At 47.3% G+C, this 70,110-nt stretch overlaps 3 protein-coding genes across 4 annotated transcripts; all 3 read left to right on the top strand.

Annotated features, from left to right (window-relative positions):
* The first annotated feature begins 3,411 nt into the window (after positions 1-3,411).
* LOC119822568 (keratin, type II cytoskeletal 2 oral-like) lies at positions 3,412-11,185 on the top strand. 2 transcript variants are annotated; one of them, XM_038341999.1, is made up of 10 exons: positions 3,412-3,957; positions 4,864-5,084; positions 6,152-6,212; positions 6,571-6,666; positions 7,132-7,296; positions 7,397-7,522; positions 8,118-8,338; positions 10,132-10,166; positions 10,589-10,609; positions 10,781-11,185. In XM_038341999.1, exons 1-10 carry the CDS (start codon positions 3,412-3,414, stop codon positions 11,038-11,040), a joined length of 1,752 nt encoding a protein of 583 aa, XP_038197927.1. In that variant the 3' UTR covers positions 11,041-11,185. The 2 variants fall into 2 exon arrangements, with proteins under 2 accessions (XP_038197927.1, XP_038197926.1); XM_038341998.1 differs by having other exon boundaries at positions 10,589-10,684.
* Positions 11,186-29,361: 18,176 nt separating this feature from the next.
* Positions 29,362-37,781, top strand: Krt77 (keratin 77). Its single transcript, XM_038341372.1, has 9 exons — positions 29,362-29,895; positions 32,799-33,013; positions 33,560-33,620; positions 33,972-34,067; positions 34,902-35,066; positions 36,296-36,421; positions 36,532-36,752; positions 37,098-37,132; positions 37,498-37,781. The coding sequence occupies exons 1-9, from the start codon at positions 29,362-29,364 to the stop codon at positions 37,779-37,781; spliced, it is 1,737 nt and encodes a 578-aa protein (XP_038197300.1).
* A 9,088-nt stretch (positions 37,782-46,869) lies between these two features.
* Krt1 (keratin 1) lies at positions 46,870-51,902 on the top strand. The gene is made up of 9 exons (XM_038341370.1): positions 46,870-47,457; positions 48,350-48,564; positions 48,885-48,945; positions 49,332-49,427; positions 49,575-49,739; positions 49,869-49,994; positions 50,412-50,632; positions 51,081-51,115; positions 51,200-51,902. The coding sequence occupies exons 1-9, from the start codon at positions 46,870-46,872 to the stop codon at positions 51,580-51,582; spliced, it is 1,890 nt and encodes a 629-aa protein (XP_038197298.1). The 3' UTR covers positions 51,583-51,902.
* Positions 51,903-70,110: the final 18,208 nt, after the last annotated feature.

The raw sequence follows: 70,110 nt of genomic DNA, 5'->3' as shown, positions 1-70,110 counted from the left end.
CTTCCAGACTGATTAGGTGGCATTTTATCCTTTCTAAGGTATTTTTAGTTCTGTTACATGCTGTGGGACTCACCACAAATCAGCGAGGCAGGCAAGTGTTTGACAGATTAGAATAGACTTCCAGTGTTGAGTCATGGTCCAGGGTTACCCAGGCCGCCAACTGCTTCCGGTGCCCGTCTCTTCCGTCCCAGTAAGACTTCATTTTACAGTTGACAGAACTAGACACATGAAGGTAAATTTCCTTAGATCAAGGAGCCAACAAGAGATGAAGTGGGACCCAGCCAGGCAGATGGTCTCAGGTGAACTGGGGATATCAGGAGTGAGGGTTGTGGTCAGGTCCCTTGACTTCGGTCCTTCTGCCTCCGACCCATCCTTTGCTCATTCTCTCATCATCCCCTTGCTACCAGCCGGGATGGAATCCTGCAGATAATCCAGACAGCCCCTGGATGGTGAGCCTAGAGTCTGACCCCCTGCTGCTGTCATGCCATGTAAGTCATGTGGGAGGCGTGGCTGCACCATGTGTGTGATGTGGGTGTGAAGGAGCGCCTGGAAGTTAGAACAGCCTTTCGTCTGGGTAGCTGTCCTGCCATCAAGCGTCCTCTGTCCCTGACCCCTGACCCAGATGGACTAGATCTGAGTCTAGACTTTTAAGTTGAAGTTTGCCACCTGATATGGGCTTCAGTGACTGAATATAGGGGTCATGAAAAATTTGGCAGTAAAAGTTTTCTGAAAGCATAATGATGAAAAAAATTTAAAACCAAATACTAAGTCTGAGCTGTTCCTGGCAGTGTTCCCCTGTGTTGTGTGGACTTCACTACAGTCTAACTTCTCACCATTCACCACCAGCGTGTTACACCATGCATGTGATCGTGTCACACAGCACCAAGGCATACACCATGCATGTGATAGTGTCACACAGCACCAAGGCATACACCATGCATGTGATAGTGTCACACAGCACCAAGGCATACACCATGCATGTGATAGTGTCACACAGCACCAAGGCATACACCATGCATGTGATAGTGTCACACAGCACCAAGGCATACACCATGCATGTGATAGTGTCACACAGCACCAAGGCATACACCATGCATGTGATCGTGTCACACAGCACCAAGGCATACACCATGCATTTGATCACGTCACACAGCACCAGGGCATACACTGTGCATGTACCGCGTCACACAGCACCAGGGCATACACCATGCATGCGACCACATCACACAGCACCAGGGCATACACCATGCATGCGACCACATCACACAGCACCAGGGCATACACCGTGCATGCCATTACATCACACAGCACCAAGGCATATACCATGCATGTGATTGCGTCACACAACACCAAGGCATACACCATGCATGCGATAGCGTCACACAGCACCAAGGCATACACCATGCATGCGATAGCATCACACAGCACCAAGGCATACACCATGCATGCGATAGCGTCACACAGCACCGAGTCACTTTGGTTCAGCTTTGAGACCCTGTACATCCCAGTTTGGGTGACCCTCTGCTCACAGGGTCTGCTTTTGTAGAGACTGAACTGTTGGATTACAGAAGACAGGCTTCCCCTCTGTTGCTCCTCAGCATGCACTCGTGAAATGAGTTTATCCTTGGGTTGTGTTGTGATAAAATGTTTGATTTTAAAAATTCATGTTTGAATTGTTGACTTGAGCTTCACAAAGTCTCTTTTGTCAACTTTTGAATTGTGATGAGGGCAGAAATGCCAACAATCTCTGAAATGTATACATATACATATATATATGCCATTTTGTGTTCTTACGTGGGGTGGCAGTCCCAGCATTGATGATTATAAAAATTGAAATACCAGTCAATTCTGAAAATGTTGAAGATGTGTTCTGTTTAACTCTTCGTAAATATGTACATATACTCGCTTGTATATATAAATAAGCTCATTCATCTCACTAGTATCAAATCTACTCTAATCTTTAACACATGGTAAAATTATATGTATACTAAGTAATTGTCTAAAACTCAATTTCTTAGTGATTTATTGCTAAAGGTTTGATGTGTATATCTACTGTATGTATCTCTATATCCTGGGCCATGTAAGAATGTCTCCAGCCTAAAGCAGCCTGCAAGTAGAAAAAGTGCAAGACATTCCAGCCTAGATGAAGGTTTCCTAAGCGGTCTGGGTCTGAAGTCTTTACAGGGGTGTTTGTTACACAGACAGACACCAAACTTCCTCTGCACATTCTTGCCCAAAGACTGCGTGATCTTGGACCGCTGATCTTTTTGTGGTGTGCTCACCCTGGTGTGCCAGGGGCTGGAAGGCAGAGTGGCAGTAGTCAAGTCCTTCCATGGGAGAGCTCAGAGCCTAGTGGGTGCTGGTATGTGAGCAGCTGGGGACGAGACCAGTTGGCAGAGGGGGAAGGTCCTGTTGCCTGGACCTTCATGGCTACTAAGGTGTGTGCACATAATCTTATCCCAGGAGGAGAGAGGTTGAGTAGTCTCTGTATTCTGTCCTGTCCTGCTTCTCAGTACAGGAACCACCAGCTTTAGTCTAGGATGGCGGGCAAGGCTGCTCTGAGACCTTAGGATGGGGGGCAGGGCTGCTCTGAGACCTTAGGATGGGGGGCACCTTAGGATGGCGGGCAGGGCTGCTCTGAGACTTTCTTCTCTCCCTAGCCTCACACTTTTTGCCTCTGAACCTTAGGCTTCCATTCCCCAGGGACTAGACACTGGCTTTATTTTCGTTCCCTTTTCACAACCACCATCTTTCTCCTTAACTCTGGGTCTGCTCAGATGGAAGCCTTTGACCACAGAGGGAGCGAGTGAATGAACCTCGTGTTAATGCATTTCTTCCTGCCAGCCCCCCTCTAGGTGCTTTTGGAAACAGGCATGCCATGGAAAGACAATGTCTAGCAATGGGAAAAACAGCTTGGGCACCATGGGAGTGCCACAGGAACTGGCTCATAACAAATTATCCATTGAATTTAGCTCTGGCACCCCATTCCACGGGAGAGGCTGACAGGGTTATGGAGGTCAAGGGCTCCTAATCCCTTGGGGTCTAGGGCCAGGCCACCCTAATGTAATGGGTTCTGCTGAACTCTCTAAAACTCTTAAGAAAATTACTTGTCAGGAGGGAGGAGCGAGCTGCCTTCTGTCAACTGAGGCAAGTTTGTTTGGGTGATTAAGCTAAGAAAGCAAAGCCATTTTGGCCCAGGGGATTAGCTTTGAGGTGTGCTGGGAACCAAGAAGTAACTTATTGCCTGTGAGGCAAACCAAACCCAAAATGACTCCCAGGTAATTGCTTGCCTCTCCTTCTGCCAAGCCAAGCGGCCTGGACTATAAAGGAGAGTTTCTGCTGTCATCCCCATCCTCTCCACAGACCTTCACTCTGCTAAGTGATTGCTAGCTCACCGCCACACTCCTCGCCATGAGCAGACAAGCCTGCAAAAAGTCCTTCGGCGGTGGGAGCCAGGGCTTCTCCGGCCACTCGGCTGTGGTATCTGGCAGCAGCAGGAGGAGCTGTGTGGCACGCACTGGGGCAGCCAGTGGAGGAGCTTGTGGGTTCCGGAGCGGAGCAGGTAGCTTTGGCAGCCAGAGCCTCTACAGCCTGGGTGGAAGCAGAAGTATCTCTATTAGTGTGGTGGCTGGTGGCTCCCAGACTGGTGGCCTCGGTGGAGGGTGTGGCAGCTCTGGCAGTGGCTTTGGAGCTGGCTATGGAGGTGGCTTTGGTGGCAGCAGAGGGATAGGAGGTGGCTTTGGAGGATCTTCTGGATTTGGAGGAGCTAGTGGCTTTGGTAGGCCAGGTGGCTTTGGCCCCAGTGGCTGCCCTGGGGGGATCCAGGAAGTGACCATCAACCAGAGCCTCCTGCAGCCCCTCAATGTGGAGATTGACCCCCAGATTGGTCAAGTGAAGGCCCAGGAGCGTGAACAGATCAAGACCCTCAACAACAAGTTTGCCTCCTTCATTGACAAGGTGAACCCAGAGCCCAGAGGCATTGGGGGGGGGGTGTTTGGGGTCCTAGAGGAAGGTACACAAAGCTGCCAGCGGCTACCTTATGCTTCCAGGACAGCGAGCACACGTTTCTTGTTCTTTGTGTCCTCATTCCAGCTGTGGAAGGAGGGAAGGACTCCTGGTTTTATTTTCCCTCTAGTGATGAGATGAGGACCAGCATGGTGAGGGATCAAGTACGTTTTTAGTGCTGAAGAGTTTGCCACAAGCCCAGAACAGTTTACCCTCTTTTGGGCAGACAATTGCCTGATACTTGCTAGCAGCTAACTAACTCTGTACAAATCTGGGGACTGCTTCTCATATCCTCAGCAGCACCATATCTGCCTAGTGATAATGTGCTTCTGCCAATGGTAAGCTGAACTGTCAACGATGGGGCAGAGCAGGGCATGCTGGGTCCAAGGCAGAGAGGAGCCTTGGTCAGCTGCAAAATGAATTTCTGAGGATCCATGGGTTGTTTGTACTACCTTCATGGAGAAGAGAGAAGCTGATAGCTAAGTCTACATAAAAATCACTGTAGCCGCTCTGGCCTCCTTTGGCTGTATTTTGAAGGGTCCCGAGAGATTGAGTGTCATTGAGAGTCATCATGGGTTTGGCACTTCACTTTGCTATTCCATATGCATCTCACTTACGATGATTTAATGGTGTTCAGGTGGCTGTAGGAATTAAGGGACACAGGATATATGAGAACAGGTTTACAAATCACTCCACATATTCCTGCCCTCCCCTTTCCACTCCACATCTTCTCCAAATCTGAAACACAGAGGTCACTGTGGGTTGAGGAGTTGGGTCTGTTCCCCATCTTCCTTAACCTTTGGGGTGGACAGCCCGTGTGCTGACTGAGGGGCTCCGTCCCTTCCTCTCTCGATGCAGGTGCGCTTCCTGGAGCAGCAGAACAAGATCCTGGAGACCAAGTGGGAGCTGCTCCGGCAGCAGACCACAGGCGCTGGCTCAGGGCCCCAGAGCCTGGAACCTTTCTTTGAATCCTACATCAGCTGCTTGCGCAAGCAGTTGGATTCCCTTCTCGGGGAGAAGGGAAGCCTGGAGGGAGAACTGAGGAGCATGGAAGACCTGGTGGAAGACTTCAAAAAGAGGTCAGGGTCCCCGTGGAGGAATTTCCTCACTAGGGATTCAAACACCTTCAGTCAATACTCTCTGCTGGGTTTGTGGAGTGAAGTCTGTCCAGGTTGAAGCTGGCGGAGTAGGAACTCATGCTTGTGAGGCTGATCCTTACACAGTTTCAGTTTCTGGCAGGTTCCCCTCCTACATCAGTCCAGATGAGCACGGGGGTTCTCATGTGGGGGGGGGGCGTCATCTGTACACAGGAGTCACCTAGGAAAGTCATGAAAAGGGCATATCACTGTGTTTCAGTTGCTGCTATTCTGAAACAGTTGGTGTCCAGGGCTGGATTATGCAAATTCATTCTAGTCTTTTCTCTGTTTGTTCTTCTGCAGCTGGAACTTCACTCTGCCCCCTTCTTAAGGTTCCAAATTTGAGTTTACACCTGAGATCTGTGAGAGGTGAACAGGGCCTCCCAGGTGGGAGGGAGCTCCAGACACCACTAGGAGTCAGGGCTCACATAGAGGGGTACACTTGCTTCTGGGAGCCCCCATTTTTTACCATTAACTCACTGACTTTGTTCAAAGAGCTCAGGCACACAGGTGGGCTCTTGATCCACTCCCAGGGGCTTCACATTGAACTTGGAGAGGGCGAGGCAGCCCTTGAGCTCCGAGAAGTCTCCAGACAGTATGTGATTTTCTGGTCTTGGCAAAATGATGATGTAGTATCCTTGTTAAAAAATTCTGAAGGTAGCAGAGCTTTGCCATCAGAGTGAGGAGACTGTGGCTCCGTGTGATTGCACAGGGCATGAGCCCACAACGCACGTGTCTTGTCTCTGGGTGGAAGGTCCTGTAGGAGCACAAAGGTCCTTGCCTTTCCTACTTTCGTGTTTTATGTATATGGGTGTTTTGTCTGCATGGACATCTGCACACCAGAAGAGGGCACTGGATCATGTGACTCTACAGTTACAGATGGTTTGAGCCACCGTGTGGGTGTTGGGAATTGAACTCAGGACCTCAGGAAGAGCAGCCGCCAGTGTGATTAACTGCTGAGGCATCTTTCCAGTTCTGAAATGTCTCAACCTGTGGTTCTTCCTGTCCAGGTACGAAGAGGAAGTCAACAGGCGCACTGCAGCCGAGAATGAGTTTGTGGGGGTGAAGAAGGTGAGTAAGTGGTGGGGTGGACCCAGAATCCCTGTGTCTCCCACAGAGGGAGAACAGCACTCCCGTGGACGGGGCTCACTTCTTTCTATAAATTCTTTGGATCGTTTGAAGGGAGCTGTTCATTTTAAACATTTTAGCTGACAAGCTAGTTAGTAATGAACATTTCATGCGTTGCATTAATAATCAAGACTAGTTTCAGTCCACACACATACCATACTTTGTTTCTGTTCCCTTTACAAGGTAAAGTGAGAAGTTAGATCTAGAAAGGCTAGGGGAGGGACAAGCGTGAGAGAGGAGGGCTCAGAGAGAGGCGTGGGCAGAAGGGGACAGAAGCCATTCTGTGGTCTCTCTCTTTCAGGATGTGGACGGGGCTTACATGAGCAAGGTGGAGCTGCAGGCTAAAGTGAACAGTCTGACGGACGAAATCGACTTTCTGAGGACCCTCTATGACATGGTGATTCTTCAGTTTGCTGCTTGGAGACTGGATACCAGCAGCTTCACAAGCACAGTTCTAGGGGGCAGGTCTAGAGGCAGCCCACCCTCAAAGCCAGCCACGAGGCTCCCAACCCAGCCCTGGTCCACCCTGGAAATGCCCACATTGCTCCTCCTGCCTTCAGTGTCAGGGCCCCTCTTCCCTGAGCTCCACAGTCCTGGATCACAGTCAGCTTCTAACACCTCTCTGCCCTGTGCTCCAAGGAGAAGCAGCCCTTGGGTTCTCAGGCTGATGTTTTCAGGTTGATACATCTTTGCAACCTGCCCTGTTTTAGCTTTGTTGCTGGCATTCTGTGGGCTCCAGACAGACCTGAAATAAAAGCTTTATTTTTTTCTACTACCCCATTATTTAGCATCCTTGGGCATCTCTGCTAGCAGAGAAGTCCTAGTACCAACTGGGACCTGTGATCATCCATGTTCCCCATAGGAGCTGTCCCAGATGCAGAGCCATGTCAGTGACACATCTGTGGTGCTGTCCATGGACAACAACCGCTTCCTGGACCTGGACAGCATCATCTCTGAAGTCAAAGCGCAGTATGAGGACATTGCCCAGAGGAGTAAGGCTGAGGCTGAGGCCCTGTACCAGACCAAGGTGGGACCCTTCCCTTCATCCCTAAGGTCATTAAGTTCTGGTCAGTCTCATGAAAAATTTGTTGACACTTTGCAAAGCCCTGATCCATTTCCTCCGTCAGCTTGGGGAATTGCAGACCACAGCCGGCAGGCACGGGGATGACCTGAGGAGCACCAAGAGCGAGATCATGGATCTCAACAGGATGATCCAGAGACTCCAGGCGGAGATTGAGAATGTCAAGAAGCAGGTGTGGCAGCAGCGGAGCTCTCTTGCCTGGTTTTCTTCATTCTTTGGTGAATTCACAGCCTAGGGAGCCTGTGCTGTCCAGCTATTTCCCCTGGAGGCTGAGCTCCTCGGAATCCCAGAACCCAGCAGGAGGGAGGGTTGTAATTCTGATTGGCATAGCTAATCTGACCGCTGCAGTGCTGGCCTTAAAGAAGTCTGATGGCCTGACAGCCGAAGACTGACTGATAGAGCTTTTTTTTTGTTGTTGCTTTTTAAGTCACACTTTATACAACCCCATTGGCTACTTTGTATCACTGGAATGAAGTGGTCAGAGAAGGGATTTTTTTTTAGCAGTCTTGCAAAAGAGATTGAAGGCTAACCAGATTGCTGTTACCTGTGCCAGCTCAGGAAAGCAGATAAGTTTCTTTTCATGAGTCTAGAGTTGATTTCAGTGGGCCCAGGATGAATTAGTCAAACTGCAACATTATCCTGACTTGTGAGCACGCCACTGGAAAGGGAAGGAGGAGTGATGATAGGTGATGAGATCCTGTCCTAAGGACAGTCAGGTGTTTGTTTAGTCCTATGCTAATTTCATTTTTTAATTCTTTCTTCCCCAGAACACCAACCTGCAGACATCCATCGCAGAAGCTGAACAGTGCGGTGAGGTGGCCCTCAAGGACGCTGATGCCAAATTCCAAGACTTGCAGGCTGCCCTGCAGAAGGCCAAGGATGACCTGGCCCGGCTGCTGCGTGACTACCAGGAGCTGATGAATGTCAAGCTGGCCCTGGACGTGGAGATCGCCACCTACAGGAAGCTGCTGGAGGGCGAGGAGAGCAGGTGAGGGGTCAGCATTCTCCAAGCAGGTTCTCCCCTTTTCCCCCCACACCGAGACAGGGTTTCTTTATAGTTTTGGAGCCTATCCTGAAACTAGCCATTGTAGACCAGGCTGGCCTTGAATTCACAGAGATCTGCTTACCTCTGCCTTCCAAGTGCTGGGATTAAAAGGGTGTGCCACCACTGCCCGGCACCAAGCAGGGTTTTGTAGTGACCTCAGGTAGTCAAGAAAGGGGAAAAATGCTAATAAAAGGAGAGGACAAGTTGGACAGAAGCCAGGGAGTCTCCTGAGCAGCAGAGGAAGTGCTCGAGCCTACTGCTTTTCTTCGTCTTTATCTCACTGTGTAATTTATCATGGGCACATGCACTTTTATTTAACAATGTAGTGGGAAAAGCACTTTTTTTTTTTTTTTACAGAGTGAGGCTGAATATTTATTCAAGGGGGTTATGAAGGGGGAAGGGAGAGGGGGGGAGGGAGGGAGAGAGAGGGGGGGAAGCAGAGAAGTGGGGAGAGAGGCAGAGGCAAAGCTGCCTCTCCGAGAGGAAGATGGAAAAGAGAGCGGAAAAGCACTTTGAAGCTGTGACAAAAGTCACAGACCAGGGCCGCCCCCTGGAACTTTCCCAGATGGAAATAATCTAGGCCAGGCTGTCTGGTGCAATAATCATCAGCCTCCCTCGACTCCTTTGTCCCTTCCTCTCTTATACCTTCCTTCCTTCTCTCCCTCTCCCCACCCCCACTGTTCTTTTTTTCTATTGAGATGGGATCTCACTATGTAGCCCCAGATGATCTTGAACTTATGATTCTTTTGCCCTAAGCTCCTGAGTGCCGGGTTTGCTGGCTCTGCTTCAATGCGCTGGCTTCTTCCAGCATTTGAAATGTAGTGTAACTGAGGAGCTGAGTTTTACATTTAACTGAAATTAATTTACATAGCTTCATGTGGCTAGTGACTACCATGTTGTTAATTCAGTGCCAGCAATCCTGCGATCCCCATTGTTGAAGCTGAGTCTAGATGGCAAAGTGCCCAATGTATATAATATCCCTGAAAAATAACACCGTACAGTGGCAGGCGAAGGGCTTAGAGAGTGGACACCACGTGTAGAGCCTTTGTTCTCAGTCGGTCCCCAGTCTGATGGAGGAAGGAGAGCCCAAGGTGGGAAACAGTGGAGAGAAGTTAGGTGTCCTGAGAGTCATGTGATGAGAAGGGAGTGGCCAGTGTCAGCAGTGGTCGGGGCCACACAAACGTTCCATGTCTGCTCAGGGCTTCATGAGCAAGCATCAGGCCCAGAGATGGGCATTGTGAGTGGGAAAATTTCAAATGCTCCCAGTGCACACCGGGGGTCAGTATCTCATGATTTCTCCACCATCAACTTCTGCCCCAAGCCCCATGCCACCCTGAGCCTCACTGGGGAAGGCTTCCTGGAGGAGGAAACGGGTAAATAAAGGCAGGGCTGGAGAAGAGGGGAAGGGCTTGCCCAGACAGAGAAGTTTGTCTTAGCAGCAGGGGAGAGGTCAGAGTGGCCAATCAAGCAAGGGGTGGCAGTTTGCCTGGAACAGCTCTTTAGGGTGGGAAGACAGGGAGATAGAGTGTGGTTGGCAGAGGTCCTGCAAGCCATAACTGGAGTCAGCCCCTTTCTGTCGGGGAGATGGAGGTGGGAACAGCCTGGACTCGCCTTTCCCTTCCCAGGGCTTGACCCCTGGGAGGGCAGATGTGAAGATGTGGTGCATGTAGTTATGGACCCAGTTCTTTGGCTGTTGACTCACTGAAGAAGTGACTCTCATTGCCTCTGTCTTTCAGGATGTCTGGAGAATATCAGAGTGCTGTGAGCATTTGTAAGTAACACATTCAAGAACCTTCCATGGGGCTAATGATGGTTCAGGGTGGCGATCTCTTGCAATGCAAGCATGAGGACCTGAGTTTGAATTCACTTAAAACTTAGGCATAGCTGTGCATGCCTGTACCCTAGTATTGGGATTGAGAGGGTGGATCCTGGGAAGTGGCTGGCCACCTCTCCTTGCTAGAATGATAAGCTTCAGGCTCACTGAGAGACCCCATCTCAAGGGAATAAGTTGGAGATGAACATCATTCTTTGGTCTCTGCATGTGGGTACATAGGCACCTTCATTTGTCCCAATGCGTTCAAGGCATCCCTGTGACATGAGGCATCTCTCGGCTGTAACCGTGTGTTGTACCCTTCATGTGAGCTGTGATCCAGCTCCCCAGGCTTTTCTCCTAAGCTGTCTATTCCTCTGTAGCAGTGGTCAGCAATGTTACCAGCACAAGAAGCAGCTCTGGAGGCTTCAGAGGGGTCAACAGCAGCAGCAGTGGCTTCAGAGGTGGCAGCAGCAGCAGTGGCTTAAGAAGTGGCAGCAGCAGCAGTGGCTTAAGAAGTGGCAGCAGCAGCGGTGGCTTCAGAGGGGCCAGTGGCAGCAGCAGTGGCTCCAAAGGTGGCAGCAGCAGCGGTGGCTTCAGAGGGGCCGGTGGCAGCAGCTATGGAGGAGACAGCAGTGGCAGCAGCAGAGGCAGCAGGGAGAGCACTGGGAGCAGGCTTGGCAGTGAAGGCAGCATCTCTGTAAGCCAGAGAGGAATGGGCTTTAACGCTGGTGGCACCCAGGACTCCGCTAGCGGCAGCTACAAGACTGCAGGAGGTGGCAGCAGTGCCCACTTTTCCCAGACCACCAGCTCCAGCCAGCAGCGCTGCAAGTGATCCTCAGAAGCAAAGCGTTTCCATAGCCTGCTCTCCCCTGCCTCAGCCTGCAACAGTGCTGCTCCCCTGCCTCAGTCTGCAGCCGCGCCCCTCCCCCATCTACTTGGCACCAACAGGTGCACAGTGCAACCCTGCTTTCACTCAAATTCCTTGGAGAAGGGGCTCGACTCCTGGCTCCCACATCTTTGAGTCTTCTCCTAGGCCAGGGTAACCCAGCTACTATTCTGGCCTGGAGAAGACCCTGTAATGGGCCCCAAATTTGGATAGTAACACCTGAATCTATGCCTTCCTGAGCCTTCTAGTCTAGCTTTCCAAACTGTTGGTTTTCATGAAGCCCTTTGCATACTGGGCACATCTGTTCCCTTGATCTCCTGAGCTTCCCTTTCTCAATAAATTATACTGTGCTTCAGAAACTGGTGTTTGCCTTTTATTCAAGGATTCATAGAAAAGACCAGATCCAAAAGTAGAGCAAAATCAGGTCTCCTAGAAGACTAGTAGCAATATAAAGGATACTGGGTTGGTGTGGCTTCATCCTTAATCCTCTGCTTGAGTTCTTGTGACAGGCCTACCCAGAAGCACTCACTGTACTAAAGAGGGGACTCACCCCACCCTTGGGAAGCTCATTTCATCATTCCCAGCCTCTAAGCAGGCACCATGCTCCAGCTTGTAGGCTCTTGGCTTGCACGCTCCTGGCTTACACTCTCCTGGCTTGCTCTCTTTTAGCTTGCACACTCCTGGCTTGCACACTCTAATCTGCATACTCCTAGTTTGCACACTCCTGGCTTGCATGATCCTGGTTTACACTCTCCTAGCTTGCAAGCTCCTAGCTTGCACACTCCTGGCTTGCACGCTCCTGGTTTGTATGCTCCTGGCTTACACTCTCCTGGCTTGCATGCTCCTAGCTTGCACTCTCCTGGATTGCACATTCCTAGCTTACACTCTCCTGGCTTGCACACTCCTGGCTTGCACGTATAGTGAGATTTGGGCATCATCACCCATCCTGTGGTGGGTTTTTTGGTGATGCAGCTGTTTCTGAGTCACCCACATTTCTGTAAGAAACCCCAATAAGCTCATTGACTCTACAAATAAGTTGAGTAACATAGTTCCTTTACACTGTTATCAGTCCCCTATCTGAGATGAATAGATACTGGTTCTTGTGTCTCCAGAAAAAGTCACAGAACAACATACATGCACACATGCATAGCACTTATAAATATGAACGTGCACATGCATATCGATTTCACTGAATAGGGGCTTAGAAGATACACTGTTATCCTGAGAGTTACCTAGTCTATTGTGCCATTGAGACAGCCAACAACTACAGCAAATCCTACCATATCCTCTGCACTGTGCCAGGACCAAGGAAGGAGAGGATGCAGCTTCTGTCTTTATGGGATTTACTGTTTAGAGTAAAAGAAATTTGCCAAATAACATCTTTATATGATAATTCTTTCTCTCTCCACCCCCCTCTTATTTAAAGCATTTTCCCATTGGCAGGTCCCAAGAGTTAAGTCTCCAGGGTATAATCTGGGACTTTTGCTGTGATCAGCCCAGTCACATGACATTTGAACTCTCTTATTCCAACTGTGGTGGTTTGAAAGAAAATGGCTCCCAGAGGGAGTGGCATTATTAGGAGGTGTGGCCTTGTTGGAGGAAGTATGTCACTGTGGACACTGGCTTTGAGGGTTTTTTGCTCAAGATTTCCTCAGTGTGAACTATCAGTCAACTTCCTGATGCCTTCTGGTCAAAATGTTGACAACACCTTGTCTGCCTGCAACCACCGTGCTCCCTGCTATGATGATAATGACTTGAAACTCTGAAACTGTAAGTGAGCCTCCTCAGTTAAACATTGCCATAGTCATAGTGTCTCTTCACAGCAATAGAAACCCTGACTAAGATACCGACCTTGCTTCATTGATCAGTTCCTTCATGTTGATCCTAAGCACATTGTCTAGACAAACCTGTACCTCAGAAAGTATGTCCTAGGAGCCTGGCCTGAACCATGAGGGAGCCAAAAGATGACTGGCACCTTGAATGGGATTGAATGGGAGGCTCATTCTCTTCTGGAAGGACCTAGTGACCTGGAGAGAATGGGGAACACTCTGGAGTCCTTGAAAACTTCACCGGTAAAGGACGAGGGATGACAGGCAACTCACTATGTGAGGAGAAGAATTTGTAAGGAAATGGTGGAAGCAGGGTTTTACAAATGTCTGAGAAAGCAGTGGACATCTGTATGAGACATCCAGAAAAGGCAATTGTTATCTTCAATTTACCTATTTTATTGTCTTCCCAGCCCACCTATTGTCTCCACTAATTTGGGACATTTTCTTCTCTTGATAACCTAGCTTGAATTCCCAGCTCACTGATGTCATGAGTTGTCTTAACTTAACCTTGGTGAACAGAGATGCTGCCTTCCCTGCCTCCAGATGGCTCTGTTCGCCTCTTCTCATCTACCTGCTATTATTAAGTTTGTGTTCCTGAGTTCTGTTCTCACTCCCACTGTTCCAATCATCCGTGGATGCTTCAAGTCAGGCATCACATTTACTAAATTGGGATTACTCATAGCTAAGGCCAAATATTTTTCACTTGAATGCCCATAAACTCAATTCATTGCCATTTTGCAAGATGCAGGGTCTTAGCTGGTCATTTATTCAAGATGTACGTAGACCACCTAGGATTTGAGACATTTCTTCTAACAGTTTGCCTGGCTTTCCAAAGTCACTGGTGCTCAGACAGAATTAGACATGGTTTTTAATGCATTGCTGAGCCAGCCAGATTTCCCTCTACATGTAGCCAAATCTCTGAGTTTTTTTCTTTGGGATTCCTGTTTCTTCCTCCACACCTACTTACCTATCTACCCACCTACCTGCCTATGCATGCATGCACACAAAGACAACTCACTCCTGCTTCTCCTTCCACACCTACCTGCCTATACATGCATGCACACAGCATACAAACGCACACATGCACACAACACACACACTTCTGGTTCTCCTTCCACACCTACCTGCCTACGCATACATGCACACATGCACACAAACACACACACACTCCTGCTTTTTATGTTTTGAAACATGAAGCCTAAATAACCTTTGCCTGAAAATGTTGGAGAAGAAAAGACTGCGCTGAAAAGAGGGTATGCCACATGGTGGGTGCTCTCATGACGTCTCTGTTGTAGTTCATAAGGATGGCATGACTGGACAAGTGCTGGTGTGTGCTGAGTGCTTGCTGTACATCCTGACTGTCCTTAAAACAGCTGGGTTCTGCAGCCACTCTGAGTAGATCTTATTATTATCTTTATCTCATCACTAGAAAAAAAAAAGCACATGCCCTAAATAACTTCACCAAGATTTGGTAACTGTGAAGAGGGGAGCCAGGACTGAACTCTGCCGACCTCAGAGTTAATTCAATACAAAGATGAAGAGACAAGAGGTTTTTTTTTTTTCTTTTCTTTTCTTTTTATTTATTTATTTCTTTTGGCTTTTGGAGACAGGATTTCTCTGTTAACCACCCTGGCTGTCCTGGAACTTGCTTTGTAGACCAGATTGGCCTTGAACTCACAGAGATCTACCAGCTTTTATGTCCTGAGTGTTGAGATCAAAGGTATGTGCCACTACACCTGGCTCATCTAGAAGCTTTTTTTTTTATTTGTTGCCACTACACTTAGTTTTAATAATTAAAGCTCAAGTATTGATAACATTTGAAGTTCCTTTCAACCATCTTAGTCTGTCCTACCTTTCCTTTCTTTTTTTTCTTTTTTTCTTCCTCTCTCATGGTTTATTTTTTTTTATATTTAAAAATTTCCATCTCCTTCCCTCCTCCTCCCCCCTCCCTCCCCTTCTCCTCCCCCTTTCCTCCCCTCCTTCTCCCCCTTCCCTCCCTTCCCCTCCACCCATACCTCCCCTCCCTCCCTCTCAAGGCCAAGGAGCCATCAGGGTTCCCCACTCTATGCTAAGACCAATGTCCTCCCAACTCCCCCCAGGTCCAGGAAGGTGATCGACCAAGCTGAGAAGGCTCCCACAGAGCCCGTCCATGCAGAAGAATCAGAGCCCAGAGCCATTGTCCTTTGCTTCTCAGACAGCCCCCGCTGTTGGCCACATTCAGAGAGACGGGTTTGGTCGCATGATCCATCAGTCCCATTCCAACTGGAGTTGGTGATCTCCCATTAGTTCTGTCCCACCGTCTCCATGAGTGAACGCACCCCTCTCGTTCCTGACTTTCTCCCTCAAGTTCTCGCTCCTTCTGCTCCTCATCAGGACCTTGGGTGCTCAGTCCGGTGCTCCAATGTGGGGCTCTGTCATTTTCTTCCTCTATCGTCAGATGGAGGTTCTATGGTGATATGCAAGAAATTCATCAGTATGGCTATAGGAACTGGCCTTTTCAGGCTCCCTCTCCTCAGCTGCCCAAGGAACTAACTGGGGGCGTCTCCTTGGAAACCTGGGAACCCCTCTAGGGTCAAGTCTCTTGACTACCCTCAGGTAGCTCCTTAAATTAAGATATATGCTTCCCTGCTCCCATATCCACCCTTCCTATATCCCAAGCACCCCATTCCTCCGAGCTCCCCCCGTTCTCCCCTTCACACTTTTCTCTCCCCATCTTCCCTTGGCCCATTCTTGCCCAACCCTCAAGTTCCCAATTTTGCCTGGCGATCGTGTCTACTTCCAATATCCAGGAGGATTACTATATCTTTTTTTGGGAGTTCACCTTCTTATTATCTTCTCAAGGATCTCAAATTTATAGGCTCGATGTCCTTTAATTATGGCTAGAAACCGAATATGAGTGAATACATCCCATGTTCATCTTTATGGGTCTGGGTTACCTCACTCAGAATAGTGTTTTCTATTTCCATCCATTTGCCTGCAAAATTCAAGATGTCATTGTTTTTACCGCTGAGTAGTATTCTAGCATGTATATATTCCACAGTTTCTTCATCCATTCTTCCACTGAAGGGCATCTAGGTTGTTTCCAGGATCTGGCTATTACAAATAATGCTGCTATGAACATAGATGAGCATATGCTTTTGTTGTATGATTGGGCATCTCTTGGGTAGATTCCCAATAGTGGAATTGCTGGGTCCTGGGGTAGGTTGATCCCAAATTTCCTGAGAAACCGCCACACTGCTTTCCAAAGTGGTTGCACAAGTTTGCATTCCCACCAGCAATGGATGAGTGTACCCCTTACCCCACAACCTCTCCAGCAAAGGTTATTATTGGTGTTTTGGATTTTAGCCAATCTGACAGGTGTAAGATGATATCTCAAAGTTGTTTTGATTTGCATTTCCCTGATAGCTAGGGAGGTTGAGCATGACCTTAAGTGTCTTTTGGCCATTCGAACTTCTTCTGTTGAGAATTCTCTGTTCAGTTCAGCGCCCCATTTTTTAATAGGGTTAATTGGCATTTTACCGTCTAGTCTCTTGAGTTCCTTATATATTTTAGAGATCAGACCTTTGTCAGTTGCAGAGTTGGTGAAGATCTTTTCCCAGTCAGTAGGCTGCCTTTGTGTCTTAGTGACAATGTCCTTTGCTTTACAGAAGCTGCTCAACTTCAGGAGGTCCCATTTATTCAATGTTGCCCTTAAAGTCTGTGCAGCTGGGGTTATGCGTAGGAAACGGTTCCCTGTGCCCATTTGCTGTAGAGTACTTCCCACTTTCTCCTCTATCAAGCTCAATGTGTTCAAATTAATATTGAGGTCTTTAATCCATTTGGACTTGAGTTTTGTGCATGGTGATAGATATGGATCTACTTTCATTCTTCTACAGGTTGACATCCAGTTATGCCAGCACCATTTGTTGAAGATGCCCTCTTTCTTCCATTGTGTACTTTTGGCTCCTTTATCAAAAATCAGGTGTTCATAGGTTTGTGGTTTAAGATCCAGGTCTTCTATACGATTCCATTGGTCAACTTCTCTGTTTTTATGCCAATACCAAGCCGTTTTCAATACTGTAGCTTTGTAATAGAGTTTGAAGTCAGGGATGGTAATGCCTCCAGAAGAACCTTTATTGTATAAGATTTTTTTGGCTATCCTGGGTTTCTTGTTTTTCCATATAAAGTTGATTATTGTCCTCTCAATATCTGTGAAGAATTTTTTTGGTTCTTTCCTTCCACTATGTGGGTTCTAGGAATTGAACTCACGTTATCTGACTTTGGTACAAGCATCTTTACCCTCTGAGCCATATTGCAGTCCTGAGTAAGTGATTTTAAATGTCAACAATATTATTCATTAATCTGGTGATGAAATTATGACTTTCTTAAAGGGATGTTTCAAAGACTAAATTAAATAATAAACATAAAAATCACCTTATAAAATAAGAGATGACCTGGGTATGGTGGCTCACATCTTTAATCCTAGCACTCAGGAGGCAGAGGCAGGCAGATCTCTGCGAGTTCAAGACTATCCTGGTTCCAGGATAGAAGGGGCTAAGTAATGAGACCCTGTCTCAATCTCCCCCAAACAGATCTTAAAATGAGAGATGATCTCATATATGTTTGAAAATTTAGTTTAGTGGCCTTAATATATGCTCTTTAAATAAAGGGGCTACATCAGATAATATCCTGTGCATTCAGTAAGCACCTGCTGACCAACAGACCAGTTAAACAGTGCACACACTGGTAGGACTTGGCACAGCTTGTCCTTGAACTCAGTGTGAGGTTTGAACACCATTATTTCCAGGGTTACTGTTATGAATTCATTTCTGAAGAATTATCTAGAAATAACTTCAGAAACTGTCAAGAGGAACCTTATTTTAAACACTTATATTTCCTCTAAAACACTCTCCACAGTGGCAGCCATTCTCCTGCAGTGGGGACATTCTAATTCCTATACAGTCTTATAAGTTTCATTCTTGAGTCTAAGTTCTGCTTCAGAGGTCCTAGGAAGGCACAACCGGAGCTCCTTGTGTGTAAGTCTCCAAATGTGAACGTGGTTTTCCCTTCGCTAAGTTTTATTTTTCAAGGCATCACTTCTATTTCCCTTGGGGTGCCCCTTACCTCTTCAGTTTTTCCCCACAAAATCTTATGGCTAGCCCAGGAAAGGGGTGCTCACAGGCCTTCTCTTTGTGCACCCCTAGCCTGGCCTGGGCCTTTGGCAACCCCTTCTTGAGGTGACTCACCCTGAGCTGGCACCACTTTCCACTCATTGCAATATTATACCTCTCGTGCTGAGCCGCGCAGATGCTTTGTCTGCATGCATGTGGAGGATTTTTGATTAATCTCTGCTAAGTCTTTCTTTGTGCTAGTTCAAGCTCCAAAGCACCAAATTGTTTTAAGATTCTGCTCCATCCATACGTCTGACTTGGTACTTGTCTTAGGCTCTAGTCAGTATACATTCTTCTTCCTGCCAAACCCACCCACGCTGATCAGCCTCCATCTCATGCTTTCCCACATTTCATCAAAGTTGACTCTTCCATTTCTCCACATTCTCAGAAGCAATGTCAGGCTTACTGCTGTCCTCAGATGCCCAGCTGCGGAGAATAGAGGGCCTGTGGGGAGTGTGAATCCAGACATGGAAGGATAGCTTCTCACACCCCACCACTCACTGCTGGGCTGCTTTCCACAGACCCCAAGGTCTCCCCCCCACCACAAGCCGAGGCCAGTAGGAATCTCCCTAAAGTCACTTCCCTGAGGGGTGTTCTTATCTCTTGTGGCTACAAAAAGGGATCACAGTCCCTCTGCTCCTAGCCCTGCCTTCAGCTCTGTCTGTAACGTTTTCCTTATTCCCTTTCTCTGCAAGTCCAATCAGCTAATCCTCTAATCAGATGCCCCATGCTTTACAGGTCTTCCTCTGCCTGTTTCTGTTTGTCTCTGTGTTTCTTCCAGTTCTACCTTATAGGGGTGATGGTAGAGGGAGCAGGGCAAGTAAAGGAGAGAGAAGAAATGTTCATCCCAGGCAGACAGAGGTGAGGGAGGACAGGCACTCTGCACACCCAGGGATGTGGAGCCCAGTGGTATAGCCCTGCTTTCTCATCTGACCTCCTCACTCGGGTGATACCTTCCTGGGCCTGGGCTGTTCCAGCTGCTGTATTGCAGCCTTGCAGTGACCTCCAGCTCCTCCTAACTCAGACCTGTGAAGTCTGACCAGCTGGACCAATAGTTGCACCTTCACAGGAAAAGAGGGACCCACAGACTTGGCCTCTTGCTTTCATTCGGTCCTTGTCACCTTTTGCTGCTCTGCTCTGGCTCAGGCATCAGAAATGTTATCTGAAGATTCATGGACTGAGCCTTTGTCCTCCCTTCCACATGTTCCTCAGGATCCCAGGAACCCAGCCAAAATTATCTGCTGGACCTGGAGACAGGCTCACAGCCTTGCCAAATTTAGATTTGGTGCAGATGATGCCAGGATTTACCCCTTGTGATTTTCTTCTCTGAGGGCTACTGAGAAGATGTAAGTAATAAAGACTCAAATATTTGTTAACTGGCTTCTGCCATGGGATCCTGTTCCATCCACCACCCCAAAGCCACACTGACTCAAGGATTTACCCTGCCCAGGAGTGGCCTACCTTTGGTCCATTGCTTAATGCTTAGAAGATGCCAATCTCACTTTATCTTTGTTTTCATTGCTTTCTCTGCTCTCTTGCTTGGTCTGCCATCCCAGTTAACTTTCTGTTGCTATAACACAACACTGACCAAAACAACTTGTGGAGAAAGGGTTTATTTGACTTAACATTCCTATGTCACAGCCCTTCTATTGGGGGAACCAAGGCAAGAACCTGGAGGCAGGAACTGAAGCAGAGACAGGAAGGAGTGCTGCCTATTGGCTTGCTCTTCACTTCTTGCTCAGCTTGGTATTGGACAATCCAGGATGATCTTTCCAAGGTGGCACTACCCACAGTGGTCTGGGCGTTCCCACATCACTTTTTAACCAAGAAAATGCGTCTCAGACAAGCCTGCAGGGCAGTCTGATGGAGATGATGCCTCAATTGAAGTCTATCTTTCCAGATGACTCTAGTTTGCGGTAAGTTCACATGGCCAATATGCCTTCAACAACATTGTGGTTGTCTCTGAAGGTTATTTTGGTCTTTAAAAATTACATGTAAGATACATTATTTAGTCTTTGATGCCTTTGGGCTCATCATAATCTTTCTGAGAGCCATCAGAATTGTGAATATATTTTTCTTGCAGTGCTGGAGATCAAACCCAGAGCCTCATTCATGCTTGGTAAGCATTTTCTGCAAAGCTATATTCTCAGTGTCGTAAAGAAAATATTTTGCATCAGGAATATTTTATGGTGTGATTCTTTTGCCCAGCCTGTGGTTTGCACCTCCTGTCTTCTTCTTCTTCCCTCCCCTCCCCTCTCCTCTTCTTTCCTCCCCTCCCCTCCCCTCCCCTCCCCTCCCCTCCCCTCCCCTCTCCTCTCCTCTCCTCTCCTCTCCTCTCCTCTCCTCTCCTCTCCTCTCCTCTCCTCTCCTCTCCTCACACTCCCCAAATGAGCCATTTCACCAATTCCCTCTAGAAGGAAACAAATGCCTAGAGAGTAAACACGCCCCTGTGTGTCTATCTACTCTGAACAGGATCAGGATACTGGAGAATTCCTTGTGCCAGGCTCTTCATCTCTACTTCAATTCCCATTTCTCTAGGTAGAGTGTTGAGGCAGTTGGTTGCTGAGATGGAATCTCCCTGCTGACTCATCTGTCTTCAAACTTAATTCACTCTTCATGCTTTTGTCAGCTTTGCATAGGGTCGCAGAGTGAAATGTTTTGTCTGGGAGCCACGAAAGGGCTTAAAGGTGTGCACCACCACCGCCTGGCCTCTATGGCTCACTGGTGTGGCTGCTGGGCTTAAAGGTGTGTGCCATCACTGCTGGCCTGTATGGCTGGCTAGTGTGGCTGCTTTGCATTCGGAGCTTCAGGCGAGCTTTACTTATGAAAATATAAATGAAGCACCACTGCAGTCCTCTCTGGAGAACACCAGGCTTTGCCTTTGGGACTGGAGTCTTCAAAGTCAGTCTTTGCTGTTGAAGGGAAATGGAGGTAAATGTTAAAGGTAACAGACATGTCATACTGCATAACAGTTCAAAGAGAATTTTTCTCACATGTGGCCTTATTGATAACCCTAGGGGGAACCTATCGTTATTAAATTTTATTGATGAGAAATCTGGGTAGTAGTAATATGAGCTGAGAGTTGGGCTTGGGATGCAGGATGTACTGTGCTTGTGACCTCTGTGGCCTCTGGGGCCTCTGAGAGTCTGTCTAGCTGTCTGGATTTGCCTCTTTGATTCCCTCCCACAAGTTCTCTTCCTATGAACGTGAGTCATGCAGAATGCTGAGTTATGACTTTTACTTCTCAGCTGTGCTCATTCCCACCGACTCCAGAGGGCCCCTTCTCGTGACTCTCTGTCCACCACAAATCCAAGGCCCATCTGATTGTTAAGTGCCATGCCTGTTTTCATGTTTAGCTTTGAATGTGGGGCAGACACTTTTGATAGTTGGAGGCATCCACAGCAGTGGTGAAATAATAACCTGCTTGGGCGAAGGTTTGGCAGAAGGGCAAGCGCTACAATCATGGAGGAGATTGTTCTTGGGGAAAAATTAGCCAGGAGTCATTGCTCTGTGTAAGTCACTGTTCTGATGCTGTGGAGACACTGACCACGGCAGCTCTTATAAAAGAAAACATCTAAGTGGGCTTGTTTACATTCAGAGGTTTGCTCCACTACCAACATGATGGGAAGCATGGACAGTCAGGGAGATGCTGTCCTGGAGAGACAGCTCAGAGTTCTGCATCCCTGTCTCCAGGCAGCAGGAAGAGAGAGACACTGGGCATGGTTTGAGCTTTTGAAACCCCCTGAAGCCCACCCCCAGTGACAGCTTCCTTCATCAAGGCCATACCTCCTAATCCCTCTCACTCCCTGATGACCAGGCATTCAAATCTCAGCCTGTAGGGCCATTCCCTCTCAAACCCCCACACTCTGCCTTTCCGTTTTCCACTTTAGTGAAACATGAGGGGGACGTGGACACTGTTTTGAAGTCGACATCTGCTATAGGACGCTGGAGAATTCTGCTCTCTGATGATTGGTGAATGAGCAACCACAGAGAGGGGTTTCCAAGGCTGAATATCAGGAAATCACTGCATTCTTACCGACTTGTGTGACTTGGCTATTGAAGGCTTCGGTTACTTTTCTGTAAACTAGGACTCGATGCACCTACCTTGCACCCACACTGCTCTGCACTTCCATGCCCCTGCAGGGCAGACACTTCATTCATGCAGCAGCACGAATGTAGCATGCCAGAGTCATGCTTTGCTTCAGCATTGGCGTAGCTGTGCTATTTCTAGGTGGTAGAATTTTTTTTGCTTCATTATAATCTTCTGGATATGTGGCTGTATTTTTGGAATATGTGGTCCATGACTGGCTGAAGCGTCATGATGTGGCACATGACTGGTTCTGGACAGAACACAGGTTCAGTGCAGGGCTGGTCAGGCCCATGGCAAACGAGGGACAAACAGGTAGAACAACAGAAGACCAACATGAAGAAGCACACTTGTGAGTACCTTCTTTGTAAAGTCTCTTCCTCACCAGCGGAAAGATGGACGAAGGAAGTTAGATAAACAGAAATAGAGGCCCCACCTTGGCAGAGCACAGGAACTCCCCGCAGAGTCAACATGCAGCTAGGATGTCACCCAGTGCTCCCAGGCTAACACCATGGGAGACCGTGTCTCCAACAGGGGGTGCTTTAAGTCTGGAGGGGAAAGGCTTGCCTGGACAGCCTATTACACCGGGATAGCCTGTTACACTGAGAGAGGAATGTGGGGCCTGTCCCACTACTGCCTGCACTCAGAGGCATGATGGCCCCACCTGTGCGAGGGCTCCTTTTCTCCCTGCTCTTGCCAACACCTCTATCTTATCTGTCGATGGTTGCCATCCTAACAGGGGTGAGGCTTATCTCACTGTGACTGTCATTTACATTACGTTTCTCTCATGGTTGGTGCTGCTGGCTCCTTGCCCACCGCTGGTGGGAATGTAAGGTAGCACAGATTAGCCTCATGGAAAACAGGATGAAAGTTCAGAAAAAAATTAAAAATAGAACTGCCATATGGTTCAGCAATTCACTTCTGGGCATATTTAAAAAGGAGATGGAATTGGGCTTCTTTTGAAGACGTGAGTGTGCCTCATTTCTGTAGACAAATGGATGAGTAAAAACTTACTGGGGCTAGAGAGGTGACTTAGAGGTTAAGAGCTCTTATTGTTCTTCCAGAGACCCCAACTTCTGTTCCCAGCACCCATGTTGGTTTGCCTGTAAATCCAATCCAGGGGCTAAAGAAGATTTGAGCTGGTTACGGTGAGACATACCTGTGATTCTAGCTCTTGGGAATTGAAGAAGGCAGGATCAGAAGATTAAGGTCATCTTCAGCTTTACAGAAGGCTTGAAGCTTGTCTGAACTACATGACATCTTGTCTCAAAACACTAAGAAGCAGCAAAATCAAACAAAAACAAACCAGGAAATGTGGCATATATAACATGCAATAGAAACCCCATCAGCTATGACAACATGGAGAGATTCCCCAGGGAACTATGCTAAGTGACAGACACATGATCTCATGTATGTGCAAAATGGAAAAATCATATTCATAGAAACAAGAGGGTGGTTGCTGGGATCTGTGTCTGGAGACACGGGGAGAGGGTGGTGTAAGGGCTCCCGACTTAAGTGGTGAACACAGCTTGGGGCTGAGACTCTTAGTGGAATGACGGAGTCTTTTTTCTTGTTCAGAAGATTGTCACGGTCCCCCTACTGAGAGGCAGGGTCTCATCATATACCCCAGGCTGACCTTGCACAAGCAGCCGTCACTCATTTCAGAAGCTAGGGAATTAGAGAAAAGCATATCGAAGTCTTTTACATGGTTTACAGTATAAAGGAGCTTACATTTTTGGAAATGATGCTGCTGTAATTTTCTGTGAGAAGTTGGTTGTAACTGACAGAAGGTTGCTTTGTCTAGTAACTGTTAGGTGACAATCATGCCTGGCTATGTCCTAAGAGCATCTCACGAATTAACTGCTCCAGCTTTCCCAATCCCATGAGGTAGGCAGTGCCTGGGTATCACAAATGAGGAAACCGAAGCACGGAGAGGTTAGTGAACGTAATTCATATGAGGTAGAGTCAAGACTCAGACTCCAGAAGCCGAGTTCTAGAAGCTAATCCCACGAAGCAGAAGGAACACAGCAGGATCTCTGCTTTTGAAGTCAGTCTGCCCAAGTGAAATCTGGGGTCGGGGGCTACAGGCACTATGGCTGGCTGCTTGTTCACCTCAAATCATCAGTGAAATGGGGTTGCATGGCTTGGGATGTGGCTCAGTTAGTAGGGCACCTTCTTAGCACACCTGAAGCCCCCAGCTCCTTCTCTAGCACCTCATCTGCCAGGCACAGTGATGCAAACCTGTAATCACAGCACTTGGGAGGTGGAGGCAGGGTCTCTGAAACTCAAGGTCATCCTTAGTTACACAGAGAGTATGAGGCCAGCCTGGGTTAGAAGAAACTTTGTCCTCTGCAAAAAAGGGGGAGTGACGATGGAGATGGCTTAGTGGGTAAAACGCTTGTGCAAGCATGAGGACAACATTCAGGTCCCCAGCATCCCCAGAAAAATCAGAGGGCAGTGAGGTGAGTCTGTAGCCCTGGTGTTGTGTGTGGAGGCTGCAGCTCTAGAGTAGGAGGTACCGGTACAGGCGGATCCCAGGAGAATCTGGCTGGACAATCCAGCAGAAGCAGCAAGCTCCAGGTTCAGGGAGAGACTCTGTTTCAGAATATAAGATGAAGTGACAGAGGGAGATACTGACACCAACCTCTGGCCTCTGCATGTGCATGAACCCTTGCCCCAAGGGTCCATGAGGCTCAAATGCCATCCATGTAGCTTCTTCATTATAAGAGCCCAATAAAGGATCACATTTTCATAGCCATTGTTCCAGGAACCTGCTTATTCTTTAAATGGAGGAAAGAATAATAGTTAATTCCTTGTGTTTGTATTGCTATCATCTCTTTAACATGGAAAGGAGACATATGAGCCTGGAATTTACTGAATATTTCCTATCTCCTGCCCCAGAGATTTGGAATTTGGTTCCCACTACCAACTCTCCCTACAATCTTCAGTACATCCTGACTCCCTTTTGAGCCAATATACAAACGTGTCCTCTGCTCAGACAGCTGTGATTCATGACCAGGGCCTTGACTATTTCTCTTGGAATTCGCCTTGGGTCCAGTCTACAACCTTGTTTTCTTTTAGGCCCATACATGCCCAGCTGTTCCCTTTGCATCAGGGACAAGAGACAGTGCCAGCTTTGGTGAAGGGTGTTTAAAAAGTCAGATCTCCAGTACTTTGGATGGAAGAGCCTTAACATGCCCAGAACAACATTGTCTCTGGAACCTTCTGTACAGGGCTCTGCAGAGATGTGCTGTGGCCTCATGGGGGTTTCCAGGGCTCCGAGCATCTGATAGGTTTGACAAGGTAGAAGGAAGTCGCTTTATCCTTCATTTCCAGGCTGGTCCTGGGATTCTAGTCAAAGAGGGTAACAAAGGTGAGGCCCTGGGGACTTTGGGACATTAGGTGATGGCCCAGTAGCCATCCTCACCCAGAAATCAGAAGTCCCCAGTGATGTAAAATGACACCAGCCAACTGACTGGTGATCTCTATTGCAAGTTTGGTTCTGAAACTTGAACAGGGAGAAGTAGCTCCTGCTGGGTGGGAAACCAAGGCTGGAGCTTCTGCTCTGTCCAGCAGCTGCTCTCTTCCCATCTTTACCACCCCACGGTGTCTTATCTGCAGGTTACAGGCCCCAAAGTTCCAATCCCAAGGCTGACACAAACCCCATACATACCTGCCCCATAGCCCCAGAGCTTCACCCTGGGGAGTGAGATGCTTCCTCATGTCTTTCTCTGCCACGCCCCTGCCATATCCTCCTCCCGCCCCTGGGAGATGCTGGATGAGACAGGGAGCATCTGTGGGGACGCTTCTGTGGGTCACATCAGCAGATCCCCTGGAACCCTGCCCCCTGCTTCTGCTGAGACTGTGATTCTGTGACTGATAGCTGCTCAGGCCTCACCCTCTTGGCAGCCTGGGTTTCAGTATTTGGGAGTCAGGTGGGGCAAGCTGACTCCCCACTTGTTTTTTAAGGAGAGTTCTTGCTGATGATGGCAGGCAGAGAGTGATGGGAGGGGGAACCAGTAGTCAGTAAACAGGACAACCACAGAGCCAGGAAACAGTGAGGCTGGCTCAATGTGGGGCCAGGTTCTTCCTTCTTCAAAATATCTCTCCGTTAGCCTTTACTTTCACTCAGTGGCAGGACTCCGCCACTAGTCTCCGCCAGCGATCTGGTGGGCACTTTTTAGGCTGTGTTTGGTCCTGATGTTAAGGACCTGTTTATTTAGCTGGGTGTGAAGATGGAGGTGACGAGAGATAGACATAAGGCAACAGTACAGACAACCTCTGCCAGGGCCAGAGGGGCTCCCAAGGTCTTTAGCCTTGGGGAAAGCTTCCTGAAGGTGTTAGGGGAAGGAGCCCCATTCATACGGCCAACTGATAGCTGCTCCTTTGTATTTGAGCATAGTCTTCTTTCGAGTCACCTGCACTGCTGATGTTCCTTTCTTTGTTTCAGACATCTGAAACTGAGATTTGAGGATGCAAGTGTCCAAACCAAGGGGCTGAGAAGGGGCAAAGTCTTGCTTTAAAGCCAAGTTTCAAGATGCTCATCTCGAGGATTCCTTCATCAACCACTGTTGATATGCCCATTGTCCCACCATAACTCTCTGACCTCTTCCTCTTTCTTCTTCTTTCATTGCTTCTGCCTCTGCTTGACTCAGAATCCTGGCCTTTTGCCAACTTTCTCATGTATCTGGCTCTCCAGAGTTTCATTTTCAACTCTTTCTCTGACCTTTTTGCTTTCTTATTATCCTTGAACATGCAGGCCTGGCTTCGTTGTCCTATCTAAAGTCCCTTGAGGTTAAGTTGGGAATAATGGCTGTGTACAGATGGAAAGACTAGGGTGGCCATCTGTTTTGACTTGTATAGCACTGTCCAAGCTTGAGCTGGAATCTTGGATGATGTGGATGGTTGTTCCTCACCAGGATGGGTTCATGGGAGGGAGAGAGCAGTTACCATACATACTTCTAGGGTATTGTAGTGTACTCTGCTGGGCTTCAATTCATGGAGTCTGGAAAGATGGTAGCATCCAAGGCTCTGGAGCAAGTGACTTGTCTGAGATGGCAACAGCTAGGAGCTGGGCTTTTGTCTCCACATCTCAGGCTCACTCTCTTCCCCCTCCACAGCCATCCCTGGAGATGACCCATTAAACAGTTCCCATGCTCAGAACACTGTGGAGACTGAGAAGGCCCTCAGGACACTCCCTGCTGTGGGACGTTTCCCTCCGGACAGTCTCTTGCTTTTACAGACCAGCCGATCTTTCCAGCCTTGACTGGGATTTCTGCCCAAAGCTGGAGCACTTGGGAGTCAGATATTACAAAAAAAAATTTTATTGCATGAACACATAGAAAAAAAAGGGCCTTTAAAATCCTAAGAGAAAGTGTCCTGTGGTCTGCTTGAGTGATTCACGCTCTTTGTGACTTTTGAGCCCCCCAGGTCTCCATAACATTTATTATATCATGACCTTTTCTGGTCCTGCTACACTTCCTTGAGGGTTTAAATAATTGTGTCCCTGTGGAGAAATCATTACCCAATCTTGTTTGCTGAAACTGGGCATTTATTCTTTCTCTTCATGTTTAAAACATTTTCGTGCATTTGGATGCAATCCACCAGCTATTTGTATCCAGAAGCAGAAGCACACTTTGTCAGATGACACGAATACACTCCCTGAATTTCTCTCTAGGCCTCCTACTGGGGACAGTCCTCAGAGAACGCACACAGGTCACAATTCTTTCACTGCTGTTCTCTAATAAATACAGAATTTGAGAGTAACCCTTGAGGAACTTACTGTTATTATTGCTGCGTTTTACTAGGAGGGCAATTTTATGCTGAGCAAATAAAAAAATAATACTAAACCTAAAGTAAGGCTTTTAAAAAAGCTGTGATGTTCATAGCAGCATTGTTTGTCATATCCAGAATTTTGAAACAATCTATGCCCCTCAACTGAAGAATGGATAAGGAAAATGTGGTACATTTACACAATGGAGTACTACACAGCAGAGAAAAAATAACGACATCTTGAAATTTGCAGGAAAATGGATGGAGCTAGAAAACATATTGAGTGAGGTAACTCAGACACAGAAAGACAATTATCACATGTACTCACTCATAAGTGGTCTTCAGACATAAAGCAAAGAAAAACCAGGCTATAATTCACAATCTCAGAGAACCTAGACAACAATGAGGACCCTAAGAGAGGCATACATGGATACTACATGGAACGTAGAAAAAGACAAGACCTCCTGAGCAAAATGGGAACATGGGGACCATGGGAGAGAGTAGAAGGGGAGAGGAGAGGAAGGGAGGGGAGTGGAGTAAAATATATTATTAAAATATATTATTAAAAACAATAAAATAAAAAAACTGTGGTCTTTACATATCCCTTAAAGGATAACTACTCCTTTTTTTTTTTTTTTTTGGTTTTTTGAGACAGGGTTTCTCTGCAGCTTTTTTAGAGCCTGTCCTGGAACTAGCTCTTGTAGACCAGGCTGGCCTCGAACTCACAGAGATCCGCCTGCCTCTGCCTCCCGAGTGCTGGGATTAAAGGCGTGCGCCACCACCGCCCGGCTACTCCTTTTTTTTAAATAAAAATATTGCCAGTGTCAGTTTAGAAATACTAAAAGAGAAGAAGATAGTTTGAGATAGTTTGCCTTTGAGATATTACAGGGAGATGCTCACAAAATATTTTGTTGACACACAAAAACCATGGAAAACAAAACCAGCTTTTGCGGACAGGGACAGCCCTGTTGAAGCGAGTGTCTCTGCTCTCATCCCAGCTGTGGTCCCAAGGTCACTAGACATTCTGTAGTTTTATCCCAGATCTCTCAGGCACACCCCAAAACAAACAACTCTGTGTGTTTCGTAGGAAAAGATCAGTGTGAGATTTGAGGAGAAACTCCACAGGTGTTTCCAACACTGAGATCCTGAGAGATTGCTGCCCTTCTATATCGCCACAGTAAGAGATAAACGATAAGTGATCAAGTTGGGGGAGTTTGTCTGCAGTGTAATTTCAGCAACAGATAGGTGTGAAGTTTTTAAGTAGATGGCGCTGGCAAATATTCCCCTCCCAGGCACCCAGCCCAGCAGGTGTGTGTATATATAGGGACTGAGCCAAAGCCTTTGCAAGGGAGACACAGCTCCTTCCCTCCTGCTTTCTGCCTTCTTCCAGTTGGGCCCTTGCTTTCTACCTCTGGTTGCCCTAGCAACCATGAGTCACAGGTTTAGCTCGCAGTCTGCTTTTAGCTCGAGGAGCAGGAGGGCCTACAGCAGCAGGTCCTCCTCAGGCTTTGGCGGTGGGCGGCAGGTTGTGGGATCTGTGTGCCAGTCACGGGGGAGGTGCAGTGGCGGTGGTTATGGAGGGGGGTTTAGCTCCCGGAGTCTCTACAATCTGGGCGGTAGTAAAAGCATCTTTGGGAGCCTAGTAGGGAGAAGCGCCAGTGGTTTCTGCCCCGGGGGAGGAGCAGGAGGATTTGGAGCGGGAAGAAGTTTTGGGGGTGGTGGCTTTGGAGGCGGTGGCTATGGCGGTGGCAGATTTGGAGGTGCCTTTGGGGGTGCTGGATTTGGTGGGCTTGGGGGATTCGGTCCGTCTTTTCCTCCTGGGGGTATCCATGAGGTGACTATTAACCAGAGCCTCCTGGAACCCCTACACCTGGAGGTAGACCCTGAAATTCAGAGGGTCAAGAACCAGGAGCGTGAGCAGATCAAGACTCTCAACAACAAGTTTGCCTCATTCATCGACAAGGTAAGTACCTTAGGGGTAGATAGAGTCCTTGGTCAGCATCTGAGTGGCCGAGAGGGCCTCACACTCTGCCATAGTTCTGATGCTCCTGAGCTGCTTCACTTGGTTGGTGACAATCCCTCCATTCTGTGTGGTCTGAGACCCCAAGGAAGCCTTTGACCGAGGCTTTTACATAGATAACATTTAATGAAGGCTTCTCCGAGCTGCGTTTTATTTTTCCCTTTTAGTAGGAAAGCAGATAAGAGGCGTGGTGATACTCAACAGATACACATGATAACAATCTCGCTCTAAGTCATTATTATCCACGTTCCATTTATCTGTGTTCCTAGACACCCGTTCACTCATTTAATTACCCACCTCAGCATCCATCCTACTCACCATCCATACACACGTATCTGTCCATCCACCCACCAACTCAACCACACCATCCGTCCATCATCCATGCACCCACCCACCAACTCAACTACATCCATCTATCCATCATCCACCAAATCAACCACACCATCCGTCCATCATCCATGCACCCACCCACCAACTCAACTACATCCATCCATGCATCCATGCACCCATCCACGCATCCATGCATGCATGCATCCATCCATCCATCCATCCATCTGTTTACCCATCCATTTGTATTCATCCATCTAAATATCCACCCAGCCATCCACCTATCTATCACCTACCCATGCTTTTTTTTTTTTTTTTTTTGGTTTTTCGAGACAGGGTTTCTCTGCAGCTTTTTAAGAGCCTGTCCTGGAACTAGCTCTTGTAGACCAGGTTGGCCTCGAACTCACAGAGATCCGCCTGCCTCTGCCTCCCGAGTGCTGGGATTAAAGGCGTGCGCCACCACCGCCTGGCTCTACCCATGCTTCTATCCAACACTCATACCTGCACCCCTTCCTTGATATACACTCAAATGCTTATCAAACCACCCATTCACCTGCCTGTCTGTCAGTCTACCTGTCCATTTGTCCCACTCCTATTTATTTCACAAATATTTTATTAGGTTTACTGCATGCCACCATACACAGAAGCTGCAGGGATCCCCGAGCTGAATAGCAGAGAATTGGGACAGTTTATATGAGATGTGTTAGTATGTGTGGCACCCTTTGGGCCGTGGTAGCCTGAAGGTGCCATGAGTTGTGCCTGTTGGACACTTGGAGTGCTTCACTGAGAGATCCCAGGTCTTACCTTGGTCTTGAAAGTGAAAGGAGAGCCAAGCACTCAGCAGAAAGAATGTCCATGTAGCAAGGAAGCATGACAAGTGTGATCCCTTCCAGGGAATGTCAAATGTCAAGATTTCTGGGAAAGTGACAGGAAGGAGCGAGGTGGTGATATAAAAGAGGGGCAGACAGCAACAGCTGGGAAGGCTCATACCCACTATGCCACTGTCTCCAAACATGCTGCTGTAATGGAGTAACTGATCTTTCCACTCTCTGGGGGTGTTACCACAGACCAGAAATGTAGTGGCAGGAATTCCTCATGGGGTTACGAGCTGCACTGACATGTGACATCTGAGAACTGCTTGCCCCAGTCCCTTGCTGTGATACAGCCAAGGCAAAGATGAGGCAATGTTCTCTGCACACATTCTTCTGATGAGAAACAGAATCCAAGGAGAGCTGGCAAGAGCTGGCCCCTCAGACAGGCGGAGTATCAGGGGCCTGGGAATTCTGGGTGGCTTATAGCACCCCATCTTAGGACAGTGTCTGCAAAGGGCTGTCTGCTTCCACAGAGCAGTGGTTCCCCCTCCCTTTCATAGATCTTTCTCTTAATGTGTATATATCAATGGATATGTTTATAAACTTATTTCTGTAGGAATGTGTTTCTGTACAAGTGAGTGTGTAAATGTGTGCAAATGAATGTGAATATATGTGAATACACCTGTCTGTGTGAATGTGAATATATGTGAATACACCTGTCTGTGTGAATGTGAATATATGTGAATATACCTGTCTGTGTGAAAGTGAATATTTGTGAATATACCTGTCTGTGTGAATATTTGTGAATATTTGTGAATATACCTGTCTGTGTGAATATTTGTGCACATAAAATATATATACAGATGTATGATGCACACACACACACATATGAGAATTTGTAAGTGTATGCACGCGCACACACACATAGTCCCTGAGGGAAGCCCACAGTTGGCACAGCTATCTTTGTCAATGCATGGCACGGGAAGCTCCACCTGTGGGCAACCGGCAGGGAACAGTGAAAGCTGGGTTTTGTGACATGAAGGACAAAGGACTTTTGATCCATGCTCTTGATTTATGCTGTCAGACCCCACTCTATGTCCAGTCCTTGTTCCCACAGTTTGAGGGGAGGGAGTGATGAACAGGGCCACGTCGATGCTCTATTTCCTGGGCTAGCAAAGGAAATAGTAATCTAGGCATTTTTTTCACAATATGTCAGCCCAAAGCTCTTACTTGGGATGTGTAAATGCATTGTAGGACTTTAAAAAGTGAAAGCACTTATCTTAGTAATTCTACCAGGGCTATAATAGCATTTAAATGAGGTTGCTGTCTTGAAAACCGCAGTTGCAGCCAGCAAATATGGTAATGGATTCAGGGGGCACCCACCCAAGCTTGCCCAGGATACTAAAAGACTGTTCCTTCTGCCTTCTTGTTCTCAGTCATGAGCCACACTCCAGTCATAAAGACAAAGGAAATGACAATTGCTCATTTTGGCGTGGATAAATTGAGTGTGGGCTGAAAGCTCTGTTATGTCAGGGTGTGCAGCTCAATGAAACTGGCTGGGGGCAACATAAGAAACCGTTTACCTCCCCTGATGGCCTGAAGGCCATCTTGAACTTCTGAGGTTTGAGTGGGCTGCAAGGCCATGGATAGCTCTTCCCATGGAGAAGGCTGTTCAGGCTGGGGTATACTGGGGACCTTGCTTTTTAGGTGCGCTTCCTGGAGCAGCAGAACCAGGTGCTACAGACAAAATGGGAGCTGCTGCAGCAGGTGAACACCACAACTCGAACCAGCAGCCTGGAGCCCATCTTCGAGAGTTACATCAGTCAACTGCAGAGGCAGGTGGATTTTCTGAACTCTGAGCGGTCACGCCAAAACTTGGAGATCAGGAGCATGCAGGATGTCGTGGAGGACTACAAGAGCAAGTAAGGATCCAGGTGGGGGAGGGGCCAAGGGGAAAGGGAGAGGGGCCAAGGGCCAAGTCAGGGCCCTTTTGCTGCAGTGGAACCAGGGGGCTCATGTGGTTCTGCAGTGTATAACTGCAGGGGCGACGTTTTACATGTGACGGTCCTGGTGGGATGGCAGTGACAGCTAGCTGTCAGTTACACTGAGCAGGGAAAGGCAGGAGATGAGTGAGCCCTGCCTACAAGTTCATCTCTCTGTCTGGAGCGTCCCCTCCTTGTTGAGTACTGGATGGAATGGCTCTGTGGTTCTTAAACTTAAGCTTGCCTCATGTTGTGTAAGACTCTATGTCCCACCCCAGTGGTTCTGATTCAGTGGATTTGGAGTTACTCCCAGTCATCCATCAGTGAGGCCAAAACACCAGGCCCTGGCAGAGGCCAGCAGTGCTGGAGCAGGGCTGTTTGAGTTCAGGACGGTGGGGGCCTGGGAAAGTCTTGGTTTTCTGCTGGGAGGCCGACCGTCAGAGGGCAGAGGTTATCCCTTCAGCCTGCTTCTTGCCTCCACCACAGGTATGAGGATGAAATCAACAAGCGGACCAATGCTGAGAATGACTTTGTTGTTATGAAGAAGGTAATGGAAGGGGGTCCTCAGGGAGCTGAGGATTGGGAAGGAGAGAATGCTCTGTGTTGTGGACAGGGTGACCCTTGGGCCAGCATGGGCACGTGCTCTGCCCAACTGCAGGGCATTTACAGAGAAAGGAAGCCAGACGGACTCTGCTTTGGGATGTGGAGAGCTGATGTGGCTGAGGCATGGTGGAGGTTGTTGCGCCTCTTTTTAGGTCCCTGGTTTGAGTGAAGCGATGACGTTTTTAGCCAGGAACTAAAATAAACCCAGAGAGCATTTGACAGTGGCCTGAGGCCAGACATGAAGCTGGTGGCAGGCAATGCTTGGGTAATGAAGTCAAACATTTTCGTCAATCAGGATGTGGATGCCGCTTTCATGGGCAAATCAGACCTGCAGTCCAAAGTGGACACGCTGTATGGGGAGGTCAACTTCCTGAAATATCTATTTGATACGGTGAGTTCAGTCCTGAGGAGAAGCCCCTTTCTTTTCCCACACCCCATAAGAGCTGGAGAAGGCTCATCTCACCAGGAATCCAGCTATTCACCTTGGGGCAGCCATTCCCCTGAACTTCAGCGTTCTGGTTGGGGCAGTGGGGATGCGGTGGGCAGCAAGAATCTCGAGTAGCTGAGGGTAAAGTGGTTTCCTGCTTCATGGTCTCCGGTCACCTGGGACACGAGGGTAAGAACCAGGTCTTCACGCTCTGTGGGAAGTCCATCGGGCTCCGGGAAAACCCTGTAGAAAATGATAGGAGGGATTTTGTGGAAAAGGTGAACTGGAGGGGAGCTGGAGTTTGTTCCCCAGGTCCACCTGTGGCTTGTGTCTAACTTGGGGCTCCCAGCTGAGTGCTGGCCCAGAAGCTCTGCTTGTGGAGATGCCCTTTCAACAGAAGAGTGCATGAACTGAGATTCAGTTGTTTGCTTGGTAAAGCTGCTAGTCAGGTGACTCCAAACTGGAGTCCTTTCTGCTGTTGTTGAGACCTCTTATGGCTACAAGGAGCAGCTGTGTCTTTCAAAGACCTGTGTCAAAAAGGTGGTGAAGCCAGAGCAAGGCTGGGGCAGTGAGTACAGGAGGCAGGATGGAGGGGGTCACAGGGTAGCTTCCTCCTGCCGAGATGCCTGGGCCCCATCACTTGAGTTGAGACTCTTAAGACCTTCCATTTATGTTTCATTGCTTATAAGAGGCCCTTCTAGCTCAGATTCCGGCTTCCCCAGGCAGCCTTGAGGGGGAAGCAGAGGGGCTACTGAGGCTCTAGGGGAGGTGGGAGGAGTGAACTCTGCTGTTTTACAGGAGCTGTCCCAGATGCAGACGCACATCAGTGACACCAATGTCATCTTGTCGATGGACAACAACCGCTCCCTGGACCTGGACAGCATCATCGATGCGGTGCGAGTGCAGTATGAACTGATCGCACAGAAGAGCAAGGATGAAGCCGAGGCTCTGTACCAGACCAAGGTGATCTTGGGCTCTGAGTTCGCACCCCCAAATAAACAGATACTCCCCAAACTGATATTGCCTCCTGACTTTAACGTGTAACATGCCAACGGTAAAGATTTCTGATAATTGGCTAAAGATTACCCTTCTCTTCTCACTACTCTGAATGCATGTGGTTAGTTCCTGCCTGTTTTAGTTATTTATTTTTAGTTCATACACATAGGTGCCACAATGCCTAATGCTCCTAAGCCTTGTAATAAGTAACTGCCATTAACCATAACTAGTCCCAGGAGTGCAAATTACAAACATGTTCCTTAACCACCACAACATTTGTTGTTTTTATTTTTCATAATACTATCTTTTTATTTTCTATTTTTTCTATTTTATATACCACTTAGAAATGGCTTTCTGTGACTCTAAACATTCTACAACTTTCTTAACAGTATGGGAACTTACTAGGTGAACACTTGTCACTATGCCATTGGGCATATTTTCTCTTACCTCTGGGTGTGAATTCATGTTTCTGAATGGTTAAGACTCTAGTTGAAGGAACAAAGGCAGGCAGCTCAGCCATTGAATTTTGAGTAAGCAGGATGTGGTTGTCTGCCTTGTAGATTTTGAAGCCTACTCTAGAGTCACTGACCTCTGCCCCACAATCTGGAAACAGATGTTGTGGGATACAGTGGATTTTGCCATGGACCTGGGGAGGAGGAATTGTGTCAGAACGCACATTTTCTCATCAGCTCTTCCTGAGGATGCCCTGTGTGTAGTCTGGTTGATGAAGCAATGCTGGCAAAGGAGAGAGAAAAAAATGACTGTAACTTCTCTGAGGGCTTCTGAGGCCAGCAGTTCCGGCCTGCTAGGAGAATCACTGTAGAAAGGGGACAAGGAATATGGGGGTGGGACAGAGTGAGAGGGTCCGGTGTGGGTAAGGATGGTGTGAAGGCTTAGGTGTGTGAAAAAGGCAGTGATGGGCATTAAGAAACAGGGTTGTCTGAATGGAAGAGGAGACTGCCCAGAGACTGGTGGAAATCAGGGAGGAGGGAGGTTTGTTATAGTGGTGTGTGTGTGTGTGTGTGTGTGTGTGTGTGTGTGTATGCACATACTGTGCCTACACATTTTTTTTTTGTTCATCAGCTGAGGGAGGTTTGGGTGGATGACCTTACTCCAAGAGAGAGCAGCCCAGAGCTTTCTCTGGGAGACCATAGCAAACCTCAGGTGCTGACCATGGTGCTGCTTCTGACCTACAGTACCAGGAACTGCAGATCACAGCCGGGAAACATGGAGATGACTTGAAAAACAGCAAGATGGAGATCTCAGAGCTCAACCGCAACATCCAGAGGCTGCAGGCAGAGATCGCCAGCGTGAAGAAGCAGGTGGGGCGCCTGCTCATGGTGGGCTCACCAGATATGCCACCTCCCATAAGGTCAAGGTCAGATTCCAGGAGCTCAATACCTCTGTGGTACTCCACTTGTCTCTGATATAGATCGAACAGATGCACGGATCCATTTCCGATGCAGAGGAGAGAGGAGAAAGGGCTCTCCAGGATGCAAAGCAAAAGCTGCAAGACATGGACGAGGCTCTCCAACAGTCTAAGGAGGAGCTAGCCAGGCTGCTGAGAGACTACCAGGCAATGCTGGGGGCCAAGCTGTCCTTGGATGTGGAGATCGCCACCTACCGCCAGTTGCTGGAGGGCGAGGAGAGCAGGTGGGTGTACAGCAGCCATGTGCCCTGGGCCACAAATGTGAATGTACCCATGGACCAATGAGAATGAAGAAAGGCTTTTCCAGGTGTTCCCAGAAAGATTGGTGGTTCAAACTGAGCGGAAAGATGCAAGTTAGTGTGTATAAGTTGGAAGGGTAATGGAGAAGCCATTGTTACCCACCCCTTCTCCCAAGCACCAAGCTCCTGTACTCCAGCCTAAGATAGGTGCGGCCTGGTGTGACCCACAAATGCTTTAAGACTTCATGAAAGTGCTCGGGGACAGTTCTACTCTACCCCTACATCAGCATCTCTGCTCCTATGGCTGATGGCGCTGCTTTCATTTCACAGGATGTCGGGGGAGCTGCAGAGTCAAGTGAGCATCTGTAAGTAGCAGCGTCCTGGATGGAGGCTGGATGGGCTGGGCCGGGTTGGCTTTGTTTTCTAGTCTCATACAAGGAACACCATAGTGAGCAAGGCCTGCTTTTCTTGCTTGGGATACTTGACAGCACTGGTTAACGATTATTAGGAGATATATTCAATAAAAACTGAGCACTGAGGACTTGTCTCTAAACAGGGGTGGCACACTTAAATGAAGGCATACATCCTTTGGAAGTGCGCAGTGACTTCCAATGAGTCTGTTTTTAAAGAGGAGGTCACCAGGGATGACAGGCTGCTGGCGCTCACGGCAGGTGTCGGTCCCCCTGCTGAGTCCTTCTGACCCTTGTGCGTCTGTCCTCCCCTGGCACAGCTGTGCAGAGCAGTCAGGTGACTGTAGGCGGCGGCAGCTACGGTGGAGGCAGCGGCGGGGGTTCAGGCGGTTACAGCGGTGGATACAGCAGCTCCCGCGGGGGCGGCGGCGGCGGAGGTTACGGAGGAGGAGCAGGCTCTCGCGGGGGCGGCGGCGGCGGCAGCTACGGCTCGAGCAGCAAAAGCAGCAGCAAATACAGCGGCGGCGGCCGGAGCGGCGGCTCCTCCCGCACTCAGATAGTGCAGACCTCCACCCACAGTTCGCGGAGGCGCGTGGTGGAGTAGCGGGAAAGCGGCTTCAGTACCTCTCCTGCCGCCCTCCCCCCACGCACTCCCGGGCTCTCTCACCTACCTTTTCCCAACGGGTCTCAGCAAGCTTCCAGGTCTCTTCGACTCTAGGTGGGGAAGCAGGTCAGATTTACTGCCTCTTTATTTCTTTAAAGTCACATGATCACTACGGCACCCCTCTGCTGTCCCTCCACTGTCCTGATCCCCAGGGGCCTTGTCCAGCAACGAAGAAAAAGAGCTTGGAGAACAACTTCACTAGGGGCCTCAGTCCCAGGTCCCCTTTCCTCAAACTGGGTAGCTCAGTAAATAATAACCCCTCACCCACAGCGGCCTTCTGAAATCTTCCCTCCCAGAAACCTATTGCAAGGCAAGCTTGTTTAGAGTGGGGCACATCTGAGACAAGGGCCACGGGGGGAGGGGGCTTGCACTGTAGTCTCATGCTCCCTTACCATGATGGCAAGGGTAGGTTTGTTGTTCAGATTCGGTACCTGTAGGTCATGCCCGTGCTGATCTATTTTGTCCCCTGGGTTAATAGCCCCAAGTAGGGATGGTTCAGTGAGCATGGGAACTGGAGCCCTTGTCCAAGGAATGGCTGTGCTCAGCAGTGGGTGGGGATGGTATGGGATTGACAATCACGGTCTGTTTCTGCCCCTCCCCCCTCCAGCAGGCCCTGTATTTGGAGCCAGCTCCTTACAGATCTCTGTTCCAAAAGGACGTGCTGAGAATTGCCCAAACACCGGGCACCGGTAGGGCAGCCCGGCTCTACCCAGGTGCCTGGGCCTGAGGAATGAGAGATGTTGCCTTGGATTGGGGAGAGATCCAACCTCGCGCCAATCTGGAAATGGCCCGGGTTTTGGCAGGCAACCCAATGCTCTCTCTCAGACCTCCTAAGTTTTTTTCTAAGTTGTCAGACTTGAACTCCTAATTTAAAATTTACAGTTCTCTGAAAAAAAAAAAAATCCTTGAACCATGCCGAGGAGGCAGGAAGAAAAAAGCACAACCAATAAAAAGCCATTAGAGAGGGAACGCGGCTTTGCTTCTAAGCTCTGGAGACCCCTTCACTGGCTTGCTGAGTCTGTAATTCTGTCTGGAAGGGCTTCTCTGTAGGGATCCCCTGGGGAATGCTTGTGACTTCATTGCCTGTTGGAAGCTGAACTTTGAAGGGCTTGGCAGTTCTGCTTTTTTCTACAATAAAATTTTCTGTGATCTCAGTATATTGTGTGATCAGGAGACGAGTTGTTATTTCTTCAGTTCTTTGAAATTAATTCAAATTTGGGAAGATAAGGCTTATTTTTTTCTTGTGTGAGTATAGGTAGATATGTATACAGGCGTGTGTGTGTGTGTGTGTGTGTGTGTGTGTGTGTGTGTATGCAGGCATGAGCATATGCCCATGGAGCCAGAGGGTATCAGCTTGTTGGTCTTCAGGTGTGGTCTGTCTTCTTTTCCGGGTTGGGGAGGATAAGTTCTCTTATTGGTTCGTGACTTACAAGCCAATTAGGCTAGTCTGGTAGAATGGTCTATGAGAGCCATACACACCAATCTCTGCCTAATCTGGTGCTAAGATTGCAAGTGTGTGTCACTATGCCAGGCTTTCATATTGTGGGTTCTGGGAGAGCAACGCAGGCCCTCATGCTTGCTAGGCAAGCACGTTCCTGTGGTGCCATCACTGCCCCCAAGGAGTATTGTCTTCTTTATTTTTTATTGTACAAGCAGTGCGCCATCTTGAAAAGCCTCCCAAGCTCTCAACACTTAGCAATCGTTCAAAAGCCAGTTGCACAGTGGTCAACATTTGTGTAGGTCCTATGATGGCTTCGTGTGGGTTGTGATCGAACTGGAGTGAATTATTGGGCCGCAGGCAGTGGCCCAGGCCTTGAGATGCCGTGGAGAATGGACAGGTTTCTGAATATTGAGGTGTTGAAGTACAAATGGCACATTAGAAGGGAAAAGAAGCACAGAAGGAAGAGAAAGCAAGTGTGTCTCAGGCTCTCTAGGTGGGAACGGGACTTCCCCTTCACCACCACCACCCCAGAACCCAAGCAGACCCAGAGCTGGAACATGAGGCTGCAGCAGGGGTCATTGGAGGGTAGAGCTAGCTTATGGAGACTGGAAAGTGTGGGACTTGAGGTTAAAGTAGGTGAGATGTGGGCAGGGAGCCGGGAAGAGTCCTCTGGACGGGTGGCTAACAGGTAAGGAAGGACGAGAATGTGTGAGTGAGAGGGAGCTCGGAGGCCGGGAGCAGAGGCCCATTCCCTGAGGGAGGCCCATTCCCTGAGGGAGGCCCATTCCCTGAGCAGGGACAAGGGTCAGGGCAGATTTAAGAAATTCTTCAAGGGAAACAAGATGCAGAATTTTTTAAAATGGGGTCAATCACTCCATACCTGCCTCCTATGTGGAATTTCAGAGTCAGTGTGAGGGAGTCTCATAAGATTTGTGAGCTGGTTTCTCATTCAGTGAAGAAATATAGGTAGAATTCAGATATGAGATGCACTCGGTTTTGACCACAGACTATATTGGTAAGATGTATTCCCAGGCACACCTGACAGTCTGTCTCTGCAGCAGGCCTGTTGGAAGCAGAATAGGGAAGGGAGAGATGAGCAGAGGAATTGTTCCAACAGAAGAAGAGGAAGAGGATATGGAAACAAGGTTCTATATTTAAAGTAAAAAGCCAAAAGCCTGGGGAGTAGGCAAGGGAGAGGTGGGAAGACAGCAGTGAGAATAGAAATGATTGACAGCGTTTACCTGTCACCGAGAACGCGTTAGTCAACAGGGAGTGGTGACGGCTGAGACAGCTATGGGAACCAGGAAGAGGAGAACCAGGAAGAGTCCTGTTCAGGCTCTTCTGTTGGGAGACCACTCTGAGAGCTACGAAAGCCAAGACTGGTAACAGACCGGAGCCTATGCAGAGAATAGTGACGAGGGCCATAGTGGTGGGCATAAGAAGCCTGGTCCTTGTGTAACGGTTGGAGGTTCCAGGGAGAAGCCTGGGGCAGGGGAAGAAGAGCTTATTAACCACGGAGATTTGAAGAGCCTGTCTAGACAAGGAGGCTTGGCCCTGCTGATGACCCACCTGGACAGGTGGGAACTCCAGTAGATTTGATCTCGTGTGAGACACCAACTATGTGGCTGCGATGAAGGAGGCCCTTGGAGAGCTGTCAGGTTGAGGGAAGTCACAAAGGATGGTGGGGCTGTGTGCATGGAAGCCTTTCACAGTTTGCCATCAGCGTGCATGTGGGCAGGCCGCAGGACAGCAAGGGATCCCACTCTGTGTGTTTAATGGCAAGAATAAGGTCAGACACCAGGGAAGGTCAAGCACCAGCCAGGACTGTAAAACAACCAGACCTTATGGCAGCACTAGACACGGTTGAGGGTGTGGACTGGGATCATGCATATGTATATGATGCTCGAAGGTAATCCAAGGTGACTCTGGGAAAAAGCATCAGTTCGGGGCTAGTCATAGGCCATCTTTCCCATCCTTTCTGGGCGGGAGTTGGGATTGTCCCAGAAAACATAGCCCTGCCTTTTCTAACATCCAAAGACTTGACTGTCTTAGTCAGAGAGGAATGCAAATCATGGACCAGGAGGAGGGAACCAAATGCCCCAGTTCTAGGACTGTGGGCAGGGAGATACTCCAGAGCAGGGGCATAGGAAATATGGGGAGAAGGAGAGGAGGCAAGCAAAGAACCTAGAATCTAAGGTCTATAGGCTTCTGTTCTGAGCAATGGGGAGTTCTCTAGGCCTGAACAACAGAGACTGGCACTGGGGTGCGGCAGAAGATTCTAGAGAAGGTTCTCTGGTGTGGTCAATGAGCAGTCTCACTAAGGCCAAACACCATCACACCCAGATCATCCCAGTGAGAATAACAAGCAATTCTATAAATGCCTCACTTGTATTATCTCATATGGTTTCCACTGTCGCTGTGACAGGTGGTGGGCTATTCTATAATGCTGAGATAGTGCTTTCCCATAAGACAGGTAGTCAGAAGGAGAGCATAGCTGGCCCATCATCCATCATCCATCAGATACTGACTGCAGGAGCTAGTGTGGATCCCAGGGAAGCTGTGCCAGCGACTCCTCCCCCTGAGAGGCGTGGCAGGGCGGGCCACAATAGAAATCTAAATTTAATTCCACCAGCTTTTCAGCTGCAGAGATTTTTATCTAGGACACAGTGAACAGGAAGAACAGCCATTGGCTCACCACCTCTCTCACTCCCTCTAACTCCATCTGACCTTGGATGAGATGTGCGTGTCTAGGCTGGGAAAGTTCTTGGTCTGAGGAGGAGTCTTTAGAATGCAACCCGATTGCCTGGCCCTTTGGCCCAGGATGCATCTTCAAATAAAAAAGCCAGGTGCTCCAGCAGTCCCTCTTCAAGCTCTCTGTTGCCCCCACAGATTTTTTTTTTTTAAATCAACTTTCTTATCCATTCAGGAAAGTATGTCTTCAAGTTGATCACTGCTTTGTTGCTGGGTTGGGCTGGGAACTTGGGCTTCTGGGAAGTTCTCCAGAATGAATAATCATTTCCAAATGTCCCAATGCTAACCTTGGAAGGCTTTTGGGGACTCCAAGTTCCAGCCTGGCTTCTAGTCTGCTGTCCCCGCCCCCCCCCCCCCCCCCGCACCATGGAATTTTGCTCCACTCCACAGAATAGGCATCCCATGGTTTTAGCCAGCGTTCCATGCATTTAGCCCTGCCTCCGTTTTGCTGCAGGTGCTGGCTGCTAGCCTCATTTTTAAGAGATGCAGCACCATCTTCTCTATGACAGACTCATGGTCTTCCCAAGCCCTGGGGAGTTTCAAGACATTAAAACTTAGGATTTTGACAATTTTTAGCAAGGGGCTTGTACTAAAATTTCCCCTGTGATTATATCAGCTTTCGGGCCCTTCCAAATGCAAGGCCTACTGACTTCCTTCTCTCTAGCTACCTTCTACACCCTGTAGTTTCCTTGGAAAGTAGATTTAGTCCCTATTTAACAAACGAGGAAACTTAGTCTAAGAGAGGACTGGTGACCTGCCTAGCGTCAAACAGCTGCAAATGTGCCACCAGGAGTGTGGCAGTGGTCTCCTCCACCCCCACCCCAGTACAGCCTGTCTCTCTCCTACACAGGCCTCTGCTGGCTCCCCCACTGCCCAGCAGTGACTCCTGGGGGCTGTCCTCTTTGCTGTCTGCCTTCAGTGAGTCTGCCCCTTGCTCTGCCCCTTTCCGTCTTGCATTAAAAAAGCCTTGGCCCCTCCTCAGCCATTTGTCAGCTTTCAACATCTCACCCCGCCTCCCCATTGTCTGCGACTCCCTGCACTCCTCCCAGGCTTCAGCTTTCCCACTCCCCTGAAATTTCTGTCTCCCACAGGCGGGCAGAGTCCCTCAGGGCTGGGTGGCTTGTCATTGCATGTTCCTCTTAATTCTTTTCTTGGTCCCATCCCTCAAAAAGCTCTCAAAACATCACCACACCTGCCCCTGCTGTGCCCCAAAACTTGGCAGTGGTGTGGGGGTGGGGGTGGTGGGGTGGGGGTGGAGGTGAAGGATGGAGAAAGGCCTGTGCAGATGTTCTGGAATGCCCTCAGCTTGTGCTATTGGGATTACCCCTCCATCACTGGGGCCCATATAGCAGAGAAGCCCCTAAGAGTTGGAGGATTAGTATTAGTGAGCAAGCACACAGGCACACACCTGCAAAAGAGCCAGCACATCAGTATGTGCTCTGCTAAGGCAGTAACCTAGTTCAGGGGAAAGAGCCCAACAGAATAGCTGCGTGTTAATCAAGGAAACCTCCCTGGAGGAGGTGAAGTCTGGGCTGACCACCAACCAGCTGAGTAGTTGGTTATTACAGACAGACTGAAATGAGAGTCTAGAGCAGCTAATCAGGATGAGAGGTGTGTGTGCGCGCGTGTGAGTGTGTGTGTGCATGTGTGTGTGTGTGAGCGTGTGAGCTTGTGTGCGTGTGCGTGCTTGTGCGTGTGTGTGTGTGTGTGTGTGGTCCTAAAGCCTGTCTGCGGGATGGGCTTTGACAAGTTGACAGGATACTGGAAGGCCTTATCAGAAAGAGAAGAAATGAGCTGGGAGAATGGGACCGAGAGGAAGGGGGAAGAAGAGACCTGGACAAAGCCCAGAGAGGAAGGGTCACTGCTTGAGGTTGAATGGAGAAGGGACACGTGAGGCAGGTAACAGCCTGGCCAAGGTCAAGAGGCTTGCCTCTGGAGGCGAACAAGTCTGGCTTGTCAGTTACCATCTGGTGACCCAGGATACACATTTCAACCCCTATGAATCTGTTTTCTTTTCCTTAAAGAGGGGCCAGTACCTCTCAGTACTAGCTACATGAGATACAATACCTAAGAGTGTTTGGGCCTCCAGAAGTCTGGTCTGCTTCTTCTCTTCATTCATGTGTTCTCTGAGTGTGGGGCTTATGCCTTTGTTTCACAGGTGTTTTTAAAGTATCCCACATCCAAGGACGTCCTAGGAATTAGCAGTGGCTCGCTGGCAGTGCTGCAGTTCCTACCTTCAAGTGTTAAAAATGAGCTGTGGAGAGGGAATAGGGGTTTTCCTAGGAACTGACTTTACAATCTCAGCTGTGCCATGTTCTCACTTCTGTTTTAGGCAGGCTTGATGACACAGTCTCTGAGCACCAGAAGATGGGAATAGTCCCCAGGCCCACTTGCTTTTTCTGTACTTCTTCTTCTTCAGGTTAGGAGGAAGGTCAGCAGAAAGCCCAGTGTCTGGTTCCACAGGAGTCTAGCTGGAATGTGTTAACCCTCTCCAGACCTCAGCTTTCCGCTTCATATAGTGGGTTCAATGGCCTGGTGGGAAACAGACTTTGGTATGTGTCCTGTGGGAGCCATGGGAACTTCAGTTGAGGGTGCTTTTGTGTCTTCTCAGGGTCCCTGCTGGAATGTGTTTGCGGAGCTGTAAAGTGGCACCATCACCTGGTTTTCTCTCTGTTGGTTGCTTAGGGAAGCAGGGCTCACTAGAAAGATCTGTCATTGGCTGACACACACATTCACATACATGAGCACGCAGACACATATGCATACCCCTCCAAAATGCTAGAAGGAATCGATTGTGCCGAATGATATGTCTCATAAGGGAGTATGCTGGACTAACTAAAAGAATTTTGATTGCCTGTCAGAGATGATTAGGCAATAGTTGTTAGCACGCCAAGGCCACTCTAGTCCCCATTGTTCCCAAGAACCAATTACTCATTCCCTAAAGAGATGGTTAATTTAGCAGCCCAAAGATGCAGGCACTGGGACAGAGTTCCAGAAGACAGTGCTATGGAAACGGGAGGAGTTGGGGTCAGAGGACAGGCTGGGGGACTCTAGGAGCAGGGCAGGCAAACATACAAGAGAAAGCTTGATGGGTTGGTTGCAGAGGGTTGGCACAATTGCCTGATTCAGAGCTGCTAGGTACTGGGGGATGGTCTTTAGAGATGCCCCTCTCCTTCAGAGCTTGCTTGTACACAGGGGAGTTCCCACATGCTCACAAGGAGCCAGAAGCCAGAGCAGCAGGCTCCTTACTAAGGTGGCTTTGCCTCCATTTGCATCGGGTGTGGGGAGTATGCCAGGCTTCTAAGATGTTTTTAAATGATCATCTGTGTAGGTTCAAGTCTTTCCAGATCTCTGCGTCACTACTGTCTGTAAATATCCATCAGCTGCTCTTCAGGAAGGTCCCTGGCTGGGTGCAACGCACATGCCCACGATGACACCTAGACAGAGCAGCGTCTCCCTCATCTCCACGCTCCTCTTCTTAGAATGATTTGAAACAACATTTTTCCAAGTGCCAGGATCCAAGGACTCAAAAGATAAACTCATTTTTTCTTTCAGAGCCCTCCATAGCAGGATAGCGTCTCATGCTGTCCAGTGCTTCCCACAGCACACAGGTGAGTATGAACTCAGTTGCACACTGACATACAAAACATGGATTAGTATCTTATACACTGTGTTTAGCCAGGTGCTCTCAGCTCACATTCCACAGGGTCACTTAGCAGCTCTGGAGATGTGGGGAAGCTTTCCAACCCTCATGCCTCAGTTTAAAAAATGGGTAGACTAATATCTTTCTCAAAGTTGCTATGAACATTAACTTCTGCATATAAACCATAAAACACTTCCCAGCACATGACTGGTTTCTGACTTGTTTTTACACTGCCCCCCCAATTCCTACCCCCTTTAATAGCTGTTGTCACTGACTCCAGAAACTCTGCAAACCTCGCAGGACAGATTTTCCAGATTTCTATAACTGCCCTCCCTTCCAAACCGACCGTCATGCGTCAGCTTCCCCACTTTGCTTTACCACATGTACTAGGTGCCCACTCAGCTCCACAAGACTCCACACTGGCATTTGCGTGACACCTACTTTCAGTTGCTGGCCTCTTATGCCCATTTCCTGCCCTGGTTTGTCTTTGAAAAGAACAGCTAGGAAGCTTAGGAAAGAACTCAGCGCTGGCCTCAGGAGCTTCAGACCATCTGTCCATCGGGCCTGCTCGGTGGCAGCGCCTTTTCTGTCAATCAATGCAGAACATTTGTAGAAGTCAACTTTAGAAAACATTTGATTTCTAGCTTCCAGAGCCTTTACTCTGTTCCAGGAGGTGTGATTTGGTAAGTTCTGGGGTTTGAAAGGACGACTTCTGAAAAGCAAGAGATCCTTTAGGGATCCAAGCTAGAGGAATTGCACCTGCTACTCCGCAGCACCCAGTGACCGGTGAGAGTGCAGGCAGGCAGACTTTTGTGCGGGGTGGGGGGGGAGTGGGGATATCCTGTCAAGAACACCAAGAAGTCAATACAGGGTCCTGGTTTCTCAAAGCCACAAACACTTGAAGAGAGATCCTGTCAGATAAAATGATTACCACACAAGTCAATCTTGTCTGCACAGCAATTTTGAGAGCCCATCCTGGGAGCTAGGTGTGTAGTGTTTATCGTATTGTTGAGGCTCGTAAAATTCTTGTATGGCTGCAGGCAAGCCAAACCCTCTGCGGGCTCTGCATCTCCGCTGACTCTGAGGACCAAGCCCAATTTCCTCCCAGTATATAAGGGCATGGCGCTGGGCTCAAGGCAGAGGAGTTCTCAGCTCCTTTCTTCTCTTGTCTTTGCTCTTCTCTCTAAGCCAACATGAGTCGACAGTGTAGTAGCAGCAGGTCTACCTGCCGACTTGGGGGCGGCAGAGGCTTCAGCTCGGGTTCTGCAGGCCTTGTCAGCTTCCAGCGCCGATCCACCAGCAGCTCTGTGCGCCGCAGTGGAGGAGGCAGTGGCGGGAGATTTTCAGGAGGCTTCTGTGGGAGTGGGGGTTCTGGTGGTGGCTTTGGAAGTAAAAGCCTGATTAACCTTGGAGGTGGCAGGAGCATCTCCATGAGTGTGGCTGGAGGTGGCATGGGTGGTGGGAGCTTCGGTGGTGGTGGCTTTGGGGGGGGTGGTTTTGGTAGTGGTGGTTTTGGTGGCAGTGGTTTTGGTGGCGGTGGTTTTGGTGGTGGTGGCTTTGGCAGTGGAGGTGGTTTTGGTGGTGGCGGATATGGGAGTGGTAGATTTGGTGGTGGTTTTGGGCCTGTCTGCCCCCCTGGTGGCATCCAGGAAGTCACTGTCAACCAGAGCCTCCTGCAACCTCTCAATATGGAAGTAGACCCTGAGATTCAAAAAGTGAAGTCTCATGAGAGAGAGCAGATCAAGACACTCAACAACAAATTTGCCTCTTTCATTGACAAGGTGAGTTCACCTGCTTGGGGTTTAGGGAGAGCTAGCTGCTCTTAGGCTGTGGGACTGAGCAGCAAGATGGGGGTAGGCTTAGCCTTGTGTCTCCCTTTGATGACTAAAAGGACATGTAGAATGGAATTCTGGGACATGTGCTAAAAGTAGGCTCAGGAATGATGCCAATGAGCAGGTTACTGGAGAAAGGGAATCCAAAGATGAGAGTGCGTGACATTCTGTTCCCTTTTTATTGAGCTCTTGAACTAAGTTTGACTGAAGATTACATAGAAATAGGGCTAATGGAACTTTCTAGGGTGCAAATAAGAAACCCATAAGGGTGCCTGTGGAGTAGCAGAAAGGATGGAGTAGGTTGGCGCCAAATACCTTGTACTGTCAGAGGGATCTCTATCCCCTGGCAATTTCCCATAGCATTGGATCAGGAAGGAGATTTTAAAATATACATATTCAGGTCTAGAAAACATGAGCCACTTTTGACTTTTCTGCTAATTTATCAATAATGTCAATATAAATTTAGGCACAATAAGCTTTAAATCCAATTTGTAATTTTCCTAACATACTTTTGAACTGTGTATATATCCCAGTGATGCAAGTTTCTATCTGCCTAAAAACAATTGGAAGGCAAACTTCCTACGTATCATATGTCCATTTCAGTGGATGATTCCAGTAATTTTGTGTGTGCTGTACTATTGTGTTATGCAGTCCCTTCCTTCCAGGGCATCTCTGGATTAACTCATGGGATGTGTTTTGCTCAGAGATTGATGTCACCTCAATCAGTTTCTCCCCAAGCCTCTTGTTGTCAAATGGGAATTGAAGTTCTTTTCCCAGTGAGGCACTGGTCTTGCTCAGTGGCCTGTTCCTGCAGTTGGGGTAATGGGTCTTTGGTTCCTAGGTGCGCTTCCTGGAGCAGCAGAACCAGGTGCTGCAAACCAAATGGGAGCTGCTGCAGCAGGTGGACACCTCAACCAGGACCCACAATTTAGACCCCTACTTTGAGTCATATATTAGCAACCTCAGAAGGCAAGTGGACCAACTGAAGAGTGACCAATCACGGATGGATTCGGAACTGAAGAACATGCAGGACTTGGTGGAAGATTACAGGAACAAGTAAGGGAGCCTAGGCAGGTGTATGTTGACTCCAAATTATAATTATCCAAAAGATTTCTAGAAAGTGATCTCTAAGAATATGATTTATGTAACAAAGGCTTTCTCTCATTTCGGGGCAAATCAGTTAGGCATTAAAAAACAAAAAAAAACAAAAAACAAGCCTCTTCATCTTCTCAGAAGATGGATAGTTTAATGATTTTAGTGCTCAGAAGAAAGGGGTGGCAAGATGGCATTGCTTGTGAAGGGAGGCAGCCATAGGCAGAACAGAGGTTCAAACCTCAACCTCCTTTAATTGCCTAATCAGCCACGCTTCCCTGCAGGTACGAGGAAGAGATCAACAAGAGGACAAACGCAGAGAATGAGTTTGTGACCATCAAGAAGGTGAGCAGATTCTGTGGGGTGGAACCCATCTGGGAAATAATAAAGGTCATGGCATAAGGAATCCATGTTGTGGAGAATCAGGTAGCCAGCCTGCTGAATATCTGGCGGTAGAGATATTTTCTCTCATTTCTATGGACCGATTCTAATCCAGGCCTCAGTTGCTCCTTGGTTTTCAGCATCTATAAATAGTGAGTGGGGAGGCAAGTTCTCAGAAAGCCAGTCAGGCTTCCTGTGGTATGAGGAGATGGAACAGCCTAGAACTGCAATCTAACTGGAGAAAAGAGGAGCAGATCTTAAGTCCAACTCCACTTGGAGAACTCTTTCACAGCTAGAGAGGAGGCCTGCCCTGGGAAGAAAGTGGCTTGATGATACCTTTGTTCCTCCAGGACGTGGATGCGGCTTATATGAGCAAGGTAGAACTCCAGGCCAAGGTGGACAACCTGCAGCAGGAGATCGACTTCCTCACAGCGCTCTACCGCGAGGTAAACTCCAGAATTTCAAACCCTAGATGGAGGTCCTCGTGTCCTGACCCCACCGCTCTGCAGAGTGCCTTCCTTCCAACTCCCAAGCCTTCCCTCTAAGTTGGGTTTTTTGTTCTGTGAGACTCACTGAATTTTTCAATCCTTCAGGAATTGTCTCAGATGCAGACTCACATCAGTGAGACCAATGTCATCCTGTCCATGGACAACAACCGCACCTTGGACTTGGACAGCATCATCTCTGAAGTCAAGGCCCAGTATGATGACATCTGCCAGAGGAGCAAGGCAGAAGCGGAGACATTTTACCAGAGCAAGGTGAGCTTGTACAAACTTAGTAGGTTCTCTGGGAGGCCTGGTGTGGTGTCCTGTGCCTGCTGGCATGTTTGTGTGTCCAAGCACACTGCTTTCTACCCACATCTAATGGAACCAACCTGTCGTCTTTAGTATGAAGAGCTGCAGGTCACGGCTGGCAGACATGGTGACAGTGTGAAAACTTCCAAGATGGAGATTTCTGAGCTGAACCGAGCCATTCAGAGACTTCGATCCGAAATTGATGGTGTCAAGAAGCAGGTACCCTCAGTTCCACAAAATGGGGTGACCCTCCAGTCATAGGTGAGATATTTCCTGATTTTGAGGCCTGCAGTCCTTACCAACACTATAATGCCTATACCAGCTCCCAGCACTCAACACACACGTGGGATGCTCTAAAGGGAAGTTTATGAAAATGACCTAGTAGAGAAGAGATGGTCAGAGCAGACAGGAGCAGAGGAGGGAGGAGAGGTGGTCAGAAGGTTCAGAGTCTTAGGACAGGCCCAGGAGAAGAACTGTATCCTTCTAAAGGAAGTCAACATGGCGGCCAAGGTGGCCCGAGAGCCAGCGGTCCTGTGCTGTGTGCCATGGAGGTTGGGAGGCTAACCTGATGGGAACATCAAGGTGACATTAGGGATTGTGCTCCCGCCCATGTAACTTGCTCTCTTCTGTTCTCAGATCTCACACATGCAGCAGAACATCAGTGAAGCCGAGCAGCGTGGCGAGAGCGCTCTCAAAGATGCTCAGAACAAGCTGAATGAGCTGGAGGACGCCATGACACAGGCCAAGGAGGAACTGGCCCGGCTGCTGCGGGACTACCAGGAGCTGATGAACACCAAGCTGGCCCTGGACATGGAGATCGCCACCTACAGGACCCTCCTGGAAGGAGAGGAGATCAGGTGAGGAAGGTCCCTGTCAGGGGTCACTTCTTAGGGATTCCTTTCCGATGGCAATTTGTCTTGGGCTTTGGAAGCAAGAACTTGTGTTCACATGCTCTTTTTTTTCTTTTTTCTTTTCCTTTCCTCCCCACTCTAATTTTTCTGACTTGCTTCCTGCCTGTCTCCCCATTCCTTTTTAACATTTGAAATGGAGCAATTCATTGGGGCCTGGCCGGATCTCTTGACACAGCCTTTATAATTGAGCCCCACCAGCTAGCTGTAAGCGCCTTGGCCGATTTAGGGAGATCTCTCCCTGTATGGACTCAGGACGAGAAACCCGACAGGCTTGGGAGGCACGAGGCTAAGGAGCAGCTTTCTCGTGGAGAGCACTGGGGAGTCTAGGATATGTTCCATGGGAAGGGGTATGAGAGGATGCAGTGTCCTAAAGGGTCTGATTTGTTTCCCACAGGATGTCTGGAGAGTGCACCCCCAACGTGAGCGTGTGTAAGTACAAGCCGGTTTCTCAGGGCGTTGTGGGGGATGGGAAACGAGTTGAGTGGGGTGGGGTGTAACCGAGTCTCTCTGCAGCGGTGAGCACCAGCCACACCAGCATCAGCGGAAGCAGTAGCCGAGGTGGCGGCGGATACGGATCCGGAGGTGGCAGTTACGGCTCTGGAGGCGGCGGCAGCTACGGCGGCGGCTCTGGAGGCGGCGGCAGCTACGGCGGCGGCTCTGGAGGTGGCAGCTACGGCGGCGGCTCCGGAAGTGGCGGCGGCAGCTATGGTGGCTCCGGCGGCGGCGGCAGTGGGGGCCACAGAGGTGGTTCTGGAGGGGGCGGTGGCAGCTCCGGAGGCAGCTACAGTTCCTCTGGAGGAGGCCGTGGAGGATCTAGCTCCTCGGGCGTTAAGTCCTCTGGTGGCAGTTCTAGCGTGAAGTTCGTTTCCACTAGTTACTCCCGAGGGGCCAGATAGAGAGGTGCTCACCACTCCATTAGCTCTCCCTTTCCATCACCACCAAATATGGCTGGTAAGACCAAGATCAATTGCCCCAGTCTTACTGGAGAGAGCTATGATGTGTGGCACCGAATCAGCCTATTTCCCCTGCGCTTCCCCTTTCCTTCTCTGCCTCCAAAGAAGTTTTCAGTAGTAGCAATCGGAGTCCCCTGATAACGACCCCACTTTATGTTTTGCTGGGAGTAACAACTCAGAACTGCCACCACCTACACGACATTTCAAAGAGGACGTCAGACCCAGAGCTTCTTTGCTGTGCCCAAAGTAGTCAGTGCTCTGGACCGCCCCATAGCATCCTGTATCCTGCAGCACGCTCAGCTGCTTTGGTTTTGTACATATGGTGTTTGCGAGTCATTTGTCTTTTATGGAACACTCTGAAACTCTCCCATTTCTTCATTTTGCTGCAATAAACTGCATTTGAAATTCTCAATCAGCTTCAATCTATTTGTTTACGATGGGGTGGAGGGTGAATGAATGTTTTGTGTGACTGAAAGACTGCCTGACCAAATGACTTGTGGGGAGTTGGGACGGGGAGCTTCTGAGAAGGGAGGCAGATCAGGTGGAACCCCAGGGCACACGCTCTGTCCCAATAGGTGGGCATATTGGAGGGTATATTCATGTGAGAAGGCTTTCTTAGAATGAGCAGGTGGGGAAGGGGACCCGCATTGAGAAGATAGGAAAGTCCTGCCTGGAAAAGATATTGTTCATACAGCAACCACAATACAAACTGTGGCCCGAGGAGGAGTGTCAACACCCACTGCGGGGCGGCGGGGGGGGGGGGGGGGGGGATGGAGGGAGATGGCAGTCAGATAAGTACCGTTCCCTCGCCCATCTCTTGCAGACCCCCAGCCAAAGCTTTGCCTAATTTAAGAAGTGACAATCTAGGCGCACAGATCAAACTTGTGAAGTAGCGAGGGCACAGCATATGGACTTGCTCAAGTTGGATTCTTATTAGGTAGGTTAAAATGCACAAGTTACAGATCTTAGTTTTGGTAGCTCTGCATTAGGGATATAACACTGCATCTTCCTCATGGGACTGAATAAGACAAAAGAACTATAGCTCAGCCATAGTGAACACCTCCCCGCTTTGGTTTTTAAAATTGGCTTATTTATTTATTCTTCTCTCATATATTACATCCCTACTGCACTTTCTACTTCCTCTTCCTTTCCTCCAACTCCCTCTCCCTCCCCTCTCACTTAGACCCACTCCTCCTTTAGAAAAGCCGGCCTTCCAGGTATGCCTACCAAATACGACATAACACGTTACAGTAAGTTTAGGCACACACCCTCATATCCAGGATGAACGAGACAGACCAGTAGGAGGAAAAAGTTCCCAAAAGCAGGTAAAAGAGCCAGGGACACTCTCTGCTCCCCCTATTAGGAGTCCCACAAGAATACCAAGATATATATAGCCATAACATATATGCAGAGGGCATAGGTCAGACCCATACAGTCCCTGATTTCACTCAAGCCTCTGTAGACTGTTGAATACCCTTTTAAAGACTCTGATGATGGTGGTGGTAATGAGCTAGCCATTGTTAACATTGCTTACTATATTCTAGACAGCCCAATAAATGCTTATTTAAAAGAACCAACAAATTAACACCTTCTTGATGGTTCCAAAAACCATGAATAGTCAGCTAACTTTTCTAAACATAATTTTCCTAGCTTCTAGTTATAAATGTCTTCCTCTCTCCAGGTTCATCCGGTGCTAAGGACCTAGGAGGCTTCAGATGGGCCAGGGGAGAGTGCTCTCCCCTTCCTATGCAGTCATTTCTTCTATAGGACCAGTTCTTCCAGGGTTCTTTGTGTCTCCACTCTGGGACACAGAGTGTGTTGACTGCTCTGTCATCAAGCCACTAGGCAGCTGCTTGCTTTCCCTGTAGAATTGAGCCTCAGCTGCTCCCCCAAACTGTTTATGTTGGTGCTCAAAAGCACTGAGAAGTTAATCCTTTTGCTAAACATGTAACTACTGGCTCCTGACCTAAAACAGATTCCTCAAGCCCATACAAAACTGGCTAGATTGATCTGCTCCTGTTTGACTTATTGGAGAGGGACGGCTCTCATCTTGCTATCACCTGTACCTCAGGATACTTCAATCACTGCTTTACACAGCTCCTTAATAAACGCTGCAGACTGACAACCCTGGCATGCAGTGTTTCTTTCTTGGCATGGCTTAGGCATTCTCTTGTGGAAATTTCCATGTCACCACTTTTGAGGTCACTCCCATTCTGCTGCCTGGACTGGTGTGAGAGTTTGAAAAGTGTTCATAACAACAGGAATAATGAGGAACTTTGAATGAGGACCTGTGTCTACTCACTCTGATACTTAAAAGGCAGGAGAAGAAGAACTTATTCCAGGATGAGTAGATCCTTGAATGAGTTCTTTAGCTATCCCGCATCTCAGTTGTCTCTTAGGTAAAATGGATAAGAGGGTACTTGCTCTAGACACCGAGAGATGAAAACATGTAATTGTGACTGTTATATAGAAATAGAGGCTATTAAAGGGTGCGAGGGAGCTGGGGAGCTGGGTTATTAAGTAAAGGGCTTGCAGCACACACAGGAGGATGTGTTTGGATCCCAGCACCTACATTAAAGCCAGGTGCAGCAACAAGTCTCTGTAACCCCAGCACTGGGTGGGGAGGGGGAGGTGAGGAGACAGGAGGCACTCGGGGACCCACCAGCCAGCTTGCCAAGTGGGTGAGTTCCAGGTTCAGTATATAAGGTGTTGACCTCTGGCTTATGTAAGTATGCACACACATATACATGTACACATGCACCAACACGAACTCACACACATAAGACATACAATCTGCAAAGGGGAATGGCAAAGAGGGAGAAGGTGGCATTCTGCTCAGGGACTGGGGAGCACTGTAGAGTGGTGGGATCCATTTTACCAGTGTGTGCAGAGTTAAAAAAAGGTTGCACCTCCTGATGACCGATCTGTGTGAACTAACCACATAAGGAGTGGGTGTGTCACTGAGTGTGCGTGCATTAGCTTGTGAAGTAACCTCTGTTTTCACTGACTGAACTGCCAGAGCTACCCCATCTTGTTATCAGGATCTCCAAATCCATCACAAAAGCTACCACCTGGGTGCTTGTAGATTTAGAATAATGGATGCTGGGTGATTCTGAGGGCTGCGTGAAAGAGCTGACCTCTGGGCTCACTGGCTGTAACACCACCCTTTCAAGGACACCACATGCTCTTGTGCTTAGCTTGTATGTTTTAGACTCTGTTACACTCTAGTGTGGTGGTTTGGTATGTATGTGCTCATGTTGTGTGTGTGTGTGTGGAGGTCAGAGTTTGACACTGATATCTTCCCTGACTAATCATTCTCTATTTTTGAGACAGGCTCTCTTACAGAAACAGAAGCACATCACTTTGGCTAGGCTGGCCAGTCAGTGAACTCCAAGGGTCTGTTATCTCTGTCTTCCCAATGCTGAGCTTACAGTGTGCACTGCTGTGCTTGACTTTTATGTGGGTGCTGGAGATACAAACTTAAGGCTTCATGCAGCAAGACCTTTACCCACCAAGCTATCTTTCCAGCCACTAGGCTATGCTATTATTTATAATAGTTCAGTATGCTTCTTGTTCGGAATTTGTTGTCTGGATTCAAGATTGCTCAAATAAACACTTCCTGTACAAACAGCATGGTTCAGAGGATAAACCAAGCATTGGGGACACTCTGCTGGGTGAAACATGGTTTTTGCTCCCAGAAATCTTAGACATGTGGGTGATAGGGACTATAGAAACATATCATTGCAATGCCTATGACCCAAGCTGTGGTAGAAACACACAAGGCACAGAAAGTGGCAGATAGGGAAGTGACCAAGGTGATGTTGGCAGGGTTTTCAGGGATGCCTGAGACTATTCAGAGCAGAGAAAAACACTTGAGGAGGAGACAGTGATTGGTTCAACGGAAGAAGAGTGAAGCTGCATAAAGCAGAAGGTGAGTGACAGAAATGGACTCACAATGCTCCTGCTGGCTCCTGGGAGCTCAGACTGCTGCTGCGGGCAGAAGCTCTCAGATGGAGTTCATAGGAGATACGGGGCCAGTGGGAGAAAGAGGGATTGCATTGCTGCTGGTGGATTAGGAAATGGAGAGGTAGAGCCTTGTGCCTGAGTTTTCAGAGACATCTGATCTGCCTGAGGGGGCTGTGAATGGACAGAAACAGCTGTGGTAGGCGAGGACTAGGGAGTAGCGTGGTCAGACGGGTGTTAGAGGGACCACTAAGCGCTGCCTCAACCGAGATATTTCAGTCTGCATGGCACGAACGGTGGTGGTTCTGTGCTCCTGTCTGAGGAGCACTGTGAGACTCTCTAGTGACCTCACGGAGGGCTAAGTGCTCTGCAAGCCGATCCACCCTACAGGTGATTTTTGGAGTGCTGCTTAGGCCCAGATGCTGAACTGAAGACACAAATACAAGCAGAATCTGGCCTTGGCACTGAAGCAGCTCACTTTGGTGGTTTCACATGGTGACACATTCTCTGGGAGGGAGAGGAGATTGGAGCACCACACCTGAAATCCTTTGCTTGCAGATGCTTTCCAAAGTCGACCATTTCCTGTATCGTGTGGACCCTCTGTAGGCAGATTCACCTGCCAGTCTTAGGTACGAGTGAGGTGGGGCAGAACCAGTCATACCCGCTTCATACTGTAGCTTTAAGACCCCCCTCATTTGGGAAACTGTAGCTAAAGAATTCCACTCATTGGGATGGTAGAGACTTTTCCTATATTCTCTCTTTCATGGACAACTTTAAAAGACCTCAAAACCTGTGTTATTCATACGGGTTTGTGTGCTTTGTGAGAAGTCACCAACCACAACAGATTCCCATGCTTTGTGTGTTTTGAGTAAGAAAAGATTATCAAAGTTTATTACAAACTGGCCATTGAAGGAAAAAACCTAATGACACAGAAATTGTAGACATGTATCTGGATTTAATTTTAGAATCTAGATAGATGTGCAGTAGAGGTGGCTTGTAGCCTATGAAACATCCATCTTCCCTTAAATAAAAAAGAAAAGCTCACTCAGAATAGACTGGTCAGGCTCTTCCTGGAGAGGGAGGATTGCAAGGGCACAATCAGGAGACATCAGGATAGACACTATGTCTGAGTCTTTAAAGATGGCAGAGCCACCCAAAATGGTGATATATATTTCATAGACAATAAGAAGTCTATGGGGTTGGTAGAAGACTAGGTGTAGGCAGGGCAGGGTGAGAGGGTGAGGCCACTATTGGGCACAGGCAGGGGAGGGGTAGTGATGTAGGAGGTCAGCAGCTGCTTCTGCTCTCGTTCGTTTCCTACCAGGTCTACAGATGTAAACTAGATCCATCCATGTAGAGAAAAGAGTTGAATCCTCAGACATCTTAGAAATAAGGACTAGTCTGAGGGCCACAGAGAACTTCCAAAAGAAACCTTTGCTCAAGCTTCAAGGAGCTAGCCTTCTTGAAGAGCATTCAGAAAAACTCTTGAAGCCTCTAGTGAGAGTCCCCAAAGGTCTAAGCTGCAGCATGTCATCTCTTGGTGGCCTAATGCGACGGATACTTGCGACTTCTCTAAGCAGTCACAGACTCCATGAATGCAGGTGCATGGCCAACATTCTCTTGTCCCTTCCCCTGACAGTCACTGTCCTGAGTGTCTTGAACAACCTTCCAAAGGTATTTAGGTATATCAGGAGAGCAAGTGTACACCCAGTTGCTCTCCCTCCTCAGGCTTTTTGATGCCCTGGACTTTTCCTTCTGAGTCTTCTTGACTGTCTCCACCCTACTGGAATTTGAATGTATGCCACACAGATGGGATAAGCCTTTTGGAACCTGACTCCCTTCTATCCATAGGCATTACAGCACAACCTGGTTTCCACACTTGGTGTGAATTTTCAGATGCCTGCAGACACCTCCTTCTTTGGCCTAGATCCAGATGTCTCAGTCAGAGTCATATAGCTAGAAAGACAGAATTGCTTTCCTTAGTCTGTTGACTGAAGCAGTCAAGGGAATATTTCTGGGCCATTCTTTTTCCTTGAAGGGTCACTATGTTTCAATTGTTGGCTACAGTCTTCCTGCTCCAAGATGATACGGCTCATATACAGTCACCTCTCTAGCAGAGATGAGCCCTTTAACTCCAGAGATGACTGGGCTTCCCTCTCCACTCCCCACCCACCACCAGTTACCTCCTCTTCCCAGTATGTCAGCCCCAAGACAACTGGAGACCTTGGACATTGTAGTTCTGGCAGCCATTCCAGACCTGTCACCTCTAGCATCCCAATGTGGCTTAGCTCAATCCACCATTCAACTCCTCTCTGCAGGTTTTCAGTGACTCAGGGGCTGTTTACTAACACTTAGGGAGAAAGAAAGCCAAAAGATGATATGGAACTGGAGCCTTTGGTGTTCTTGGAGTTTTAGGAGCTAAAATCCTCCAGAAAGTCTTCATTAGGATAAAAACAGAGAGGGCTCAAACATCTACATCTATCTATCTATCTATCTATCTATCTGTCATCTATATCTGTTGGCCTAGGTTTCTGTCCCACATGGTCCCACAATTGGAGGCCACTTGTTCATTTCCAGTCACTCAGAGTTGAAATAACCACACAGAAACTGTATTATTTGCGATACTGTTTGGCCAATAGCTTAAGCGTATTTCTGGCTAACTCATATATACTAAATTAACCTATCTCTATTAATCTGTGTATTGCCACATGGCTGTGGGCTCCAGCGGAGGCATCTGTCTCCTGCAGTGGCTACATGGCTGCTCTTGACTCTGCCTTCTTTCTCCCAGCATTCAGTTTAGTTTTCCTGCCCAGCTTTACTCTGTTAAACCATTGGCCAAAAGCAGCTTTATTGATTAACCAATAAAAGCAACACATAGACAGAAGGACTTCCCACACCATTTCCCCCTTTCTGTGTAAATGGAAAGAAAGATTTTAACTTTATTTTTTCCCTCTTTGGTTTTTTTTTATTAAAAATTTCCGCCTCCTCACCGCCTCCCAATTACCCCCTCCCTCCTCCACTCCCCCTCTCTCTCCTGTCCAGAGAGCAGTAAGGGTTCCCTGCCCTGTGGGAAGTCGAAGTACCTCCCCCCTCGATCCAGGTCTAGGAAGGTGAGCATCCAAACAGGCCAGGACTCCCAAAGCCAGTATGAGTAGTAGGGTCCAAATCCAGTGTTATTGTCCTTGGCTTCTCAGCAGCTCTCATTGTCTGCCATGTTCAGGGAGACCGGTTTTATCTCATGCTTTTTCAGTCCCAGTCCAGCTGGGCTTGGTAAGCTCCGAATGGATCAGCCCCACCATCTCAGTGGGTGGGAGCACTCCTCGCAGTCCAGACTTCCTTGCTCATGTTTTCCTTCCTTCTGCTCCTCATTTGGACCTTGGGCGCTCAGTTCGGTGCACCAATGTGTGGCTCTGTCTTTATCTCCATCCATCGCCAGATGAAGGTTCCCTCACGGTCCTGATTTTGGGAACTCAGTCCGGTGCTCCAATGTGGGGCTCTGTCTCTAGTTCCATCCGTCGGCAGATGAAGATTCTATGGTGATATGCAAGATAATCATCAGTATGGCTATAGGATCTGGCCTTTTCCAACTCCCTCTCCTCAGTTGCCCACGGAACTAGCTGGGGGCATCTCACTGGATACCTGGGAACCCCTCTAGAGTCAAGTCTCTTAATAATCCTAAGATGAATCCCTTAATTAGGATATATGATTCCCTGCTCCCATATCCACCCTTCCTATATCCCAAGCATCCCATTCCCCCAAGCTCTCCCTATCCTCCCCTTCACGCTTTGCTCTCCCCATCTTCCCTTGCCCCCAACCCACCCCACCCCCAAGATCACAATTTTTGCACGGCAAACTTGTCTGCTTCCAATATCCAGGAGGATTACTATATGTTTTTCTTTGGTTTCACCTTCTTATTGTCTTCTCAAGGATCACAAATTATAGGCTCGATGTCCTTTATTTATGGCTAAAAACCGATTATGAGTGAGTACATCCCATGTTCATCTTTTTGGGTCTGGGTTATCTCATTCAGAATAGTGTTTTCTATTTCCATCCATTTACATGCAAAATTCAAGATGTCATTGTTTTTTACTGCTGAGTAGTACTCTAATATGTATATATTCCACAGTTTCTTCATCCATTCTTCCACTGAAGGGCATCTAGGTTGTTTCCAGGATCTGGCTATTACAAATAATGCTGCTATGAACATAGTTGAGCAAATGCTTTTGTAGTATGATTGGGCATCTCTTGGGTATATTCCCAAGAGTGGAATTGCTGGGTCCTGGGGTAGGTTGATCCCGAATTTCCTGAGAAACCACCACACTGCTTTCCAAAGCGGTTGCACAAGTGTGCACTCCCACCAGCAATGGATGAGAGTACCCCTTACCCCACAACCTCTCCAGCACAGGCTATCATTGGTGTTTTTGATTTTAGCCATTCTGACAGGTATAAGATGGTATCTCAAAGTTGTTTTGATTTGCATTTCCCTGATAGCTAAGGAGGTTGAGCATGACCTTAAGTGTCTTTTGGCCATTTGGATTTCTTCTGTTGAGAATTCTCTGTTCAGTTCAGAGCCCCATTTTTTTAAATGGGTTAATTAGCATTTTAAAGTCTAGTCTCTTGAGTTCCTTATATATTTTAGAGATCAGACCTTTGTCAGTTGCAGGGTTGGTGAAGATCTTTTCCTAGTCAGTGGGCTGCCTTTGTGTCTTAGTGACAGTGTCCTTTGCTTTACAGAAGCTGCTCAACTTCAGGAGGTCCCATTTATTCAATGTTGCCCTTAATGTCTGTGCTGCTGGGGTTATACGTAGGAAACGGTCTCCTGTGCCCATATGTTGTAGAGTACTTCCCACTTTCTCCTCTATCAGGCTCAGTGTGTTCCAATTAATATTGAGGTCTTTAATCCATTTGGACTTGAGTTTTGTACATGGTGATAGATATGGATCTACTTTCATTCTTCTACAGGTTGACATCCAGTTATGCCAGCACCATTTGTTGAAGATGCCCTCTTTCTTCCATTGTGTACTTTTGGCTCCTTTATCAAAAATCAGGTGTTCGTAGGTTTGTGGGTTAAGATCCGGGTCTTTTATTCTATTCCATTGGTCGACTTCTCTGTTTTTATGCCAATGCCAAGCTGTTTTCAATACTGTAGCTCTGTAATAGAGTTTGAAGTCAGGGATGGTAATGCCTCCAGAAGTACCTTTATTGTATAAGATTGTTTTGGCTATCCTGGGTTTCTTGTTTTTCCATATAAAGTTGATTATTGTCCTCTCAATATCTGTGAAGAATTTTGTTGGGACCTTGATAGGGAGTGCATTGAATCTATAGATTGCTTTTGGTAGAATTGCCATTTTTACTATGTTAATCCTCCCAATCCACGAGCAAGGGAGATCCTTCCATTTTCTGGTATCCTCTACAATTTCTTTCTTCAGAGAATTAAAGTTCTTGTCAAATAGATCCTTCACTTCCTTGGTTAGAGTTACCCCAAGATATTTTATGCTATTTGTGGCTATCGTGAAAGGTGATACTTCTCTGATTTCCCTCTCTGCTTCCTTATCCTTTGTGTATAGGAGGGCAACTGATTTTTTGGAGTTGATCTTGTATCCTGCCACATTACTGAAGGAGTTTATCAACTGTAGGAGTTCTTTGGTGGAGTTTTTGGGGTCTCTTATGTACACTATCATATCATCTGCAAATAACGAAAGTTTAACTTCTTCCTTTCCAATTCGAATCCCCTTGATCCCCTTGTGTTGTCTTATTGCTATTGCTAGAACCTCAAGTACCATATTGGAGAGAGTGGACAGCCTTGTCGTGTTCCTGAATTTAGTGGGATGGCCTTGAGTTTCTCTCCGTTTAATTTGATGTTAGCTGTCGGCTTGCTGTAAATAGCCTTTATTATATTTAGGAATGACCCCTTTGCGACTAACAGGGCTATTTAGAGCATTTACCTGGTCCTGGTTTAACTTTGGTATATGGTATTTATCTAAAAAATGTCCATTTCTTTTACATTTTCCAATTTTGTGGCATACAGGCTTTTTGTAGTAAGATCTAATGATTCTCTGAATTTCCTCTGTGTCTGTGGTTATGTCCCCCTTTTCATTTCTGATCTTATTAATTTGCGTGTTCTCTCTCTGCTGTTTGATTAGTTTCACTAAGGGTTTGTCAATCTTGTTGATTTTCTCCAAGAACCAGCTTTTGGTTTCATTGATTCTTTGGATTGTTTTCTGTGTTTCTATTTTGTTGATTTCTGCCCTCAGTCTGATTATTTCCAGTCTTCTACTCCTCCTTCTTTTTTTTTTTTTCAGAGCTTTCAGGTGTGCTGTTAAGTCACCAATGAGTGCTTTCTCCGTTTTCTTTAAGTGGGCACTTAGTGCTATGAACTTTCCTCTTAGCATTGCTTTCATTGTGTCCCATAGGTTTGAGTATGTTGTGTCTTTGTTTTCATTAAATTCAAGAAAGACTTTAATTTCTTTCTTTATTTCTTCCTTGACCCAGGTGTGGTTCAGTAGTTGACTGTTCAGTTCCCATGAGTTTGTGGGCTTTCTGGGGGTAGCATTGTTGTTGATTTCTAATTTTAATCCATGGTGATCCGATAAGACACAGGTGGTTACTAATATTGTTTTGTAACTGTGGAAGTTTGCTTTCTTACCAAGTATATGGTCAATTTTCGAAAAGGTTCCATGAGCCGCAGAGAAGAAGGTATATTCTTTCCTATTTTTGTGGAATGTTCTATAGATGTCTGTTAAGTCCATTTGGTTCATTACCTCCATTAAGTCTTTCAATTCTCTGTTAGGTTTCTGTCTGATTGACCTGTCCATTGGTGAGAGAGGAGTGTTGAAGACTCCTACTATTAGTGTGTGTGGTTTGATAGCTGCCTTGAGTTCTAGAAGTGTTTCTTTTACCTAAGTGGGAGCTTTTATATTAGGGGCATAGATATTCAGGTTTGAGACATCATTCTGAAGGATTTTTCCTGTTATGAGTATAAAGTGTCCCTTTCCATCTCTTCTGATTGATTTTTGTTTGAAGTCAACTTTGTTAGAAATTAGTATGGCCACACCGGCTTGTTTCTTAGGTACATTTGCTTGATAAACGTTTTCCCAACCCTTTACTCTGAGTAGATGTCTGTCTTTGTGGTTGAGGTGTGTTTCTTGTAAACAGCAGAATGTTGGATCCTGTTTTCGTATCCAATCTCTTAGCCTGTACCTTTTTATAGGTGAATTGAGTCCATTGATATTAAGTGATATTAATGACCAGTGGTTGTTAACTCCAGTCATTTTTTTTTGTAGTAGAGTTTGTGTGTTTCCCTTCTTCTAGTTGTGCTGGTGAAGGGTCGCTAGATGCCTGAGTTATTGTGGGCGTTGTTGGACTCCTTGGTTTGTGATTTTCCTTCTATTACTTTCTGCAAGGCTGGATTTGTGGCTACATATTGTTTAAATCTGTTTTTGTCCTGGAATATCTTGTTTTCTCCATTGATGGTGAATGCTAGCTTTGTCGGGTATAGTAGTCTGGGCTTGCATCCATGTTCCCTTAATGTCTGTAGCACATCTATCCAAGACCTTCTGGCTTTCATGGTTTCCAATGAGAAGTCAGGTGTAATTCTGATAGGTTTCCCTTTGTATGTTACTTGACCTTTTTCCTTTGCAGCTCTTCATATCTGTTCTTTATTCTGTATGTTTTGTGTTTTGATTATTATATGCTGTGGGGATGCTTTCTTTTGATCCAGTCTATTCGGTGTTCTGTAGGCTTCTTGTAGCTTCATAGGAACATCCTTCTTTAGGTTGGGGAAATTTTCTTCTATAATTTTGTTGAATATATTTTCTGGGCCTTTGAGTTGTAATTCTTCTCCTTCTTCTACCCCAATTATTCTTAAGTTTGGTCTTTTCATGGTGTCCCAGATTTCCTGGATGTTTTGTGTTAAGAATTTGTTGGATTTGTTTTGTTCTTTAATCTGTGATTTTATTTCCTCTATAGTATCTTCAGAGTCTGAGATTCTTTCTTCCATCTCTTGTATTCAGTTGGAAATACTTGTCTCTGAAGTTTCTGTTCGTTTACTCAGAATTTCCATTTCCAGTCTTCCCTCGGATTGTGTTTTCCTCATTACCTCCATTTCATTTATCAGGTCTTGTACTGTTTCCCTTACCTGTTTGATTGCCTTTTCTTGTTTTTCTTGGGTATCTTTGAGAGATTTATTTATTTATTTATTTATTTATTTCATCTACTTTTTTGTTTGTCATCTCCATTTCTTTATGGCAGTTTTTTACCTCCTGTTTAAGGTCCTCTATTATTTTCATGAAGTACTGTTTAAGGTCGGTTTCTTCTATATCTTCTGGAGTAGAAATTCTTGTTCAATTCTTGTTCTTTCAGGATGACTGGATTCTGGTGATGATATGTTGCCTTTCGGGTTGTTGGAGGAGTTCTTGCATTGGCGCCTGCCCATCTCTTCCTTTAAATGGAACTAGGAGAGACTTGGTGACTTGTTCCAATTCTTGCTCTAACTGAATCTGGGTGGATCTCCTCAGTGCCAGGGCAGGATCCATTCCTTGCGGCACAATCTGAAGGAGCCCACACTCCCTTGCCGGGCTCCTCAGACCTGCCTGGAGGGCAGCCTCTCCACCCTCTGGTTAGGTGGCCTTGGTATTGGTTCAGGACACTTGAATACACTAGGGAAGGCCGTCCAGATGGGACTCAACAGCACTGAATCAGGGATTCCTTGTAACTGAGGGATGCCTCCCAGATGTGTCTTCCGGTTTTAAGATCTGGTGTCTTTGCTCCCAGAAGTGTCTTCTCGTATGGATATCCAGTGTCTTTGCTCCCAGATGAGTCTTCTGGTGCTAGTATCCGGTGTCTTTGCTCCCAGATGTGTCTTCTGGTCCTCCTAGATGTGTCTTCTGGTCCTCCCAGATGTGTCTTCTGGTCTTAATGTTCAGTGTCTTTGCTGGCCAGGGAGTTCTGGAGAGGGCCTACCTTGCCGCAGGCAGGCTAATGAAACAAAGAAGCTCCCGCCCGCCGGTTGCATTCCCTATGCAGTCCCAGCGCCCTGCTTGGGCTGAGCTGGAGATGTTATCATCTCCATTTCTTTATGGCAGTTTTTTACCTCCTGTTTAAGGTCCTCTATTATTTTCATAAAGTACTGTTTAAGGTTGGTTTCTTCTATATCTTCTGGAGTAGGGTGTTCAATTCTGTTGTTTCGGGATGTCTGGATTCTGGTGATGTCATGTTGCCTTTCATGTTGTTGGAGGAGTTCTTGCATTGGCGCCTGCCCATCTCTTCCTTCAAATGGAGCCCGGAGGTGCTTGGTATCTTAGATCAATCTTTGCTGTGACTGAATCTGGTTGGATCTCCTCAGTGCCAGAGCAGGAGCTATTCCTTGTGGCACAATCTGAAGGAGCCCGCACTCCCTTGCAGGAATCCTCAGACCTGCCTGGAGGCCAGAGTCTGACCCCTTTGGGTGGATGGCCTTAGTACAGGAGCAGGACACTTGAATACACTAGGGAAGGCTTGGGAGAGGCAGGGACATGAGAAACAAAGACAAGCCTGCAGCAGGAGCTGGGGGAGTGGGGTCTGTGCTCTCTTCCAGGGCAGGCTGCCCCAGGGTCGCACACACTCACCAGTCCAGATGGAACTCCACTGCACCGGATCAGGGATTCCTGGCAGCCCAGGGATGCCGCCTGGACAAAAGGGCCAAGGTGGGGGGGCAGGGTGGGATGGAATATGACCTCGCAGCACAATCTGAAGGAGCCCGCACTCCCTTGCAGGAATCCTCAGACCTGCCTGGAGGCCAGAGTCTGACCCCTTTGGGTGGATGGCCTTAGTACAGGAGCAGGACACTTGAATACACTAGGGAAGGCTTAGGAGAGGCCAGATTTTAACTTTAACATTGTAAAATTACATAAAACAAAACAGGTATCAAGCAAAAATTACAGTTAACATTTAAATCTACTTTAACTTTTATAATAACTAAGGAAAACTATAATTATAACTATCTATTCAACTCCATCAAAGACTCCAGAAGGATTTAATATTACCTAAGAAAACAAGAAATGCATTGTAAGCTACTTCCAAAACTCTAGAATTGACAAGAGACATCTTGCTACCTGGACAGTCACCCAAAGTTCCTCTGCCAACACAGGCCCATAGTATCCAGCAGACTTTTCCATGAAGCAGGGAATTTCAAAGACAGTTCAGCCCATATTGGCAGTTTGTTAATCACTTTCTTCTGTGTTCTGCAGAATGTCTGGCAGACTCTGTCTTGAAACAGGAACCCAAAGGACTATCTCACCTTCTTTAGGCAGCTTCAGCAGTCATTTTTCTGTGGGTTCTGCAAGTCCAGTCAAGCAGTTTAGGCAAGAGCAGTTTCTTTCCCAAATGGCTAAAATATTCCATGAGGAAGCCTCTTCAATGCCCAGCATCCTCTTGAAGTAGATTGGTGCTGCCAGGAGCAGATATGTCTCATTGTCATGAAAAGTCCTGAATTCTTAAAGCATTTTAAATGCCATATTCTGTAGTTTTTGAAAGATCTGAAGAATATCTATCTAATTGAAAAACATCTTTATATAGCTAGCAAACCTAACTAACATGACTACAAGTTTAAATATTGTAGATGATTATCTATTAGCCTATATTTCTTAATTATACATTATATTTTAAATGAGCTACACAAAGACAATATCTTAATCAAAAGAAGATATATATCAAAATTTTGTATCAATAAACCTTAAATTTGTATCATTAAACCAAGATCCATACCAATGCAAAGTATCCATCACTATAACATATCCCCCTTTAAATGTACAAAGATTTGTAAACAATCATTTAGGGGATTAGAGGGTAGTTATTTCCAAACTTCTTCCTGATTTTTGTTGGGCAAAGTAAATTTTGTGGGTATTTATGGTAACCTTTCAGCGGGTTTGAGCCCATCAAATTACATTAGTCTGGAAGAAATTCACAGGTTCTCATCCTCTGTGGAAACAAAAGGAGAACCTCTTTCCAAAACAACAATCCTTAGACCCAAATTTTAAAGCCAAGATAGCTTATATATATATGTATGTATGTATGTGTGTGTGTGTATATATATATATATATATATATATATGTTGGTTTAGCTTAGCAGCCCATACAACAAAATGTCTCTCTGTACTTGGATCCTTCACAGTAAAAAAAAATTTAAAGGAGACACAATAATATACATAATCCAGACTCTCTGTATTTTCCACCTTTACGTGGCTCATTTTTCTTACTCTATTACTTTTTCTGTAAGTTTACTCTGTCTCATCAAAGACTTTGTTTTATTTTTTAACTTATTATAACTCTCTATACCCTTTTCTTCTCTCTTCCAAGCCTACATACATTTTTAAAACATGCTATGACCCATTTAGAGGTCTTTTTGATCTGAACTTGTCTTTATTGTGTATCTCTAATCCTTTTCTGATCAGAAGCGCTTCTTAAAATGCTAAGCGGCATGGCTAGGACTAAGGCTGCTTTGCCTTTTGGCTCCTTCCAGCCCATTATGGTGGAGGCCCATTCACTGCTTCTGAGGTTGCTGGGTGGGAGCCGTCCTCACCACCTCAACTCTGAGTAGCACAGTGCAGTATATAAACCCTTTTTATCTGAGCAATAGCTAAATCTGCCAAGCAGCACACTTCACAGCCTGGAAATATCTCTGTGTATGGTGGTGGAAATCTGCCATGCTCTCCTGCCTGTGCACCCCTAGCAGATCTGATCTTGTCACTTGCCCACATGAGGAGTGCTGAGCTGTGGGCCTGGTCTCAGCTACTTTCTCCTGACCTTGAGTAGGCACAAAAGCATCCAGACCCACAGTGAGTGGTGGGCATCAGCCCCAAATATTTCAGACTACGTTGACACACCAATCTGTTGACAGAGGTTTCTGTCCCACCCAGTGCCACAGCTGAAGACCTTTTGTTTGTTCTTGGCTGCTCAGACTCAAAATAACCACACAGAAACTATATTATTTGCAATGCTGTTTGGCTAATAGCTTAAGTGCATTTCTGACTAACTCTTATTTCTGGAATTAATCCATTTCTATTAATCTGTGTATTACCACATGGCTGTGGTTGTAGTGGGCTCCAGTGGAGGCATCTGTCTCCTGCAGGAGGATACATGACTTCTCCTGACTCTGCCTTCTTTCTCCCAGAATTCAGTTTAGTTTTCTTGCCTAGCTTTACTCTTCTAAGCCATTGGCTGAAAGCAGTTTTATTGATTAACCAATAAAAGTAACACATAGATAGAAGGACTTCAATACCCCCCTCTCTCTCACCTATCAATATTTACATCTATCTATCTATCTATCTATCTATCTTTACATCTATCTATCCATTTATCATATATCAATCATTACCTCTATCTACCTAACCTATCATCTATCAATCTTTACATCTATTATCTATCTATCAATCTTTTTATCTATCTATCTATCTATCTATCTATCTATCTATCTATCATCTATCTATCTCTCCATCATCATCTATCCATCCATTTATCTATATCAGTGTGAGGGTTCAGCAGTAGAGTTTTGCTTAGCATGTGTAAAGTCTTATTTCCAAATCCCAGCAGTGCAAATAAACATAAAGCAAAAGAAAACGAAACAAACAAAAAACCCCAACCAGCCAAACAACAACAACAAAAAGGCGTAAAATGTTAGCTTTATGAATAACAGTCTCTTTGGAAAAAGAATATTAGTATTATCATTACTGTTATTTAAGACAAGGCCCCATTCTTTAACCTAGGCTGGCCTAGAACTTACTATGTATCCCATGCTTGCCTTCAACAGGTGGCAACCCTCCTACTTCGGTCTTCCAAGCACTGGCATTACAGACAAAACCCCCAAGTCTGGATAAAATGTTATTTTCTTGGGTCAGGATTCTAAAGGTATCATTCTCATTGATTCCTGTCTTATGACAAAAAATTAAAGTAAGGCCCTGCACTCTTGGGACAAGTAAAACATAGACATTTTATGATTCCACTGACCTGGCTGTGTAAAAGGAGACACAAAAGAAAAAGTTGGTAGTACTATAATACACATATTTTAAATAAGTTTTTCTTAAATCACTGAGAATTTTATACATTTAAGAATTTTAATAATTTTTTTTCTTTTTTCTTTTTTTGGTTTTTCGAGACAGGGTTTCTCTGCAGCTTTTTTAGAGCCTGTCCTGGAACTAGCTCTTGTAGACCAGGCTGGCCTCGAACTCACAGAGATCCGCCTGCCTCTGCCTCCCAAGTGCTGGGATTAAAGGCGTGCGCCACCACCGCCCGGCTTAAGAATTTTAATAATTTTTATCTCCCACAGATCTAGCCCCATTCCTACCCTTCCCAAATATGTTCTCCACCTTTAAAAAGTCAAGAAGTCTAATTTGTCCTGCACATATAGCTATAAAGGGTTACCTGCTGAGAAGACATGGTCGACTTACCAGGGCCACCCCTTTGAAGAAAACTGATTCTTCCTCCCCAGCATCCATCAACTGTGAATGACTTTTGGCCAGGACTGGGGACTTGTGAGCCCTTCACCATTCCATATGTTTTCTTATGTAGAATCTTAGACCTGGTTGCTTTGGAACACAGAAGGAAGCAGCTGTGTCCAAATCTGGAATCATAGTTCAATCGGCAGGAAATGTGGGCTGCCTGTTGCTAATGTTGACATTCTGAGTGACTTCATCATTGATGACACAAACTTACAGAGAGGTAGAAAACCCCAGCAGGTTTTCTGACACAAGGAAAATGCATTCTTTGCTCAGAGAGCAACTATTTCTGCAGCAGCTCAGTGTGCTGGAAAGTGGTGAGAGTGCTTTTCATTTGCATGTGACACCCATTCTGCAAGCCAAGCACAATCTGACCCTGATCCCAAGATGTCAGCAATACCCCCTTGTCAGAGTGACAAGCAAAAATCATATCTAGAGGTTTCCAAAAGATCCCTAGCACAGCAATCACCTTTAGGGTGTGTGTGTGTGTGTGTGTGTGTGTGTGTGTGTGTGTGTGCATGCGAGTATGTGTGTGTGTGCACGTGTGTGCACATGAAGGTACATGCACATTGGATTGGGGACATTATAGAGCATTCTGGAGTTAACCTGAGGTACATACTTTCAACCATATTTCTCCTCTTCCTCTCTGTAGTCTGCAGAAAGGCACTCTCTCCTCCTGAGAGGATAGTAGATGAGTTCTTGGATGTGTAACTTTCTTCTCTATTTCTTTTATTTGCCATTAAAACAACATATTAAAAGAAAGATGATAGGGGCTGGAGAGATGGCTCAGTGGTTAAGAGGATTGGCTGTTCTTCCAGAGGACCTGGGTTCAATTCCCAGCACCCATATGGCAGCTCATAACTGTCTGTAACTTCAGTTTCAGAGAATCTAACACCTTCACACCAATGCACATAAAATAAAGTTAGATAGATTATTTCTTTTAAAAAAGAAAGATGATTAAAAACAGAGCCCAAGGACCACTCTGCCTACAGATTAAAGAAAACAAAACAAAACCAAGACAGTCAAATGTATTAAGGGA

This window comes from Arvicola amphibius, chromosome 9, assembly GCF_903992535.2.
Source record: "Arvicola amphibius chromosome 9, mArvAmp1.2, whole genome shotgun sequence".
NCBI classification, from domain to species: domain Eukaryota; kingdom Metazoa; phylum Chordata; class Mammalia; order Rodentia; family Cricetidae; genus Arvicola; species Arvicola amphibius.
This window is presented reverse-complemented; position numbering and strand designations above follow the sequence as displayed.

Coding starts and splice junctions, on each gene's coding strand:
- LOC119822568 (XM_038341998.1), top strand. CDS start 3,412: ATGAGCAGACAAGCCTGCAAAAAGTCCTTCGGCGGTGGGAGCCAGGGC. Junction 5,085..6,151: donor GTGGAAGACTTCAAAAAGAG/GTCAGGGTCCCC, acceptor CTTCCTGTCCAG/GTACGAAGAGGAAGTCAACA. Junction 6,213..6,570: donor AGTTTGTGGGGGTGAAGAAG/GTGAGTAAGTGG, acceptor TCTCTCTTTCAG/GATGTGGACGGGGCTTACAT.
- Krt77 (XM_038341372.1), top strand. CDS start 29,362: ATGAGTCACAGGTTTAGCTCGCAGTCTGCTTTTAGCTCGAGGAGCAGG. Junction 33,014..33,559: donor GTGGAGGACTACAAGAGCAA/GTAAGGATCCAG, acceptor CCTCCACCACAG/GTATGAGGATGAAATCAACA. Junction 36,422..36,531: donor TCGCCAGCGTGAAGAAGCAG/GTGGGGCGCCTG, acceptor TCTCTGATATAG/ATCGAACAGATGCACGGATC.
- Krt1 (XM_038341370.1), top strand. CDS start 46,870: ATGAGTCGACAGTGTAGTAGCAGCAGGTCTACCTGCCGACTTGGGGGC. Junction 49,428..49,574: donor TCACAGCGCTCTACCGCGAG/GTAAACTCCAGA, acceptor TCAATCCTTCAG/GAATTGTCTCAGATGCAGAC. Junction 51,116..51,199: donor CACCCCCAACGTGAGCGTGT/GTAAGTACAAGC, acceptor GTCTCTCTGCAG/CGGTGAGCACCAGCCACACC.